Genomic DNA, 72,089 nt, shown 5'->3' on the forward strand with positions numbered 1-72,089 from the left:
AACGTTCTGGAAAGAGGACTCAAATGTCTCGGATCTTGAAGAAGGACCTGTAGACTGAATCGGTCTGGAATTGCATCGTCCTTCGCATTCTTTGGAGCTCGTCGGGTCGGTCCAAAACGGCAGCGAGACAGGGGTGTCTTCCGACAAGCTTAACTCTCTACTCACGGCTCCAAATCATATGATTCCACCTGCTCTGGAACCATGATCCAATCCTCTAAACTTTGATGAAGCACTCGACAACTGAATCGACCGGCAAGACCTTCGGGTAACGTGATTTCTGAGATGTGTCTTTATCCGGAAATTTTGGCCGAGAAACCTTAGCAGCGGTACACATTTTGGCCGAGAGGCTCATTCGCGGTATATGAAAATCGCCGATAAAAGTTGCCTGGGGTACGTGAAAATCGCCATTTTCACCATCTTTCAAGCCCTGATCGCCATTCCTTTTCCTGGATCCACCTTTTCAACTCCAAATAGCTCCAAATACACCTGATAAACACTCCAAACATGCAAAGACTCATTGGGACCTAATGCAACTCCTAAGTCCTAAAACAAACCCTAAAAACCTAAAATGCATGAAATAAGATATGATTTGAAATGAAATATACAACCTAAATGATGCAAATTATGAACATATCAACTCCCCCACACTTGTCCTTTGCTTGTCCTCAAGCAAAAAGAGCAAATGAGAGAAAGAGGTTGGATGCATTGGGAGTTCATATTCCTTAATGAGAGAGTGTATCACTAAAAGAATTCAAGGCTCACTGTCCTAGTTGCTAATTCTAAGATGCATTGCAAACAAGATTACTCACAAAACTTTAGCCATACTTATCAATAAATGAATCAAGCTCAAGCTTAAGTTTTCACAAACAGCCATAGTTCCAACCTTTTGACATTCATTAAAGCTCATGTGAATCATGTTTATGCAAATCATGTGAACTCACTTGTCTTGGGACAGGGTCATGAGACAAAGATGATCTCATTTAATGTTTATGGTTTCCATGCAGCTCAAGGGATCACTCAAGAAGGAATAAACTTTAACAGAATGCTAAGGGTAAAAGGCAACTGGTGCATACATATCAGAATCCCATCTACCCAATGCCCCAAATTGGTCTTTCACCTTAACTCTACTCCCATGAAGATTACATCCTAGCTACTCCTTTCTCAAGACATTCATTGCCTTATCAACCCTCTCCTCACTTCACTCTCCTTCTTTTTTTTTCTCACCAGGGGGTTCATCTTTTCAACTTTAAACTCAGGCTTTGGGGTCTGAATCTTCCACTTAGCTCTTTCTTATATAACACTTTCTAGCCTCTTTTCTTTTCTTTCCAAACACTTGAGCCCTCTTGGCTTCTTTTCTTTTCTTTTTACTTAGAGGCTAGACTTTTCTTTTCAACACACAAGAGCTTTTCTTTCTTTAAACAGCAGACCCCAAACCGCTTTCTTTTCTCTTTCAACCCCTGGTTTTCATCTCAAATTTCCTTTTTCCACTCACTGTTTCTCAAGAACTCTTCCTAGCCTACTCTAGACTCATGATGCTGAGCGAGATCTACATGAGACCCTACTCTTGTCGCCCTAAACCCAACACTTTCTGTCAAGTTTATTCAGAAAAAGGCCTCACATCTCTCACTATAGTGTTTCAGGCTTCAAGGAAGGTTTGGTTAAAGGGAGGGAACTGTCTCATGGTGAGAGAACAGCTATTTGAGCTAGCAAAGAGTGGTAAAAGGGATAAAAGAGCTCAAATATTTTAAGGGTACCCATGAGTTCACAATGACATGCACAAGCAATGATAATTAGATTGTCAAATTATGGTTCTCACTTAGATAAGGCTGGACTAATCAAAGCTTAATTCACTCAACAAGTTCAAAGCATGGATCAGTTTTGATTTCTTTCTTGTTTACATGCAGCAAAGAACTAGAAACTAGGGCAGTGAACTGAATTCTTAAAGTGATATTCTCTCAAGGAAAAACCTATCATCACTCCCTTGCATTGATGCAGCCTACATGAATATGCAACTAGACTCAATCCTAAAAATGAGAATGCAACTACATGAACATTTTTTTGTGAAATTTCTTTTGATTTTTCGATTTTTTTGGTTTTTTTATATGCACTTAGATGAAACTACATGGATGCATGCAAGAATGTGACTCAAAACTCAAAGTATAAAATAAGAACAGAGAAAACATGATTAGTAAAAGATGAAACTCCTCCCCCACACTTAAATAACACAGTCCCTTGTGTTATAAAAGCATGAAGGAGAAGTGCAAAGCAAAATCACAAAAATGCAAAGAGAAAACAAGCTAACTACATGCATATATTCAGAGATGGAGTGTTACCTAAGAGCTGTGGAAGTCTGACCCCAAAGAGTAAGAGGGGTTTGAAGTGTGACCGGATGGTGTCTCCCACGAGTGATCTCTTGCCTCATCAGAACCGTCTTCAAGATCCACCCATGCTGTGCCATATGGGACCAGGGCCGTGCAGTTGATGGAACTCTCTCCAATCTCTTCTCTGTTCCTTGGTGAAACCGGTGTTGGAGACCCACCTTTGCAAGGGTTTTCAAGCTTCTTGATCCTCTTCTTCATCTCTTTGATGCACTTTGCCATCTTGTGGATAGTTTTATCCTGGTACTTGCACCATTGTTGGAGAACACCGATCTTTTGTTGAGCTCTAAACCCTGAAGTGCCTGGCTCCTCCCAGTTGTAATCATCAAAGTGATATCTGTTTCCACCATAACGTTTTTGATGTGGAGGCAGACCATCATCTCCAGCACCAGCAGCACTTGTGGTAGCATCTTTAGCGGTTGCTTTCCTTTCCTTGGAGGCTTCTTCTCTGCAAGCTTTCTTGTACTTGAGGATTGGTGGATCAGTTTGGACATTGTACAGCTCTTCCTTCAGCAAGTAGAAGTGAATGTTCCTCTTTACTTGGACTGTGGTGATGGAGGGATTGAGCAGGAGAGTTTGGACTGGCTCATCAATGAAGGACTTTGATATGTTCATAATTTGCATCATTTAGGTTGCATAATTCATTCTAAATCATGTTTTATTCCATGCATTTTAGGTCCTTAGGGTTTGTTTTAGAACTTAGGAGATGCATTAGGTCCCAATGAGTCTTTGCATGTTTTGAGTGTTCATCAGGTGCATTTGGAGCTGAAAAGATGAATCCAGGAGGTGGAATGGTGATCAAAGCTTGAAAAGTGGCAAAAATTGGGTCTATGGAGGTTATCGGCCATTCTCGCTGGCCAGGAAGGTTTTGTCGACCATTTTCACGTACCGCGGGTGGACTTTGTCGACCAAAACACGTACCGCGAGTGAAGTGTATCGGCCAAAATCTCCGGGTGCAAACATGTCTCAGAAATCGCCTGTCCGGGGAACTTTCCGATCCGATTCAGATGGCGGGTGCTTCATAGAAGTTGGAGAGCATTGGATCACGGTCTCATAGCAAGTGAAATCGTGGAGTTCGGACGCGTGAGCAGAGAGTTAAGCTCGTCGGAAGGAACCCCTATCTCGCAGGTATTCCGGACCGAGCAGATCAGTTCTGAAGGATGCGAAGGACGGTGCACTTCCAGGCCGATTCAGTTTCCGGGTCCTTCATGAGAATCAGAGACATTTGAGTCGTCTTTCCAGAACGTCCAAGAGCATTCAATTCGGATCTATGAGCAGGAAGATACGGTCTCCGGAATGGACACATGTCTAGACGCCTCTCTCTGGTCGTCTACATGCACTGCAAAGATGTGCCCTCCAGGAAGCCTTACACTTCCCAAGAACCGAAGCTTCCTTCACCAAAGTTGGAGATAAATGAGTCCTCTGTCTTCTGCAACCGAAATCATTCAATTCGGACAAGTCTCCAAGACGTTACACTCTCCGGAATGCGAGATGGTCCGGACAGCCCAGAATGACTAAGTTAAACATGCCGTGATGGAATGCCACGGTCCACACTTGGCCGTGGCAACTTTTGTGCACCCTCGGAAAATGACACGATCTTCATGCCACGGTCTACACTTGACCGTGGCAAACATACACTTGGTTGAGAAGAACTTTGCAGCCATTCGGCGATTGACACGGCCTAAATGCCACGGTCTGAGGCTTGACCGTGGCAACTCCTGCAAACCTTCGGCGATTGGCACGAGCTGAATGCCACGGTCTGGGACTTGACCGTGGCAAATGAACAACTGGCTGGAGACAACTTCTACATAGCTTCGGGTTTTGACACGGTTTGAATGCCACGGTCTGGAGCTTGACCGTGGCAATCAAATACTTGGCTGGGAAGGATTTTTCATGCATGCGGTTTTTGACACGGTCTGAATGCCACGGTCTGGGGGCTTGACCGTGGCAAATTTTACACATCTTCAGCGTTTGACACGGTGACTTGCCACGGGTTTCAGACGAAGCTTGATCAGACCGTGGCATCAAAAGGAACCAAGAACACAAGAAAAGGCTTTGACACGGTCAGGATAGCCACGGTCACACCAAGAGCACACCAGACCGTGGCAAACCTATACTTACCCATCAAGGCTGGGTCAGTACCCGGTTTGTTCCGGGTTGACCCGGTTCGCCCAAGCATCCTTTATAAGGTTTTTAGACCTAATTTGTAGAAAACCTTGAATCTACTTTTAGTCTTCTTTCCCCTTTTGTGAAAACCTACTTAATACACTTTGTTTTAGAGAGCTTAATATCGATTTTGAAGTTTCTTTCCATCTTGTTCATCATTTCTTATCATCAAATCAAACTTCTAATCATGATTAACAACACATCTTGCAAAGGATCTAGTGTGTTGATCATGATTAGTGAGTAGTCACCTTAATGACGTTCTAGATATGTAGGTTAGGGTGCTAAAGTGTTAGATTAGGAATGCTTAGGGCTAGATTCATTGATTCATTTCTCTAAACAACTGTTCTCTATGCTAGATCCTTGATAATCACTTGAGATCTAGATTCTGGGAATTTCATGCACCAAAAGTGTTTGATGAAATTCCTGAAAGAGTTGTATTAGAGGTTTAAGCATATTTCTGCATGGTGATGTATTGTTATTTGCTTGAATGATCATTGAGAACTGTTTATTAATGCATATTGATTCATATTTCACAAATGGGAATTTGGTTTGAAAATGGATTAGTATAGGGGTTAATACCTTCATGAGAGGATTAACCTAGATTAGAGTTCTTAATCATTTGAATCATGTCTCAGCATTGTCATTAGCATTTCTAGTTTAGCACCAAAGCACCCTAATCAACTATCATGTCTAGAATCTCATGCCTCCATCATATCATATTCACATCATTTATCATTGTCATTTGTCTTTAAACCTGTTTAAGTTTGTTAGTTGTCATTAGTTAACAAAAATCACTCTTGTTTGCTTGAATTAAGAACTTGATCACATAGTTTAGTGTCTAACACCATATCTGGATTGATAAACCTCTTTGTGCTACATTGATAAGGGGATTGATAGCCCTGAGACCATAAAAAGTCTTGTCTATCAGACTTGAAGTTGTAAACCAGCTTGGCTCCAACTCTTCCTTGAAGGAAACCGATCTTACACAAATGGGCTTCATTAATCAGGTCAAACCTTGCCTTGTTCTCCTTGAACCTGTACCCTCTTGCCTTCCAGATCTTTGTTACAACCCATCCATGGGCCAGCTGTGCATCTTTCTTTGTTGAACCCCAAATGCACTTTTTGTAGAACATCAAAGACCTTGCTAATTGAGAGGCAAGGCAAGGTGTGTAAGCATATCCTTCATAGGGCTTCCCATCTTCATGAGTTGGCATCAACTGTTTCAGCCCCACACCAAGGAGATTCAGATCACCTTTATGAACTCTCCGAACATCAAGCTTGAAGAAGAAGCTGTGAGAGAGGATCTTGTGGACATATCTCAGCACTTGATTCCTTATCCAAGAGGACTTAGCTGCTCCAGCTGTGTACTTCCCAAAAGCTATTGATCTCCATAGAGCCTGAATATCTTCCTTTCTAAGATCAATCTGGTTGGAGAGAAGAACGTTTTTAGGCGCTGAAAACCCAAATATCTCATTCAATTCCCTGAATGTCACTCTGTAGTCCTTTCCTTTCACAGTAAACTCCATGTATCCAAGACCATCCCCTTGAAGAATCCTTGAATCCCTTGGGTAGTACATAAAAGCATCAAAAGAAGCCAATAACTCTTGAGACTCCTCTTCATATGCGGTCTCTCTCATCTCCAAGAGTGATTCAATGCCCATGTTCCCAAGTACAGTTTTGACATCTTCATAGATGCCAATCTTCTTCAGAAAGTCCACATCAGGGAACCTCCCTTGCTGGATCCCCATCTGTTGAAACTTGGCCAGATAATCAGGTGTTTCTGGTTCAGTTTTCTTGATCCTCTTTGATGCCTCTTCAATGGTGCCTTGGGAACCTCCAGCTGAGCTGCTTGAGCCACTCTCAGTCCGTTCGTCATCAGATACCACAGCCAATTGTTTCCCTTTCTTCTTGGAACCAGAAGCAATGTTCACCTTTCCCTTGTTTTGTGCTTTTCTTGGTGCCTTGGCCTTTTCTTTTTGGCTGTGAAGACCCTGAGACCAAACCCTTGTCCTTGGATGCAGTGCCCTTCTTCTTGGCTAGAGAGTTAGTTCTTTCAGTCATCTGCCAATAAATTGCTCAAAGACAAGATGAGCCCAAGATCAAGTTTCACAAAATTCTCCAAATAAGTTACAAAACATTTGTTGCAAAAATCGATTTCCAAAGCACATGAACAAGTTTCTCAAGCCAAGCATCAGTCCAATGAGTTCATAGCAATGCAAAAACAAGAGTGCAAAGCAAGGACTCAGCAGGAAACAAGTTCATTTCTTTTCCAAGAAAAATCAATTTTTCATGTATTAACTTGCAACAATTTTCAAAACTCAGGAACAATGAATCACCAAGAAAGTGCTCTGTTTTCCATGACTATCTAGCACCCTAGCATTTATAAAAATAATCCCAAGGTCTAAAACAACCTATCAAAATGGATTCCACACTTTGAAGTTCAAAAATCACCATTTAAGAACATGGAAAAAGATGAATTTTAACAGAGTGAATACCTTGGGATTATGATGAAAACGAGTTCGAAATGCTATCAGGATGATGTTAACAACTCAAAAACGAGCTCAGAGCACTTTGAAACAACGAATTTGGTGGAGAAATGAGAGAGTTATGATGAAAACAATGGAGAGAAATGAGGTAAGAGAGCAAACTCGTGGTTTTGGTGAGGAAGAGAGAGTGTTGGACTTGGCACAGCCTTTGGACTGGTGGTCAATAGATCCACTTTGACCAGTCAAGGCTTTGACCTGTCCTTTTCTCGTTGACCAGACTCCTTTCTCTCCTTGTGCGGGCTGGGACTCCCGTGACCGAGCCGCACGACCAATTTGGTGTAAAACGCAAACTTGTGTGCGACTTGGGAAATCCTCAGACCGTCCCGTATGACCAAGTCGCACACATATTCTTCTGCATGGTCTTGTCTCTCATCTCATGCTGCGACCCGGTGTTACTTCCTGATGACCCGCATGTCTAAGCCGGTGTGAATTGCGAGTTAACGTGCGGCCTGGGATCCTTCGTGTCCACCTCGCATGACCAGGTCGCACGTTCTCACACTTAGACAATATGCTCGTTCCTTCTCAATGTGCGGCCTGGTTCCTCCTAGTTGTTTAAGCCGCATTCCCAGGTCGGTGCAATTTGCGAACGTTCGTGCGACCAGGGATCTCATTCTCTCATCCCGCATGACCATCTCGCACCTTTGTACACTTAGACGCCAAAGGTTTCTCCTCTTGGTGTGCGGCCTGGGCTTTGCTCGGACTGTTCCGCATGACCATGTCGGTATAAAACGCGAGTGTTGCTGCGGCCTAGTCTCTTTGCTTCCGAGCCGCAGGACCATCTCGCAGCTCCAACACTTAGGCGTTTTTGTCCTTCTTCTTTGTTGTGCGGCCTGGCATCATTCGTAGCAACTCGCAGGCCTGTCTCAGTGTGATTTGCGAGTGTGTGTGCGGCTTGGTTCTTCTTGCGCCTAACCCGCACGCCTAAGCATCACGTTCTGACACTTAGACGCCGCAGCTTCTTCCTCCTGGTGTGCGGCCTGACTGCTATCGGACCTTCTCGCACTCCCAACGCGGTCTTAATTGCGAGTTCTGCTGCGGTCTGGCCTCCTCTTGTGCTAAGCCGCATGACCAACCCGCAGGTTTTGACACTTTGGTGTTTTTGGGTCCTTTTCTTCAGATGCGACCTGGGTCGGCCCTTGCACTGTCTCGCATCACCAAGCCGGTGTCTATTGCGAATGCCAGTGCGGCTTGGTCTCACGAGCTTCCAACTAGAAGACTCAACCCGCACGTTTTTACACTTAGCCTTTTCTTGCTCAAATCTCTTGGTGCCAAGTGAATAACCCGCAGACCCAAGCAGGACTGAATTGCGAGTTGGTCCATGGCCTGACTGAGCCGCACGCCCAAGTAGCACACAGGCGTCCATCAAGTTTTCATCCCTGAAACACTTCTCTCAGCCTTCTCACATGCTCCATTCCACTTTATCCCTGAGCCACAGCCTCCAAAACTCACCTAGAACTTGAGATCAACTCACAAAACCCATCAAAAAGTTCTAAAACATAAAAAGAAAGAAAAAAAAGAAATCAAAAGAACTATGTACAAGGATAAGCTTGGGGTGTCTCCCAAGGGCACTTTGTTTAAAGTCTCTAAGTTTGACTTTGGAAACCTGTTTAACAGGCTGGTGGTGGATCAAGAAGGGGAACTGATGTAGCTTCCTCCTTCTTTTGTGAAACTAGGTAGTGCTTGATCCTTTGGCCATTGACCACAAACTCTTGACCATCCTTGCCCTGTAACACAACAGCTCCATATGGCCTGACCTCAAGAATCTTAAAGGGACCAGACCATCTAGACTTATGTTTTCCAGGAAAAAAAACTTAAACCTATAGTTGAACAGCAACACCAAATCACCTTCCTTGAACTCCCTTTTCAGAATCTTTTGATCATGCAGAGCCTTGGTCTTTTCTTTATATATATCTTGGAGCTCTCAAAAGCCCCCAGCCTGATCTCTTCAAGTTCATGGAGTTGGATGATCCTTTTCTCTTGAGCTGTCTTGATATCAAAGTTCAGCAACTTCACAGCCCATAAAGCCTTGTACTCCAGCTCAACAGGAAGTTGGCAGCTCTTCCCATATAGCAGATTGAAAGGAGATGTCCCAATTGGAGTCTTAAAGGCTGTTTTATAAGCCCACAATGCATCATCCAGTCTTTTGCTCCAATCTTTTCTGCTTGAGCTAACAGTCCTCTCAAGAATGGCTTTAATCTGTCTATTTGATACTTCAACCTGGCCACTAGTTTGAGGATGATAAGGAGTAGCTACCTTGTGTTTCACTCCATGCTTCTTCAGCAAACCTTCCAAAGTTTTGTTCACAAAGTGAGATCCTCCATAAGAAATAACAACCCTGGGTACTCTAAATCTTGGGAAGATAATGTTCTGGAACAACCTCACTACTACCTTGGAATCATTGGTAGGGGAAGCAATGGCCTCAACCCACTTGGACACATAGTCCACAGCCACAAGTATGTACTGATTCCCATAAGATGAGATGAAAGGCCCCATAAATTCCACTCCCCAACAATCAAAGATTTCAACCTCTAGAATTGGATTTTGAGGCATCTCACTCCTGTTTGAAATGTTCCCATGCCTCTGCCAGGCATCACATGCTGAAACAACCATCTGAGCATCCTTGAACATTGTGGGCCACCAAAACCCACTCTGAAGAACCATGGTCACAGTCTTGAATGCTCCCATGTGACCCCTAAAAGCTGAACCATGGCACTCTTGCAACACAGGTTGCATCTCCTCTTCAGCAAGACACCTTCTATACAGCTGATCTTTGTTCAATACATACAGGTAGGGTTCATCCCAATGGTATCTTTGGACATCTCTGAAGAACTTCTTTCTGTGGTAAGCATCCAGTTCAGATGGTTCCACTCCACAAGCAAGAAAGTTCACAATATCAGCAAACCAGGGCATTCTCTTCTCTTGGATGCTATCCACTTCCTCAAACTCTAAATAAGAGTTGAGCACCATCAATGATTCCTCAGGAAGACTGTCATTAAGAGGGACTTCAGAGTCCACTCTTAACCTAGAGAGATGGTCTGCAGCTCCATTTTTTATACCCTTCTTGTCTTGTACTTCCATATCAAACTCCTGAAGTAAGAGGACCCATCTCAATAGTCTAGGCTTGGAATCTTTCTTGGTCATCAGGTACCTGAGGGCTGCATGATCAGTATATACAATGACTTTTGATCCCACCAGGTAGCTTCTGAATTTATGAAAAGCAAAGACTATTGCCAACATTTCCTTCTCAGTGGTAGCATACTTCTCTTGGGCAGAATCAAGGGTTCTACTGGCATAGTAGATGACATGAAGCTTCCTGTCCTTCCTCTGGCCAAGTACAGCTCCAACTGCATAATCTGATGCATCAGTCATAACCTCAAAAGGAAGGGACCAGTCTGGAGCCTCAATGGGTGCACTGACTAATGCCTCCTTGATCATCTTGAAGGCTTCTTCACACTCAACATCAAAGATAAAGTCAACCTCTTTACACAACAGCCTTGTCAAGGGTCTGGCTATTCTTGAGAAATCTTTGATGAATCTTCTGTAAAACCCTGCATGCCCAAGGAAGCTCCTTATCCCTTTGACTGAAGTGGGAACTTGCAGATTCACCATCACTTCCACTTTTGCTCTGTCAACCTCTATGCCTTTCTCAGAGATCTTATTCCCAAGTACAATCCCTTCCTGCACCATGAAGTGGTATTTCTCCCAATTCAACACCAGGTTATGCTGCTCACATCTCTCCAAGACCTGTGACAAATTAGAGAGACAATCGGAGAAGGAGGAGCCATAAACAGAAAAATCGTCCATGAACACCTCCTCATTCTCTTCAATGATGTCAGAGAATATATGCATCATGCAACGCTGGAATGTGGCAGGGGCGTTACAAAGACCAAAAGGCATGCGCCTGTATGCAAATGTGCCATAAGGGCAAGTAAATGTTGTCTTCTCTTGGTCTCTTGGATCTATGGGGATTTGAAAGAATCCAGAGTAGCCTTCCAGAAAAAAAAAGAAGGGATGGTTTGCAAGCCTCTCTAGCATCTGATCAATAAAAGGCAAAGGAAAATGATCCTTCCTAGAGGCTGCATTGAGCTTTCTATAGTCTATACACATTCTATGTCCAGTTATAGTCCTAGTAGCAATTAGCTTATCCTTCTCATTTCTTATTACTGTCATTCCCCCCTATTTGGGCACCACATGGACTGGTGAAACCCATCTAGAGTCTGAGATTGGGTAAATTATCCCAGCCTCTAGGAGTTTGAGAATCTCTTTCTTCACTACCTCTTTTAAGTTGGGATTAAGGCGCCTTTGGTGCTCTATGGATGACATTGAATCTTCTTCTAAGTGAATCCTATGAGTGCATAGGGAGGCTGAGATACCCTTAATGTCATCCAGAGAGTAGCCAATGGCTCCCCTATGTTTCCTCAACTCTCCTAACAACCTATGCTCTTGGTCCTCTAACAGCATATCATTGGTAATGACAGGATAAGACTCATTGAGACCTAAGAAAGCATACCTGAGCCCCTTGGGAAGAGGTTTGAGTTCCAGCTGAGGTGCCTTAGACTCATCCCAATCAGCACTGAAGCTGTCTTGCTCAAACAGCCTAGCATGCTCCTTCACCTTGGAACCCACGGCAATGACTGCTTGGACTGCTCCTTGGCTTGTGCCTGATCCTCTGTTATCAAAGACCTCAGGACCACTTTATTACAAATCCAAAAACCTTGTCTCAGGACCAAGTTCTCTAGCATTGTCCAAATATAGCTTGTACCCTTCACTTTCTTCTGCTAAGAGCCCATGGTGTCCTTGTTCTTGGGTTAAAGCAGCTTGAAGAGGGTCATCAGTGTTCAGTTCCTCAAGCAACTCATCAGCCAACTGATCCATTGTCTCCACATACAAGCATTGACCTTCTATGGTGGGCTTCTTCATCATCTCATTCACATCAAACTTGAGCTTCTCAGACCCAAGTTGAAGCTCTATGATGCCACCTCTCACATCAATAATAGCTCCTGCTGTGGCCAAGAATGGCCTGCCCAAGATAAGAGGATCTACTGGTTCCTCATCCATCTCTAGCACAACAAAATTAGTTGGAACCTCAAAACCACCTATCTTGACAGGCAGATCTTCCAACATCCCAACAGGTAACCTAACTGATCTGTCTGCAAGGACAAGAGAGATCCTTGCAGGTTTGAACACTCTAAAGCCAAGCTTCTTTGCTATGGAGAATGGCATCAAGCTGACAGATGCTCCCAGATCACAGAGGCATCCAGAGAATAGTAGAGGCCCAATGGCACAAGGGAGTGTGAAACTCCCTAGATCAGTCAGCTTTCTTGGAATGGACTTTCTTTGAATGATGGCACTGCATTCATGACTCAGTACCACCATACCTTGAAGCTCTTTAGTCTTGTTCAGAATGACATCTTTCAAAAACTTACCCATCTTTGGCATCATTAGACCTGGTGTTCATGCACCTGAAACTCACAAACAGAACTTGAAAGAAATTAGAAAACACTAAATAAAATGCTTGATCTCAAGAAATGACACAATCTTAATGCTATCACACTTTGGCAACGGCGCCAATTGATAACTTAGAGTTTTCAAGGCTCTAAATGAGGGGTTATCAATCCCTTTTGTCACTTTGCAGTACAAAGGGTATCAATCCATCATGTGTAGACACTAAGATGCAGTATCAGTTCTTAATTCAAGGCAAATGAGTGAAGTTTTGATGATTAATGACATCTAAGAATGGAAAAACAAGGATTAAAGCTAATGATAAACTTAAACAAGCAAGTAAATGAGCTAAATGAGATGAGAATGTATGTATGATGATGAGAAAGGTCTTAGAAATGATAGTGGGGTGCCTTTAGTGTTAAACTAGTGAGCTAATGAATCATGTGATCAAGCAAACCATTCAACTTAAACATCATTAATTAAGTTAATCCTCTCATGAAGGTATCAACTTCTATGCTAAAACAGTTTCTAACCTAATCATCATTAGTGAAATATGAATCAACAAGCATTTAGAACCAGTTTAATATGTCATTTAAGCATATAGACAATCATTCCCATGATGAATAACACTTAAACCTCTAACAACCTTGGTTCAGGCATTTCATCAAACACTTTTGGTGCATGAAATGCCCAGAATCTAGACCACATATGATGTGTATGGATCTAGCATTAAGAACAGGTTGTAGAGAATGGAATATGAATGATCTAACTCATAAGCTCACTAATCTACCACCTAAGCACCCTAATCTACATATCAAAGACCTTAATATGGGGATTACTCACTAATCATGATCAACACACTAGATCCTTTGCAAGATGTGTTGTTAATCATGATTAGAAGTGTGTAAATGAAGATGGAGATGATAGATTAAGAAGAAGACAGCTTTTAAACACAAGATCTCTCAAACTCTCTTGATTAAAACGCCCAAAATCAGATATTTCTCTTCAAAAGGAGTTTTCTTACACAAAAGAGGCAAAGAGATTATGGAATAAAGCTTAGGTCCTTGGGATAAAACCCTAAAAACTATATATAGGTCTTTAAAACGGACCGGGTCAGCCCGGAACAAACCGTGTCCTGACCCGGCTTTGATGGATAAAATGACGAGTGTGCGAGGTGGTCAGGAGCCTCCCAAGTCGCATGCCCAAGTCACACAGCCAAAAAAGCAGTCTTGTGAGCCTTAAGTCCCTTAGTTTCAGCCGCATGCCCATCTAGGTGTGTTTTGCGAGTCTTCATGCGGTTCAGTCTTCTTGCTCTTCAACTCGCATGACCAAGACGAAATCTGGGGAGAATATGTGTGCGACTTGGTCCTCCTTTAGTCCCAAGTCGCATGCCTAACTCACACAGCCAAAGAAATAAGCTTGAACGAGATAGAACCCATGTAAGCTCAGCCGCACTACTCTCTCGGTGTGATTTGCAAACCTTCATGCGGTTTAGTTCTCTTTGCTCCTTACCTCGCACGACCATGTAGCAGGGGCCTTCAGAGATGTGTGCGGAATGGTCTCCATCACTCTCAAGTCGCATGCTCAAGTCGGTGTAAATTGCGAGTCTTCATGCGGCTCAGTTCCAAGCTTGGCCAACTCGCATGCTCAAGTCGCACGGTTGTGGACTTAGTATTTTTCTTGCTCGGGAACCTTAGACCTTGATATGTCCATAATTTGCATCATTTAGGTTGCATAAATCATTCCAAATCATGTTTTATTTCATGCATTTTAGGTCCTTAGGGTTTGTTTTAGAACTTAGGAGATGCATTAGGTCCAAATGAGTCTTTGCATGTTTTGAGTGATTATCAGGTGAATTTGGAGCTGAAAAGATGAATCCAGGAGGTGGAATGGTGAGCAAAGCTTGAAAAGTGAAAAAATTGGGTCTTTGGAGGATATTGGCCATTCTCGCTGGTCAGGAAGGTTTTACCGACCATTTTCATGTACCGCGGGAAGCTTTACCGGCCATTTTCATGTACCGCGAGTGAAGTGTATCGGCCAAAATCTCCGGGTGCAAACATGTCTCAGAAATCACCTGTCCGGGGAACCTTCCGGTCCGATTCAGATGGCGGGTGCTTCATAGAAGTTGGAGAGCATTAGATCACGGTCTCATAGCAAGTAGAATCGTGTAATTCGGACGCGTGAGCAGAGAGTTAAGCTCGTCGGAAGGAACCACTATCTCGCAGGTATTCCGGACCGACCAGATCAGTTCGGAAGGATGCGAAGGACGGTGCACTTCCAGGCCGATTCAGTTTCCGGGTCCTTCATGAGAATCAGAGACATTTGAGTCGTCTTTCCAGAACGTCCAAGATCATTCAATTCGGATCTATGAGCAGGAAGATACGGTCTCCGGAATGGACACATGTCTAGACGCCTCTCTCTGGTCGTGTACATGCACTGCAAAGATGTGCCCTCCAGGAAGCCTTACACTTCCCAAGCACCGAAGCTGCCTTCACCAAAGTTGGAGATAAATGAGTCCTCTATCTTCTGCAACCGAAATAATTCAATTCGGACAAGTCTCCAGGAAGTTACACTCTCCGGAATGGGAGATGGTCCAGACAGCCCAGAATGACTAAGTTAAACATGCCGCGATGGAATGCCACGGTCCACACTTGTCCGTGGCAACTTTTGTGCACCCTCGGCAAATGACACGATCTTCATGCCACGGTCTACACTTGACCCTGGCAAACATACACTTGGCTGAGAAGAACTTTGCAACCATTCGGCGATTGACACGGCCTAAATGCCACGGTCTGAGGCTTGACCGTGGCAACTCCTGCAAAGCTTCGGCGATTGGCACGAGCTGAATGCCACGGTCTGGGACTTGACTGTGGAAAATGAACAATTGGCTGGAGACAACTTTTACACGGCTTCGGGTTTTGGCACGGTTTCAATGCCACGGTCTGAGACTTGACCGTGGCAAACAAATACTTGGCTGGGAAAGATTTCACATACATGCGGGTTTTGACACGATCTGAATGCCACGGTTTAGGAGCTTGACCGTGGCAACATTTACACATCTTCAGCGTTTGACATGGTGACTTGCCATGGGTTCCAGACGAAGCTTGATCAGACCGTGGCATCAAAAGGAACCAAGAACACAAGTGAAGACTTTGACACGGTCAGGATTGCCACGGTCACACCAAGAACACACCAGACCGTGGCAAACCCATCTTTGCCCACCAAGGCCGGGTCAGTACCCGGTTTGTTCTGGGTTGACCCGGTTCGCCCAAGGCTCCTTTATAAGGTTTTTAGACCTAATTTGTAGAGAAGGGGGAATCTACTTTTAGTCTTCTTTCCCCTTTGGTGAAAACCTACTGAATACACTTTGTTTTAGAGAGCTTAAGATCGATTTTGAAGTTTCTTTCCATCTTGTTCATCATTTCTTATCATCAAATCAAACTTCTAATCATGATTAACAACACATCTTGCAAAGGATCTAGTGTGTTGATTATGATTAGTGAGTAGTCACCTTAATGAGGTTCTAGATGTGTAGGTTATGGTGCTAAAGTGTTAGATTAGGAGTGCTTAAGGCTAGATTCATTGATTCATTTCTCTAAACAACTGTTCTCTATGCTAGATCCTTGATAATCACTTGAGATCTAGATTCTGGGAATTTCATGCACCAAAAGTGTTTGATGAAATTCCTGAAAGAGTTGTATTAGAGGTTTAAGCATTTTTCTGCATGATGATGTATTGTTATTTGCTTGAATGATCATTGAGAACTGTTTATTAATGCAGATTGATTCATATTTCACAAATGGGAATTTGGTTTGAAAATGGATTAGTATAGGGGTTAATACCTTCATGAGAGGATTAACCTAGATTAGAGTTTTTAATCATTTGAATCATGTCTCATCATTGTCATTAGCATTTCTAGTTTAGCACCAAAGCACCCTAACCAACTATCATGTCTAGAATCTCATGCCTCCATCATATCATATTCACATCATTTGTCATTGTCATTTGTCTTTAAACCTGTTAAAGTTTGTTAGTTGTCATTAGTTAACAAAAATCACTCTTGTTTGCTTGAATTAAGAACTTGGTCACATAGTTTAGTGTCTAACACCACATCTGGATTGATAAACCTCTTTGTGCTACATTGACAAGGGGATTGATAGCCCTGAGACCCTAAAAAGTCTTGTCTATCAATTGGCGCCGTTGCCAAATTGTGGGTTGTTTAGCATTAAGCTCTGATCTGTTCTTGAGATCAAGTGCTTACTTTCTTGTTTTTACTGATTCCTTTCAAGTTCTGTTTATGATTTCAGGTGTATGAACACCAGGTCTAGATCAAGAAGCTGTGGTCCTCCTTTCCCTCTCAACGACAACATCAACCTTTTGGTACCAAGGAGGAGAAGGGACAGACGTGGTAGGCAGATTGATCAGGCTGACATGGAAGAACAAAGAGATCACGTGGTAGATATAGAACAACCAGTTCATGAGCAACAGACTCAAGGAAATGGAGCTGGTAATGGAGTTGGTCAAGGGTTTCATCAGGGTAATGTTCATCAGGAACAGGTGCACCATCAACAAGCTTATGTCCACCAAGGACAAGCTCAAGCTCATCAACAGAGGCATCAGGCCAATGTTCAACAAAGACAACAAGTGCACCACCAACCCCACCCTTTCCAACCACAACAAAGAAGATATGAGCAACCCCAAGTCTATGTTGGAGAAAATGACAGGGCCAATGCTCATCAGTATGGAGCTGGTATTCAGGCACCACCTGTGCAAAACAACAACTTTGAAGTGAAAGCATCATTGCTGAATATGGTCCAGAACTCAAAGTTCCATGGGTTAGCAATGGAAGATCCCTTGGAACACTTGGACCAGTTTGATAAGGTGTGTGATCTGACCAAGATTAATGGAGTTTCAGAAGACAGCTTCAAGCTAAGACTATTCCCATTCAGTCTTGGTGACAAAGCTCATCAATGGGAGAAGAATCTTCCAAGAGGCTCCATTCAAACCTGGGAGCAATGCAAGCAAGCATTCTTATCTAAGTTCTTCTCCACCTCAAGAACTGCAAAACTGAGGAACCAAATCTCTAGCTTCACTCAGCACAGCAATGAGAGTTTTGGTGAAGCATATGAGAGATTCAGGAGCTACACAAACCAATGCCCACACCATGGGTTTAGTGAGGATTCTCTTCTCAGCACACTTTATAGAGGAGCTCTTCCCAAGATTAGAAACCAGCTGGATACTGCTTCCAATGGGAACTTTCTGGGTAAAGAGATACATGCTGCTTTAGAGCTAGTGGAGAACTTAGCATTGAGCAATGATACTTATGGTGAAGACTATGACAGATCAAATAGGACTGAAGGTTCAAGCTCAGAACAGAGGCTCACTAGGGAAGTTAAGGAGTTGAGAAGTGAATTAGACAAGTTGAAGTTGGTAACTCACAAGCCAATGCATTTTGTTGGAGAGTATGAGGAACCATCTCAAATCTTTGAGAACATCAGTGAAGAAGGTCTAACCCAAGAGGACCTAAACTACATTGGAAATCAGAGGTTCCAGAGGTATCAGTATGGTAATGCCAATCCAAACCTCTCTTACAGGAACACCAATGTAGCTAACCCACAAGACCAGGTGTATCCCAATCCTCAAGCTCCACAGAACTTTGTTCCCCAGAACAACTTTCAAGGATCTTTTCAACCAAAGAATCAGTTTGGTAAGAATCAAGGTTTTGGTCAGCAACAGCAACCATTTCAGGGTCCTAGTTTCAATACACAGCAGCAAAAGGCACCACCTGGGTTTGGTCCTCCACAGTTCCAACAGCAAGCACCGGTTCAACATCAGTTTCAGCCACCAACTGTTCAACAAAGTCCTGTTTTCAATGTTCTTCTCCAACAGCTGTTACTAGGACAACAAAAGATGGTATCTGACATGGAGACACTGGGCGCAGAACTAAAGTCTATTAAAAAGAACAAGGGCATCTGCACTTCTGAACCACAAGTCTCTCTTCCTGGTAAAGCTCTTCAAAACCCAAAGGATTATTGCAATGCCATCTACTCCAATGATGACCACTCAGCTGTTGTGCAAGAAATAGAAGACCTTCTCTATGGTCAAGTCTCTAGTGAACCTGCACAAACCCATGTGGATGAGAATGCCATTATAGAGGATTTCATGGGCTTCATACATGAACTCAATGAGGACATTGAGAATAAAAGTGTGGGGGCAGCCGGTTCAGTTCTTTCTGTTCAGCAAGGGAATGATTCCGTGTCTATTGAAACAAAGGAGCTGCCAACTGGTCAAGCAAAGCTAACAGATTGTGCCTCCACCTCTGAATCAACTCAGATGAGGCCCACCTCCCTCCCAAAGCTAGGCAACCCAGGGAAGTTCACCATCTCTTGCACTCTTGGAAACTTTAGAGTTGAGAATGCTTTGTGTGATTCAGGCTCCAGTGTGAGTATAATGTCTAAAGATATGATGGAGAAGCTAAAGGTCAAGTCTATAACGTCCTACCCCTCTTCTATCACCTTTGGTGATTCCTACTCCAAGAAACCATATGGATTTTTAGAAGACTATCCACTTCAAGTTGGTGAATGCATAATTCCCACTGATTTTGTGATCATGAAGATGAAGAAGACCAAAGAGCTCCCCCTATTGCTTGGAACTGCATTTCTCAACACCACTGGTGCAATGATTGACTTTGATACTCAAAGAGTGGTGCTTACAAAGGTGGATAAGGATGCCTTTTATCCTGTTCAACCACCTTTAGCTGAATTTTGTGGATCAGTTGTTCAAGAGATAGAACCCCCTAAGGTACTTGAGATGAAGTATGTAGGAAGTGCTGGAATTTTAGGTGGATCCCAATCTCTCTCAGCTGTGGAAATGGAAAAAGAACCTCACACCAACTCTGTTTACAAGGATGGGACTGAACAGCCATTGATCAGAGAAGAAGACATCTTGCTCTCATGGTCTCCTACACTTAGTGATCTAAGGATGATTAACACCAAAAGTGATGGCTCAGCATCAGAAGACAAGAGTATTAAACCTGATCTTTCTTCTCAGGACTTTGATCTCACTCCTTGGGTTGATGATGATGGTTCTCTGAAGTATAAGCTGGATTGCAATGGGAAGCCAGGTCTGTTTGCTGAAGTGAGGGCATGTCTCACAAGGGCCATCTTTGATAAAGACTCAGATGGTATTCAAGAGCTGGTGGACAGAGGTCTCAAGGTGGGATCTCAAGGACAAGGGTCTAATGGTTCCCAAAGGCAGCAAACCAACTCAGCTTCCTTGCTCAGGACCATTGAAGTGCTGAAGAGCATTAGTGCTCAACCTCACCCCAGCTAAAAACAGGTTTTCCAAAGTCAAACTTAGAGACTTTAAACAAAGTACTCTTGGGAGACACCCCAAACTTATCCTTTGTAAATATGGTTTTGATCTTTTGATTTCTTTCTTTTTATGTTTTAGGATGTTTTGATGGGTTTGTTTAGTGTCTACAGGTGTTAGGTGTGAGTCTGAACCCTTGGAAAGTGAATGCAAAATGAAAAGAGATGAAGGAATGGAGACAAGCTTGTGCTCTGCCTTTGACATGGGCACTGGCCACGGTCAAGAACAAGGCGTGGCAAGCCTCTTTGTGTTGCCACGGGGAGACAATCACGTCTCAAGGCCTGGCCGTGGCAAAAGAACAAGAAGAATGGACAAGGCTCGGGGTTTGACACTAGAGGTTGCCATGGGATAAAGACCTGGCCGTGGCAAAGCAAAGGTGAAGCGGCCAATGTTTGTGGGATGACACGGTCTACAAGACACGAGTTCAAAACCAGGCCGTGGCAACATGATGATGGTATGTCCAATGCTCGGGGTTTGACACGAGGACAATGCCACGGGAAGAAGCTAAGGCCGTGGCAAAATGAAAATGAAATGTGCAGCGATCGGTCTTTGACACGAGGAGATTGCCACGGTGAGAAACCAAGACCGTGGCAAGGAGAGACAAGATGGCCGTCGTTCGGTGTTTGCCACGGTCTACAAGACACGGGCCAAAGGTTTGACCGTGGCAAAGATTTGGAGGGTTTGACCGAGGAATGAGCACGGCCACGAGGAGTTTGCCACGGGGAAACAACCAGACCGTGGCAAGAGAAAGGAAAAGAGACGTAGTTCGGGGTTTGCCACGGTCTGAAGACACGGCCAAACCAAGACCGTGGCAAAGAGGAAGCATTCTCGAGTTGTAGACACGGGCACGTGACACGGTCAAAGAGGCGCGATCAAAAAAATTTGAATTCCAGTTGACCGTACGGACGTTGACCGGTCAACAGACGCGCCAAGCCAGCTGTTCCCCACCTCTCCTTCTTCTTCATCGAGAGTTTGCTCCCTTTCTCTCCATTCTTAAGCTTTAAACCTTCATATCTCTCTCGTTGCTGCATCAAATTGAGTGATTCCAACTGCATTGAACTCGTAATCCTGTCTAGTTTCTTGTTGCACATCCGTTTTACACTCGAAACTTGAAGGTTCCAAGGTATTTAATCTGTTAAAACTCACCTTTTCCATGCTTTAGAGTACTGTTCATGAACAGAGAAAAACAAATGGAATCGATTTTAATGGGCTTCTTGATACCTTGGAATCATTTTGTGAGTATTGTGCAAGTAGAATGGATAGGGATTTCATGAATCTTGCTTGAGAATGACCTGTTCTTGGAATTTTTGAGAAATTTTCTTGAAAATCATCATGTGAATCGATTTTTTTTTTAGAAATTGTGTTTCAAGCTGAACTCTTTGTGTGCATTGCTTCTTGCCATTGCTTTGAGTTTAATGAGTTTTTAATCAGCTTGAAATACCTTCTTTTAAAGAGAAATCGATTGGTGCTGCTCATGAACTTGGTGAATTTTTGAAAAACTTTTGTTGTTCTCTTGCTTTGGTGCTTACAATGGTTTGAGAAAATGCAGGATGGCAGGAACAAAAAGACAAGCAGCCGTGGACAAAGCCAGAAAAGAGAAAGCTGGAGCTTCAGAGGATAAGATTCTGCCTTTTGGGCACAAAGTTTTCAAGAAACAGAAAAGGCAGAGAAAGCCAAAGGATCCAGCTGAAAAGAAAACAAAGAAGGTTGCTGCGCCAAAGAAAACAAAGGCCTCCACTTAAAAAACTTCTGGTAACGAGTTGGCATTGCTTGAGGTCGTTCACAGGGCAGGAAAAGAGGTGGCTGTGGCTGAGGATGAAGAAGGAACAGAGAGTGACCCTGAAACAGCATTGAAGCGGGTTAAGAATGCAAAGACAAGTTCTGAGGACAGTGAACCAACCTTTGATGACTACTTTGCTATGTTCAGGGGTGTAAAAGTGCTGCAAACCAAGTTCCCTGATATGGAGTTGCTGATGAAGATGGGAATTCTTGAAGAAGTTCAGCTCATTTTCAGCAACATGGGCTTTGGTGGATTCTTTGAGATGAGAGATGTGGCTCATGATGGTGTTACACAAGAGTTTCTTGCATCCCTTCAAGTTTGTGGATATGGCCCAAGAGATGAAAGAATCAATGAGGGCAATGGTCTTGGGCACATAGAGTTCACAATAGATGATGCACAACACCATGTCAGCTTCAAAGAACTTGATGAGATCTTTGCTTTTCCAAGACCTGCACAAGAAGAGACAGTGAAGTTCACATACCCTGATCACATGATCACTGACTTGTGGGACACAATTGCTTTTGGAAGCTTCAGAGGAGGAAGATGCAAGAGCTCATGGATAAGAAACCCAGCAATCCGATATGCTCACAAGGTGCTTTGCCAAATGTTCTTTACCAAGCACAATGATGGAGTGGTGCATCTAGCTGACATGGAGCTATTGGGTATGGGTCTTCATCCTTATCAGTCACTTAAAGAGCAAGAGAGAATTTGCCCTCCCACATTACATCCCTTCTAGTGGTGCATTCTTAGCACGTCAAATGCTGATTTACAAGGACATTGCTTGGAGTGAGGGTAAAAGAAAGAAGCTCACTAAGTTGCACAATGGATGGCTAGTGACAAGGATTCTGAAAGCAAGAGGTTTTGTCTTTGATGATGTTGAGGCCAAGCCTGAGTTGATTGATGAAGCTACCCTCACCAAAGTTGGGTTTTTAAAAGCAAGCAATGGTGAAAACTTCTTGTACACCTTCAAGCTCTTACAAGATGAAAAGGTTCATGTTCTGTTGCCACACCCAGCCATCACCACTCTCACAGCAAGGCACAATGTCTCTTTTATTGTCCTAAAAGATCAGCTATACAACTCAGCCATTCACCCTCCAACCCATCCCACTACTTGGGATCAGACCTCAGCGATTGAGGTAAACACTCAAAACCTTGTAAATAGCATGTAGACTTTCTTTTTTTTCGCATTTTCCTTGTTTACTTTGTTTTAACTCCTTTCTCATGCTTTTATAACACAAGGGACTGTGTTATTTAAGTGTGGGGGAGGAGTTTCATCCTTTACTAATCATGTTTTCTCTTTTCTTATTTTACACTTTGAGTCTTGAGTCATATTCTAGTTGCATATTCATTTAGTCTCATCTAAGTGCATATAAAAACCAAAAAAATGGAAAAATCTGAAAATATTTACACAAAAAAAAAATGATCATGTAGTTGCATTCTCATTTTTAGGATTGAGTCTAGATTGCATATGCATGTAGGTTGCATCTTGCAGGGAGTAATGATAGGTTTTCTAGAGAGTACATCACTTTGAGAACTTGAATTGAATATGCTTGTGAATCTTTTTCTGTGCTTGCAAAGTCTAAAATGATCTGAATCTGAGAAACAAGTTTGAATTGAACTCAACTCTAATTAAGTGAAAACCCTGAACTTGACTTGAAATTATCATTTGGTGCATTGTTTGAACAAGCTTGTGGATACCAATATACATATTTGAGCTAGAATCCGTTTTTTTTTACCATCCTCTTCCTTAGCTCAAATAGCTGAATCTGCATAATAGATCAGTTTTCCTCACCCTGAACCCATCCTTCTTTCAAGCCAATTGTTTGTGTGTGATTGAGAGGCCACCTTGGACCAAAGTTAGCAGAAAGTGTTAGGTTTAGGGAGACAAGGGCAAGTCTCATTGAGTGCTAAGTTCCATCATCATGGAGCTGAGAGATTTGGCAAGAACTAAGTGTGGGGGAATACTTGTTGGTGAGTGGAAAAAGGAGAGATGAGTGGAAATGAAAGGAGAATGGTGAGAACTAGGGGAATGGAAAAGAAAAGAAATCAGTCTTGGAGTTTTGAGTCAAAGAAAGTGAGCTCTAGTGTTTTGAAAAGAAAGAGTCTAGCCTCTAAGTGAAAAGAAAAGAAGCCAAAGAGCTCAAATGTTTTAAAAAAAAGAAAGAAAAAAAGAAGAGGTTAGAGGTTACAAAAGAAAGTGAAAAAGAGCTATGTAAAGTTTGAACTCCAAGACTTGTGTATGAAAAAGAAAAGAGAGTCCCCTAGTGAGAGAAGAATGAGTGTGAAAAGTGAGCAAGTGAGGAAACTTTGAGTAGAGTGTGGGGTGGGATGAGTCTTTGCCCTTGTATGCATAGGTTGCCTTTTACCTTTAGCATTCTGCCAAAGTTTGGTCATTCATTGAGAGATCCTTTTGCTGCATTGAACCCACTCAAGCATTGATGAGATCATTTTAGTCTCATAACCTCACCCTAGCCAAACTATGTTTGTTTAAACAATGCACCATTTGATCCACTTGTTAAAAAAGCTTAATGAATGTTAAAGAGTTGAGAGAGAGAAGAACTTGTGGAGATTCCTTGTTGAGTTGATATATATCTGAGTATGGCTTTGCATTGCATAATTGAGCATGAACTTGAATTCTCAGTGTGATCAATTCTCTCAAAAAGGAAATGTGAACTCCCAATGCATACAACCTCTTTCTCTCATTTGCTCTTTTTGCTTGAGGACAAGCAAAGGACAAGTGTGGGGGAGTTGATATGTCCATAATTTGCATCATCTAGGTTGCATAAATCATTCCAAATCATGTTTTATTTCATGCATTTTAGGTCCTTAGGGTTTGTTTTAGAACTTAGGAGATGCATTAGGTCCAAATGAGTCTTTGCATGTTTTGAGTGTTTATCAGGTGAATTTGGAGCTGAAAAGATGAATCCAGGAGGTGGAATGGTGAACAAAGCTTGAAAAGTGGAAAAATTGGGTCTTTGGAGGATATTGGCCATTCTCGCTGGCCAGGAAGGTATTACCGACCATTTTCATGTACCGCGGGAAGCTTTACCGGCCATTTTCATGTACTGCGAGTGAAGTGTATCGGCCAAAATCTCCGGGTGCAAACATGTCTCAGAAATCACCTGTCCGGGGAACCTTCCGGTCCGATTCAGATGGCGGGTGCTTCATAGAAGTTGGACAGCATTGGATCACGGTCTCATAGCAAGTGGAATCGTGGAATTCGGACGCGTGAGCAGAGAGTTAAGCTCGTCGGAAGGAACCCCTATCTCGCAGGTATTCCGGACCGAGCAGATCAGTTCTGAAGGATGCGAAGGACGGTGCACATCCAGGCCGATTTGAGTCGTCTTTCCAGAACGTCCAAGAGCATTCAATTCGGATCTATGAGCAGGAAGATACGGTCTCCGGAATGGACACATGTCTAGACGCCTCTCTCTGGTCGTGTACATGCACTGCAAAGATGTGCCCTCCAGGAAGCCTTACACTTCCCAAGCACCGAAGCTTCCTTCACCAAAGTTGGAGATAAATGAGTCCTATGTCTTCTGCAACCGAAATCATTCAATTCGGACAAGTGTCCAGGAAGTTACACTCTCCGGAATGCGAGATGGTTCAGACAGCCCAGAATGACTAAGTTAAACATGCCGCGATGGAATGCCACGATCCAGACTTGGCCGTGGCAACTTTTGTGCACCCTCGGCAAATGACACGATCTTCATGCCACGGTCTACACTTGACCGTGGCAAACATACACTTGGCTGAGAAGAACTTTGCAACCATTCGGCGATTGACACGGCCTTAATGCCACGGTCTGAGGCTTGACCGTGGCAACTCCTGCAAAGCTTCGGCGATTGGCACGAGCTGAATGCCACAGTCTGGGACTTGACCGTGGCAAATGAACAATTGGCTGGAGACAACTTTTACACGGCTTCGGGTTTTGGCATGGTTTCAATGCCACGGTCTGAGACTTGACCGTGGCAAACAAATACTTGGCTGGGAAAGATTTCACATACATGCGGGTTTTGACACGATCTGAATGCCACGGTTTAGGAGCTTGACCGTGGCAACATTTACACATCTTCGGCGTTTGACATGGTGACTTGCCACGGGTTCCAGACGAAGCTTGATCAGACCGTGGCATCAAAAGGAACCAAGAACACAAGTGAAGACTTTGACACGGTCAGGATTGCCACGGTCACACCAAGAACACACCAGACCGTGGCAAACCCATCTTTGCCCACCAAGGCCGGGTCAGTACCCGGTTTGTTCCGGGTTGACCCGGTTCGCCCAAGCCTCCTTTATAAGGTTTTTAGACCTAATTTGTAGAGAAGGGGGAATCTACTTTTAGTCTTATTTCCCCTTTGGTGAAAACCTACTGAATACACTTTGTTTTAGAGAGCTTAAGATCGATTTTGAAGTTTCTTTCCATCTTGTTCATCATTTCTTATCATCAAATCAAACTTCTAATCATGATTAACAACACATCTTGCAAAGGATCTAGTGTGTTGATTATGATTAGTGAGTAGTCACCTTAATGAGGTTCTAGATGTGTAGGTTAGGGTGCTAAAGTGTTAGATTAGGAGTTCTTAAGGCTAGATTCATTGATTCATTTCTCTAAACAACTGTTCTCTATGCTAGATCCTTGATAATCACTTGAGATCTAGATTCTGGGAATTTCATGCACCAAAAGTGTTTGATGAAATTCCTGAAAGAGTTGTATTAGAGGTTTAAGCATTTTTCTGCATGATGATGTATTGTTATTTGCTTGAATGATCATTGAGAACTGTTTATTAATGCATATTGATTCATATTTCACAAATGGGAATTTGGTTTGAAAATGGATTAGTATAGGGGTTAATACCTTCATGAGAGGATTAACCTAGATTAGAGTTCTTAATCATTTGAATCATGTCTCATCATTGTCATTAGCATTTCTAGTTTAGCACCAAAGCACCCTAACCAACTATCATGTCTAGAATCTCATGCCTCCATCATATCATATTCACATCATTTGTCATTGTCATTTGTCTTTAAACCTGTTTAAGTTTGTTAGTTGTCATTAGTTAACAAAAATCACTCTTGTTTGCTTGAATTAAGAACTTGATCACATAGTTTAGTGTCTAACACCACATCTGGATTGATAAACCTCTTTGTGCTACATTGACAAGGGGATTGATAACCCTGAGACCCTAAAAAGTCTTGTCTATCGGACCTTACCCAGTGATACCTTACTCGCACATCTCAACACGCAGCTCAACCCCCAGGAATTAATCTCCAGGCATTACGAGTTAACCAAGTCGCAAGACCATCTCGCAGGCCTCAGGTCTCCTTGGACCACTTCACATTCGTGGGAGAGTAACTCCCAAGAGACTGGTCCAAATGGTGCGATTCCAACTTCAGTGGACCGAAACCTCAGACATCTTCAACTTTGGTAAAGGAACCTTCGGCGTTTGGGAAGTGGAAGGTTCCCTGGAGGGCTCATCTTCGCAGTGCATTGACACGGTCAGAGAGAAGCTTCTAGACATGCGTCCATTCCAGAAACGTTATCTTCTTACTCATAGCTCCGAATTGAATGATCTAAAACGTTATGGAAATAGGACTAAAATTTCTAGGATCTTGATGAAGGCCCTGTAGACTGAATCAGTCTGGAATTGCATCGTCCTTCGCATCTTCGGAGCTCGTTGGGTCGGTCCAAAACGGCAGCGAGACAGGGGTGCCTTACGACGAGCTTAACTCTCTGCTCACGGCTCCAAATGATATGATTACCCCTGCTCTGGAACCATGATCCAATCTTCTCCAACTTTGATGAAACACTCGACAACTGAATCGACTAGAAAGACCTTCGGGTAACGCGATTTCTGAGATGGGTCTTTACCCGGAAATTTTGGCCGAGAAACCTTAGCAGCGGTACGCGTTTTGGCCGAGGGGCTCACTCGCGGTACATGGAAATCGCCGATAAAAGTTGCCTGCGGTACATGAGAATCGCCGAGAACCTCCAAAAACCCATTTTCACCATCTTTCAAGTCCTGATCGCCATTCCTCTTCCTGGATCCACCTTTTCAACTCCAAATAGCTCCAAATACACCTGATAAACACTCCAAACATGCAAAGACTCATTGGGACCTAATGCAACTCCTAAGTCCTAAAACAAACCCTAAAAACCTAAAATGCATGAAATAAGATATGATTTGAAATAAAATATACAACCTAAATGATGCAAATTATGAACATATCAAGAGCATTATCGCGCCTCCATCTGTGATTGTTTACAATATGTTTGAGTAGTTTCCCAGTTGGGCTTAAAGGGATTTTTCAAAGAGAATTTCGTGTTTCTTATCTATGAATCGATAGATTTAACATTTATAATCTTCTAGATGTTCTTTGTTTGCCTTTAATCTTACTGCGTGATTCTCTGCTGGCACCTAAAAGCCGATCTGATATGATTTGTTGCGAAATCTTTCATTGATTATCTGACCTAGGGTGAAACAAGCAATGATTCTATAGGAATGGAAACCTACCTATAGATGAGTTATGAATGTTGATGAGTCTTGTTCAATTATTGCATCTACTCCCTTCGAGGATTAGAGTGGAAACTTACTGGTTGGGTTGCGAGAGATAGTTGTTTATTGCTGCGAAAGTAGGCTATTCATACATCTGTGCCTTGATTTCTAGAACATACGTAGTTCTTTAACTTTATCATTTACTTAATTTCAATATAGGTTTAGTCCATGAATCCCTGTGATACCCTTGAACCCAGCGTTTGTTTACCATTGTTTATAGTCTTCGATTTTACTCGCTTTTTCCCTGCTTTCATTCGACTTTGATTTTTACTTACTTGCTAGATTTAGTGACACCCAAAACCAAAAAACCCAAATTGTTTAGTTCTAGTCTGATTTAAGCATTAGTGTGAATTCGTACTGAAAGAACTAAGTCTCTGTGGATCGATACCCTAAGTACTACAGCGCATATCTGTGCACTTGCAGACATTTAGGGGTTATAAATTTAAAACCTGAAGCTTAATAAAAACAACCAACCCCGTTTAAAATCACATCAAGTTTTTGGCGCCGTTGCTGGGGACTTTGATTTGATTCGTTGCAAATCTCAGCTTAAATCCATTAGAACACTTGTTTACTTTTACTTTTTCTTTTGAACTTTTCAGGTTTCTTTGTATCGAGAGACTGGGAACGTGTTCCCGAGACTCTCGGTGATCCGCCATATCGTATGGATGGTGACCCGATTGAAGATGACCTGAGCGAAGAAGAGTTTGATGATCGGATTGTAATGATGATGAGCTAATTGGATCAGCAAGACGTGAAGATGATGATGAACTTATCAGAAGTTTTGATTCACTCGAAAAGTTTTTGGGATATCGAAGAGCTATTCAACCAGCCTTACCAGAGGATGGTAAAACCTAAATAAAGGTACCCTACATCCACCTAGTTTAACAAAATCAATTTTATGGTTATTCATCCGAACACCCGATGGACCATATCGAGACATTTGAAGAATTATGTGCAACCATTACAGCAAATGGGCATTACCACAAGTGTAGTCTTTTCTCATTCTCTTTGAGAGACAATGCCAACAAATGGCTAAAATCTTTAGAACCTGTTTCATTAAAAACGTGGAAAGAGTGTAGAGAGGCTTTCCTAAATTGTTTTTACACTAGAAATCGTTCCAATCTCTTAAGGAAAAGATAAGAACTTTTGAACAAAAAGAAGATGAAGATATTTTAGATGCTTAGGATAGATTTAGAGAATACTAAAGAGATTGTCCACACCACGGAAATTCCGACGAATACCTGATGGGTATCTTCTGTCGAGGTGTAACTCAAGAATTGCAACATTCTTTCGACACTGCAAGTAATGGAGATTTCTCTACTAGATCTGTAGAAGATGCTCGTGTTTTCATCAAGAACCTGGCAGGAAGTATTCGTAATCAAGCAATCTTTGGCAAGTCTGCACTTCCTGAGAAGAACTAAAAGATCTCAGAAGTTATGAAGTGTCTCCATCAAATAATGAGTCAACTTGGATTGCAACAACCAAACAAGGCACACAATACGTGCAACTTTGATGGTTGGAACAACCCAATGAAATCTTATAATCAAGAGATGGTGAACACTGCAGAAGTCTATAAAATTCAAGATTTCCCTTTCGTACCTGATCACCGTGGGTCCATTCTTTCGGACCACGGCCAAGACCCATTCCACCATGGTCACGAGTCATACAACCGCAGGAAATCTTCTTCCGAAAAAATCTTGGCTGTTCAATCTAATTACATTCCCTATCCTAGTTTCCCTCTTCTGAAGCTGAAAATCTAAACAAAAGGATTCTAGAGCTTGAAAAATCTAAGTCTAGGGAAATCAGAGATCTTAGCTCTGAAATAAAAAAGATGCAAGAAGATTTCAATGATAAATTTTCCACCCTCCTTAGTCTAATGATTAAAGATAAGTCTAAGAACACAGATAATTCTGAGTAGGAGTCAAGTGAAGGTTCTTTTGAAAGCTCAAGCGAAGCCGACCCCTTCGATCATGTGAAAGCTATCACACTTAGGAGTGATCTAGCTTACAAAGAGCCTGAATTTCCTAAAAATCCCGAAGATGAGGAAAAGGGTAAAGAAAAGGAAAAAGAAAGAGAAAGAGTCACGATTGAAGATGTTGAAAAAAAAGTGGTATGAGAGAAGATACATCCCGAGAAGTCCTCGGGTGAAGGCCCGATTCTCCCTCCACCAACACGTGTCTATAAACCTAAACCACCATATCCTAGAGCCTTAAGAGCCCCGTAGAAGGATAAAAAAAAAAGCTAAGCTGAAAGAGCTAATCGATCAATTAAATGTGAGATTACCTTTCGTAGAAGCTTGCGCTATGATTCCCGCTTTAAGAAAATACATGAAGGGTATTCTAACAAATTCTTTAACTCTTGAAGAAGGTGTTATGATGATAACCCATGGATGTAGTTCTATCCTGCAAAGCCGGATTCCTCAAAAGAAAGACGATCCTGAGAGCTTTGTACGTTCCTGCACCATCAATAATGTAGGTTTTGAGCGTACTCTCTGTGATTTAGGATCTAGCATAAACATGATGTCTCTTTCAGTTGCAAAACGTTTAGGACAACACACTTTCCAGCCCAATAAAATTGCTTTAGTATTAGCTGATGGTTCTGTTAAACAAACCGTAGGTATCTTAATAGTCGTTTCTGTCAAAATCGAAAAACGTTCTAGAACTAGAAAGAGAACCTAGGTATCCCCTTATTCTTTGACGACCATTCCTATCTACAGCCGGAGCCATAATCAATGTTCCTGAAGGAAAAATCGATCTTCATCTAGCCGGTGTAGTTATGCAATTTGACATGAGCAAAAGTTTCAATAAACCAAATTTTGGATGGCAAAATTTTTTGGATTAATGAGTTAGACAAATTATCGAGGAAGTCTATGAAGATTTTCTTCTCGACGACCCTTTAAGTGTCACGTTTTCACCCACAAAAGATGAACGCAATTTCCTTGAAGAAATTTCAAGTGAGTGAGCGCGTATGCTTGATAAGTCCGAAACTTATAGGAAACCTCTAAACTATCTAAATCTTGAGGACCAAACAAACATTCCTACACCTCCTAAAGACACTGCCACAGCAATAAATGATCCGTGGAGCGACCTTAAAGCCCCTAAAGTCAAGCTTAAACCTCTTCCCGTTGGACTTAAGTATGCTTTCCTTGGACCAAATTCTACTTATCCTGTCATTATAAACTCTGATTTAACGGAAGAAAAAACCACAATGCTGTTGTCTGAGCTGAGAAAGCATAGAAAAGCCTTAGGATATTCATTTGATGACATACCTGGAATCTCTCCAGATATTTGTATGCACAAGATCAATCTAGAGGATAATGTTAAGAACTCAATCGAAAGTTAAAGGAGACTAAACCTACACCTCATGAATGTTGTCAAGAAGGAGATTATGAAGCTTTTAAAAGCTGGAATAGTATTTCCTATTTCAGACAGCACTTGGGTTAGCCCAATTCATGTTGTCCTGACGAAAGGAGGAGTCACTGTCATTAAAAACGACAAAGACGAGATGATCTCTACAAGAACAGTCACTGGACATCGTATGTGTATCGATTATCGGAAACTGAATGCAGCATTTAGGAAAGATCATGCTCCACTTCCCTTCATAGATCAAATGCTAGAAAGGTTAGCTAATCACCCCTACTATTGCTTACGAAAACTCGAAGATCTACAAAGAGAAGAATAAAGCATATCACGAGAAGAAGATTATTCATCGAACTTTTGCTCCTAATGATAAAGTTCTTCTTTTCAATTCTCGCCTTAAGCTTTTCCCAGAAAAATTACATTTAAGATGGTCCGGACCCCTCACGATAAAGGAAGTCAAACCATACAGAGCCATTGTCTTATGGAATAAAGCTGGAAATTCAATTACAGTAAATGGACAGCGTGTAAAGCCATATCTCGCAGAAGAAGGAGAAGACGAGAGAGAAGTGATGGTTTTGACCGATGCACCTTCATCAAAGAAGAAAGAGATCAATGAGTGTCACTACCCTGAATTAGTCTAATTGATCAACAACGTCAAGCTAACGACTTAAAACAAGCGTTTACTGGGAGGCAACCCATTTGGTATTTTATTTATTTCCCTTTGACGTTTATTTTCTATTTCCTTTGCTTTGTTTTTGTTTCATTTAATTTCAGGTTTTTAATAAGGATGAACAAATACAAAAGACGAGCAGCATTCTCCAACACGATAAGTACACGTAAACAATTCAATTTTCTATTTTCTTTACCATTCTTTCCAAGATTTATCACACTGAGGACAGTGTGAAATAAGTCTGGGGGAGGACGTTCATCCGTTACTAACGAAATTTGATTTGTTTTTGTTTTGGACACATAAAATTTTTCATAAAAAATTTCAAAAATCTTTTTCAAAAAGTTTTTCAAAAAAAGTTTTCAAACCAGCAACATAAATAAAACAATACTATGATGATTTAGACCAGTGTGCTTCTACGCTATTTCCTCGTTTTTTGCTCTTTTGTGATTTAGGCTTTGACTAGGTGGTAGCTAGAATACTTGCATTACGAACTCCCACCTGAGGACTTCTATTCATGGAGATTCTTTATGATAGGATATACTATCTCATTTTATCTGGACTTATTTTGACTTAATTTTCTCATTGAAGCATAACATCAGGGAAATAAATCATACATTCAGGACTCCTTTACCTTTTTACCACTATTTATTGATCTTGAATGGCTAGTTCATCTTTACCAAGTTCTCTACCTTCACCCATCCTTTTTCAAACCATACGCACTCTGGTTTTTTATTGTCTTATATGCAGATATATGCAAAAACGTCGGAGAGAAAGAGGATCATCGCGGTTTTTGATAACACCTGATTTTGACCACTTTTCACCATTGATTTCAAATACTTTTTCAAAGTTTTTACTTTTTTTTAGGAACTTTTATTATGATTTCCATGTATTTGTAGCTTCAAGGCTCTTTTCAGGAAACTTAGAGAATATGATGGCAAAATGGAAGAAATCTACATTTTAAGCTCAGAGTCAGACTATCAGAAGTTCAGCCTCAAATGAGGACTTTCTCACCGTCCGATCCAGCTCAAATTTAGTGACAATCAAGAGGAGACAACCAGCTTTCCATAGCACTTTATATCACAAAGGTCCAACGGTGCAATCAAAAGATACATGGAGAACAAGTTGACCCAGTTCACCGGTCCTGGAAGACTCTCACCCGCGGGAAACACATGTTTTACCTGCCCTGGAAGACTCTCACCCCCGGTGGACCTTAGGACGAGCCACAAGGCCCAACATCAAAGCCCACTTCGCTATTCCTCTTCAGAGAATCCCTAAATGAGACCTGGAAGACCTTAGGACCTATAAATACATTGTTTAGCAGCCCTAAACGGGTGTGTGCTCATGTAATGAGATTTTGAGCCACCAAACTTTGTTTTTCTAGGGTTAGGCGATGGAGATGGGGATTCTTCCCCAAATCCATTGTTCTTCCTCCTTTTTATCTTATTAACTTTTCTGTTTCATTCTTTTGCATTCTTCTATGTCTTTTATCATTCATTGCATCATGTATATTAGTCCCAGAGAGTCAAGTTGTTCGAAGATATCGACAAGCATATATATCGATTAGGATTTCTATTGTTCTTAGCCATATTCTGGATTTCATCTCTTCTAAGTCATTCGTAAAGCATGAGAGTAGATTCATGACCTATTCTCTGAGCCTAGGATCGATCAGAGCCACGAGAGTGCTGTATCAGATCATCCATACCTAGCTTCAGAAGAACATAGTCGCTATAGGAGTCGAAAGCTACCTATAGAGAAGATGTGAGCAGACGAATTCAGTGTCCAATGCATAATCTTAAGTTTAGCATGAGAGCGAGAATTAATTGCTAGATCTAAGAGATTAGTTGATTAAGGTGACGACAGTTGGTTAATTATACATGTGTCTTTTCTAGTTCAATGCAGATTCTCAGAAACAGATGAAGATAAATCGCCCGGAAGCTAGTTGGAAATGCCACCATACATCAATTAGAGTAAACCGGAGAAGTCTAAATCGTCACCTATGAGTTTAAGAGTCTTTAGTTTGAGTCGATATGCTTTAGATGTTCTTTTAACAATTCATCCTACATTGCATCTCTTGTGAATATTAGATTAGGTTTAGTTTAGGATCTTAACCAAAAACCCCAAATCTTTTATTGGTTTATGAGTTTGCTTACTTCCCAGTTTGTTGTTTCTTGCAGATTAGACATCGTTCCTGTGGATCGACGCCCTAAGTCTTACAACGTACATCTGTGCACTTGGAGACACTAGGGTTTTATAAATTTAAAACTTTTGGAGGACCAACGGGCTTGTTAAAAAACAACCCTAGGCCTGCAAGCCCATCAAGTTTTTTGGCGCCGTTGCCGGGGAGGCATGAAGTCGCTGGAGGTCTTAACCTGAGAGGTTGAAGCCGCAGACGACTATATATGTCGAGTTTCTGCCAAAGCAACATAGGAAGTAACCCAAATTCATAAAAACCCTAACTTTTTCTTTTTCTGCTTATTCTTTCTTCTGTTTGCCATAGTTTCAGAAACCTTTGAAGTATGGATCATTCAAGGAGAGACCCTAACCCCGAGCAAAGGTCCTGCGACCTGTGTGAAGCTCGCTGCATATGTGAATCACCCTCTAGACGTGATTTTGATCATCATCTTTGAAACCCTAATCCGAACCACCACCATGGAGACTCGCAACCTCCACACCACCGAGATGAGCCCTATTCACCACACCTGGTGAACCGTCGATCATCTCACCCTCTTCCTCATCAGATTCTGCACCAAAACGCTTAAGCTGATCGATTTAGGCTCCAACTGAATCGATTAGGAGCTATGCTGAATCAATACCTTGATTTTCAAGTTGTTACGGAAGCCACCCTGTACAAGAGGATTGATGACCTCACTTACCATGTTAAATCGCTAGAAGATCTGCCTCTCAAGACATTGCTGCCCTAAGTATGATATCCTTCAAGGATCCATTGATGCCAAGGCTGCTAAGCTAGAGATCTAGGAGTCCAATGAAATCGCTTCATGGTACAGTCGAAAGACAGATGGTGAACTTCAAGACATTGAATTTCGCCTGAGCAAGCTTGAGCACAAGAGCATGGAAACTAGTTCTGACATCAAGCATCTCTCTAAGTGCCAAAAAGACACCAACCTTGTTGTGAGGAAGATCTTTGAGAATCATGAGAAGAATTCTATTGTTCATGGTCAGCAAAAAGAAGAAAGACCAACCGATTCTGATGCAGGAGATCCCACAATGGACACCCAGAATAATCCTGAAGACATCCTGGAAGATGAAGAAGGAGAAGCAGCTGAGCAGCCTTGAGAGTTCCTTACCGCGGCCGCAAGGACTTCAGACGCGGCTAAACCCATCCCCACCGCGGCCGCGATAGTTTCACCCGCGGCCGGACCCTTCTCAGCAGCGGATGCGACGTCTCCACCCGCGGGAAACCACCATCTCACTCCAAGTCTGCATCACCTAGACCCTGGGGAACCAGAGGAGCATGACTCTTACATCCCATGCATGAAGATCACAGAAGAAGAACCAGATGTCATAGATGTGGAGGATGAATCACCTAAGAGGATTGAAATGCCATACATAGATTCAATCATCGAGTTTGATGCTGCCAAGTTCTATTGTGATTCCTATTCTACATTTGAGGCACCAGATCACCCACAGGAAAGACCAGTTCGAACTCTGCACAAAGTTCAAGACAAAGGTCAATTTCTTATCTCTTGTGACATTAGAGGTGAAAGATTCCTCAATATTCTTTGTGATTATGGAGCTTGCATTAACATGATGTCCAAAGCAACTGCTTTGAGACTTGGCATTAAGCACGTCTCAAGTACCAGGACAAAGATTAGCTTAGCAGATGATTCAAGTGCAACACCAAGAGGGATAGCCCGAGACATTCCTCTAAGGATTGGAGATTGCATTGCACCTGTCGATTTATACATAGTAAAGACCAAAGATGACTCTTATCCAGTTATTCTTGGATGGCCTTTCCTAGCAACTGCTGGAGCTATCATGGATTGGCCCAACAGGCGAGTTTCCTTTGCCAATATCGACAAGGACATTTTCTATGAAGCTACACCACTTAAGAGCAAAAGAGGAGAGCAAATAGCCCAGACATTTGAACCAGAAGAACTCTGGAGTGATGAGGAAACTGCAAGACAGAACAAGAGGATTTCGAAAAGGACTTGTCTTCGGACAAGATCCTATTTGAACTAAGTCTTTTTCTTTGCAAAGTCTAGCTAAGGACTATAAACCAAAGCGCTTGATGGGAGGCAACCCATTTTAGGTACTTATTTGTTTTTGTTTAAGCTTTCTTTTTCTATTAAAAGTTTTGTTTTTCTTATTTTAGACAGGCTTTAGTATGCTATAAAAAAAAAAGAGAAGAAAAGGAGCTGACCGCGGCCAAAGGAGGTTCGGCCGCGACATCTTCAACCGCGGCCGGCGCATGTCCTTCTGTGGCCAGGATGTCTTCATCCGCGGCCAGCACAGCCGGCCACCTTGGCCACTTCAATCCACCCTTGGCCACCTCCATCCATCCTTGGCCACATCCATTCCACCTTTGGCCACCTCCACTTCATTCTTGGCCACTCTCACCACCACCACCTTGTTCAAACCAGTTTTGGGTCCCTAGCATCCAAGTTTGATCAAGCATCACCACCACCAGGTAAGTTTTCTTTTCCTTAAATTTTTTAAATCTTTCACATACTCTATTTCTAATCCTTGCCTAATTTATTTCACACTGGGGGCAATGTGATTTAAGTCTGGGGGAGGATTTCATCCCTTTCTAACCACCTTTTCTTGCATGGGCCATTGCATTCTGCATTTTCTTTAAAATTTTTCAAATTTTTCGATTTTCTTAAACCTTTTCAAAGTCTTTTGAGTTTCAAAAAGTGTTTTCAAAGGTCAAAACATTTTGAGAGAAAAATGACAAAATCAAATGATGATAACCAACCTGTTTGCTTCTACACCAATCACTCATTAAATACTCTTTCAAGGTTTAGTACTAGACGAGGCGGTAGCTAGAGTACTTGCACTACTAAATCCCACCGGAGGACTTCTATTCATGAAGATTTTTTCTGCCAGGATATACTAGCTCGTTTTACTTGGACTTAATCTTGACATTTAATTTTCTCATCAATGGTTTTAAAGAAGGCATAATGATATACATCTAGGACATCTTTTCCTTATTGATACTACTCTTTGTTGTCCTAGATGGCCAGTTCTTCTTAAGCTGGTACCACACCGTTAACCGAAACCTTCATGTTCAAACCTCATGCATTCTCTCTTAAGTTTATATCGACAGATATGTGCAAAAACGCCGGAGAGGGAGGAACAACATAGTTTTCAGTCACTCAAGAGAAAGACTGAAAGAGACCAGAAGGGAGTGTGCCAGAAATCTTTTGATGCCTCAGAAGAACTCATTTTTAAAGGTAATTTTAGTGCTCCCTAAGACTCCAAATCAAAAGGCAATTTCCCCTTTTATCAAAAAAAAAAAAAAAACGAAAAAAGAGAAAAAGAAAGAAAGGAAAGGAATCTAAAAGCCTAAAGAGTCTTAGAAGCCGAAATCACTTGAGCCAAGGCAATAGGTATTCACTTAAGGAGTTATGGTTTCACAGCCTGGACTAAAATCTAAGTTTGGGGGAAATATAAGGAGAACCTGAAGAAAGGAGATCAGAAATCTTGAAGCAAGAAGAGTGTGACTGAAACTGTCAGGGCATTTACCAGTTCCATCCTCTGTAGCTGTTTTGCATAATGTCCTATCTCTCCAGAAAAAGGTAACCTTAAACACATCAGCCTTACCATTAAAAAGCCTTTTTGATACTTAACCTTGAATGCCTTGTTTAATTTCCTTTTGATGAGAACCACTGAAACCTTTAATGAATGTTAAGAGCTAGTTGACTGGAAGTTAGTTCTAAGTGTGTGGATTTTCGCATGACGTACTAACGGACTAGTTATGTTTGTATTTTGGTGAGAATTTTTGCTAGACTTGATCTGATTGATGCATTGTCCATAATTAAGGTCTAGAAGCATGGTTGCTGATATTTTTGAGTTCCCTCTCATTTTTTTCGAATGACATTTTTCCAGATTATATCTTGTTTTGTTTGAGGGCAAACAAAGTCTTAAGTCTGGAGGAGTTGATAACACCTGATTTTGACCACTTTTCACCATTGATTTCAAATGCTTTTTCAAAGGTTTTACTTTGTTTTAAGAACTTTTATTACGATTTCCATGTATTTGTAGTTTCAAGGCTCTTTTAAGGAAACTTAAGGAATATGGTGGCAAATTGGAAGAAATCCACATTTTTAGCTCAGAGTCAGACTGTCAGAAGTTCAGCCTGAAATGAAGACTTTCTCACTGTCCGATCCATCTCAAATTTGGAGAAAATCAAGAGAAGACAACCAGCTTTCCATAGCACTTTAAATCACAAAGATCCAACGGTGCAATCAAAAGATACATGGAGAAAAAGTTGCCCCAGTTCACCAGTCCCGGAAGACTCTCACCCGCGGGAAACACATGTTTTACCTGCCCTGGAAGACTCTCACCCCCGGTGGACCCTAGGACGAGCCACAAAGCCCAACATCAAAGCCCATTTTGCCATTCCTCTTCAGAGAAACCCTAAATGAGACCTGGAAGACCTTAGGACCTATAAATACATTGTTCAGCAGCCCTAAACGGGTGTGTGCTCCTGTAATGAGATTTTGAGCCACCAAACTTTGTTTTTCTAGGGTTAGGGGATGGAGATGGGGGTTCTTCCCCAAATCCATTGTTCTTCCTCCTTTTTATCTTATTAACTTTTCTGTTTCATTCTTTTGCATTCTTCTATGTCTTTTATCATTCATTGCATCATGTAGATTAGTCCCAGAGAGTCAAGTTGTTCGAAGATATCGACAAGCATATATATCGATTAGGATTTCTATTGTTCTTAGCCATATTCTGGATCTCATCTCTTCTAAGTCATTCGTAAAGCATGAGAGTAGATTCATGACCTATTCTCTGAGCCTAGGATCGATCAGAGCCACGAGAGTGTTGTATCAGATCATCCATACCTAGCTTCAAAAGAACATAGTCTCTTTAGGAGTCGAAAGCTACCTATAGAGAAGATGTGAGCAGGCGAATTCAGTGTCCAATGCATGATCTTAAGTTTAGCATGAGAGGGAGAGTTAATTGCTAGATTTAAGAGATTAGTTGATTAAGGTGACGACAGTTGGTTAATCATACATGTGTCTTTTGTAGTTCAATGCAGATTCTCAGAAACAGATGAAGATAAATCGCCCGGAAGCTAGTTGGAAATGCCACCATATATCAATTAAAGTAAACCGGAGAAGTCTAAATCGTCACCTATGAGTTTAAGAGTCTTTAGTTTGAGTCGATATGCTTTAGATTAACATTTCATCCTGCATTGCATCTCTTGTGAATATTAGATTAGGTTTAGTTTAGGATCTTAACCAAAAACCCCAAATCTTTTATTGGTTTATGAGTTTGCTTACTTCCCAGTTTGTTGTTTCTTGCAGATTAGACATCGTTCCTGTGGATCGACACCCTAAGTCTTACAACGTACATCTGTGCACTTGCAGACACTAGGGTTTTATAAATTTAAAAATTTTGGAGGACCAACGGGCTTGTTAAAAAACAACACTAGGCCCGCAAGCCCATCAGTTTTCAGCCACTGAAGAAGGAGACTTGCGGTTTTACCGGAATAATTCAACAAAAGGAGAAAACTCTGTTTGCCTTGGAAAAAATTTAAAATTTTGGTACAATTTCGTCCCTTAGACGTTCTCTCTACAATTTCGTCCCTTAGATCAAAGACAGCAAGTGGTTGACATTGAGCCTCAGGTTCAAGAGGAGCAACAGGCTCAGGTGCAACAGGGTAGGAGTTGGTAATGCCGCTGGTAATGGAGCTGGAAATGCAGCTAGTAATGGAGTTGGTAATGGAGCTGGTCATGGGTTCCATCAGGGTAATGTTCAGCAGGAACAGGTGCAACACCAGCAAGCCTATGTCCACTAGGGACAAGCTCCAGCTCATCAGGAAAGGAACCAAGCCAATGTGCAGCAAAGACAACAAGTTCACCACTAACAGCCTTCCAAAATCAACCAAGGAGATATGAGCCGCCACAGGTCTATGTTGGAGAGAATGACAAGGCCAATGCTCATCAGTATGGAGCAGGGATTCAAGCACCACCGGTGCAGAACAACAATTTTGAAGTCAAGGCATCTTTGCTGAATATGGTCCAAAACTCCAAGTTCCATGGATTGCCAATGGAAGATCCTTTGGAACACTTGGACCAGTTTGATAAAGTTTGTGACTTGACAAAGATAAATGGAGTATTTGAGGACAGCTTCAAACACAGATTATTCCCCTTCAGTCTTGGTGACAAAGCACACCATTGGGAGAAGAATCTTCCAAGAGGCTCTATTCAAACTTGGGAGCAATGCAAGCAAGCATTTCTGTCTAAGTTCTTCTCAACTTCCAGAACAGCAAAGCTGAGAAACCAAATCTCCAGCTTTACTCAACATAGCAATGAGAGTTTTGGTGAAGCATGGGAGAGATTCAGGAGGTACAGTAACCAGTGCCCACACCATGAGTTTAGTGAAGCTTCTCTTCTCAGCACACTTTATAGAGGGGCTCTTCCCAAGATTAGGAACCAGCTGGATACTGCATCAAATGGAAACTTTCTGGGAAGGAGATTCATGCTGCTTTAGAGCTGGTAGAGAACTTAGCAATGATCAATGACACATATGAAGAAGACTTTGATAGAGCAAATAGGAGTGAGAGTTCAAGCAGGGATCAGAGGTATGAGAAGGACCTTAAAACACTTGAAAGCAAGCTGGAAAAGGTGTTATTGGCTACTCAAAAGCCAATGCACTTTGTAGGAGAGTTTGAGGAACCTTCTCAATGCTTTGAGAACATCAGTGAAGAGGGTCGTGGAGGTTGTTCCCGGTCCCAGACTCTAAGCCCGTGGAGGTTGTTCCCGGTCGGACCGCTATACGGATCCGACCCCATCAGTCCAATTTTAGGGTCAAGTCCTTTGTTTAAGTCATATTCGATATGTGTATTCTGAGATTCACAAAGTTTAGAGTCAATATGTAATGAACAAGTAAGAGAACAGATATTTTATTGATATAATAAAGGATTCAATACAACTTAAGAGTTTGCTTATAAGCTATTATAAGTTTGTATGATCCTAACTATCTGTTCTATCACACCACCCATCATCCTTGGCTAAACGGTCTGCGCGCCTATCCTCTTTCCTTCCCGCGTTCATCGTTTCCTGTAAACCAACATCATAAGTACTCGCTATTTTGGCTAAGTATTATTTATGCACATGTATGCATTTCATGCCTATGATTCCCGACCCCGACTTTAACCCACGGTAAACTATTCTAATCCGGATCATGGATCAGCCTTAGACAGGCCGAGTCTTGGCGAGATCCGTTCTGTCTCCCAAGCCGCTCAACCGTCGCACCAACCGGATCCGGCCTACATCCATACGACCCATCGCACGTCATCGCCGGCCCAATCTCAATTCCATGGCCGGAGACTTTTATTATAAATCCAATCGAGGCTTGCGATCGGACCGGCCTAGCCCATACTTTGGCCGATCATCAGGCTCGTTCAGTGGATCCTTATCGCCTCGGCCGCAACTTCCCGTCTGATCGACCTAGCCCATACTTGGGTCGATCGTTCGGTTCGTCCGGCGGAGCGATAGTTTAAACATATGCATCTACTAATAGAACACACCTTAGTAATCCCGCGGTCGATTGCTCTTGCCGCGTTTCCTTTCCTTCTTCTTCTTCCGCGACCCGCACCAGCCGCTCCGGTCGGTTTCCTCACCGCCAGTCAAGTTATTTCCCTCTCTGGAATTGCCTTAGTCTCACGATTTGGTAGAAGTTTGGGCAGATTTTTTCTCCCTATCTGTGCGTACCCGAAAATGTGGCCCAAGGGGTCTATATATAGACTTTCCCTTGCGGTAACTACTTTAGGCGAACAGGTGCGAGTTTTTGGCCGAACAGGTGCATTGATTGGGCGCATAGACTTTGCAACCCTTCGGCCATAACCACCCATAACCACCCCAGTCCAGCTAGTTCACTGGCCACTCAGCTAGACCAACTGTCTTACTCTTAATCCAGCTGAGCTGAGCTTCCCGGCAGCTGGTCCAACTGGCTTAGCTCACCTTTCCAACTCTTTTTAGCTCGGCCCTCGTTACTGAGCTATCTTTCTCTTCTTTTTCCTGGCTAAGTCCCACATTAACTAGACTTAACCCTCATTCCGGACCATGGCTCGTATTTTCCTTAGACTCTTGGTCACTATTCCCCTCTTCACGGCCATGGTCTGTCCCGGCGATCCTATTGCGGATCGGGGACGTTACAAGTCTTCCCCCCTTGAAAGGGATTCGTCCTCGAATCCGGGCTAAGGGGTAGAACCTTGTTCCATTCCTCGAACCACTCGGGATAATCAGCCATCATCCGATACTCTATTTCCCAAGTTTCTTCTTCCACTCCGTTACTTTCCCAAACGACTTTGACCATCGGAATCATCTTTTTCCTTGTTGCTTTTTCCATCTTGTCAATGATTCGGACTGGTCTTGTTTCCACGGTCAGATTCCCTTTAAGGTCCAAAGGGATGTCGGTCAGGACTTTATCTTGATCCGTCAAGCACTTCCTTAGTTGGGATACATGGAAAACATTGTGAAATGCTTCCATCGCCGGTGGTAAATCCAACTTGTATGCGACTGCCCCAACCCTTTCCACAATTCGGAATGGTCCTATGTACCTTGGATCAAGCTTCCCCCTCTTGGAAGTCCGAGCCCTTCCTTTGAACGTGATCATTTTAAGATATACTAGATCGCCCACCGTGAACTCAAGGTCTTTCCGACGCTTGTCCGCATAGCTTTTCTGTCTGTCTTGGGCTTCCTTTATTTTTATCTTTAGGAACTTGATTCTTTCCGTGGTTTCCTCCACAATAGCCGGTCCGACTGTACTCCGTTCTCCCACTTGGGTCAAACAAAGTGGTGTTCGGCACGGCCGTCCATATAAGGCTTCATATGGCGACATCCCAATGCTGGCTTGGAAGCTGTTGTTGTAGGCAAATTCAGCTAAGGGTAAATACTTCTCCCATGACCCGCCCCAATCCAGAACACAAGCCCGTAACATGTCTTCAAGGATTTGTATGGTACGTTCTGACTGACCGTCTGTCTGCGGATGGTAAGCTGTGCTCATGTTCACTCTTGTTTCTAAGGCCTTTTGAAAAGCCCTCCAGAAGAAAGATGTGAACCGCGAATCCCGGTCTGAGACTATGCTTGCCGGAACACCATGCAACCGCACTATCTCATCCAGATACCTGACCACAATCTGCTCAACACCATCCGTCTTTTTGATTGCGATGAAGTGAGCAGACTTAGTTAATCGATCCACCACAACCCAGACCGCATCACGTCCGGTCCTTGTCCGGGGAAAACCAGTCACGAAATCCATCGTTACATGGTCCCATTTCCACTCTGGAATGGGTAAACTCTGTAGCAACCCACTCGGGACTTGATGTTCCGCCTTTACCAGTTGACAAGTAGGACATCTTGCCACCCACTCAGCCACGTCCCTTTTCATCCCAACCCAATGATAATACTGTTTCAGATCCTGGTACATCTTATTAAGTCCAGGATAAATCGAGAACTTAGACTGATGTGCCTCCCTAAGGATTTCTTCCTTTAACTCCTTCACCTCTGGAACACATACCCGACCATTAACCACAATCGTACCATTGTTTGAGGTTTGGTACTCCGTCTTCCTGTTCTGCACAGCCTTACACAAGACCTCATCTTTTCCTTGTGCAATCTGAATCCGGGTAAGTAGGTCAGCTTGATCTGCCACCCCTAAGCCCAACGGTTCTGGTTCGGTGGACAAAGCATTAAGTCGCAATGTCCCAATCATGTTTACTAGCATCTCCGCTTCTTTCCCTGCAGCCACTTCGGACCGTCTTCTGCTCAGAGCATCCGCGACCAAGTTAGCTTTACCAGGATGGTAAGCTATATCCAAGTCGTAATCCGCCACAAGTTCCATCCACCGTCTTAGCCTTAGGTTTAATTCAGGCTGCGTGAAGATGTACTTCAGACTCTTATGGTCGGTGTAGATTTGCACTTTGTCTCCATAGAGGTAAGATCCCCATATCTTAAGTGCAAAGACTATTGCCGCCATTTCCAAGTCATGGGTTGGATAATTCCCTTCATGTTTCCGTAACTGCCTTGATGCATAAGCGATCACCTTGCCTTTTTGCATCAGGACACATCCCAGCCCGTTTATAGATGCATCCGTGTACACCACATACGACTCGTCTGTTTCCGGTAAGGCTAGAACCGGTGCGCTTGTCAATTTCTCCTTCAGCCCGGCGAAACTCTTTTCACACTCCTCCGTCCACGTGAATTCACATCCTTTCCGGTCAACCGCGTCAATGACTTGGCTAAACTCGAGAATCCATTCACAAACTTCCGGTAATATCCTGCCAAGCCAAGAAAACTCCTTATTTCTGAGGCGTTCTTGGGTCTTGGCCATTCTTCAATGGCTTTGATCTTCTCCGGATCCACCGATACACCTTGGTCCGAGACAATATGGCCTAGGAACCCAATACTCCTTTGCCAAAAGCTACATTTGCTCAATTTTGCATATAGCTTTTGGTCCCTTAATCATTGTAACACAGCCCTCAAATGACCTTGATGCGTTTCCCGGTCCTTTGAATACACAAGAATGTCATCGATGAAAATGATAACAAACTCGTCCAGACAATCACGGAAAATCCCATTCATCATCTTCATGAAGGCTGCTGGTGCGTTGGTCAATCCGAATGGCATAACCACAAATTCAAAGTGGCCATACCTAGTCCGGAAAGCCGTCTTGCGCACATCCGTAGGCTCTATGGGAATCTGATGATAACCCGAAGCCAAATCCACCTTTGAGAACACCGTCGCTCCTTTCAACTGATCCAGCAACTCGTCTATCCGAGGCAATGGATACTTGTTCTTAACAGTTACTCGGTTAAGCCCTCGGTAGTCGATGCACAGCCTAAAGCTTCTGTCTTTCTTCTTAACAAATAGAGCCGGCGCTCCCCATGGTGAACTACTTGGCCTGATAAATCCCTTTTCCAATAGCTCTTCCAACTGTTTCTTAAGCTCGGCCATTTCTGCCGGAGCCATCCGGTAAGGCGCCTTCGAGAATGGGGTCGTTCCCGGTTCGAGTTCTATCGTAAATGGATCCGACCAGTCAGGTGGTAAACCTGTTAAGGCCTGGAGCACATCTGCGAACTCATTGACTACCGGAATTTCCGTGATCTCGGCATCCTTGCCCACTTAGGCCGACGTGATTGTGGCCAAGTAAGCCTCACAACCCTTCTCTAGCATCCTTTCCGCTTGGATTGCTGAGACAATCAAACTCCCTGAAGTTGGTCGAATTCCTTGAAACTCCAGCTTTCCAGCATCCCGCTCGAACCGCACCCGTCCCTGGTAACAGTCTAGCGTTGCTTTATGTTTTCCCAGCCAGTCCATTCCCAATATCACTTCGTGATACTTGAGTCGGACTATGACTAGGTCCGCTGGTAGGTTCACACCCCCGATCATTACCGAGATGTCATGGACTGTTCCCTGCGAGAACATGACCTGACCACCTGCAGCATTGACTATCCCATAGTCTTTCCCAGGTTCTTTACAGAACCTGCCTTTTCCTATCATTTCCGGGCTCACAAAACTATGTGTAGCTCCGGTATCAAATAAGACGTGTGTTGACACACCGCCTATCTCTAGGGTCCCTACACATTTTTCCTAAATGCTAAGTTTCCTATCCTTTCTACCCCGATGCAATGCCATGCTCGAAATTTAAATTATTGAATAGGCTAGGAAACTTACCAGTGATCTCACTGTAACTTCCGGCCTCATCAATTTCCTTGGACAACTCGTACACCCGGGGTGCCACAGCCTGTCTCTTGGCTTGCTGTGTGTCCCCGCTACGGTTTCCTCTTTGTTCCATCCGTATTTCAGCTTGCAGCTTAGGACATTCCTTCTTGAAATGTCCGGCCTTTCCGCAATAGAAACAGGAGCTTTCCTCATTTTTAACCTTGAGCTGCCCTTGCTCAATCCGCAGACAGCTTTGAACCGTGTGGTCCTTGCTTCCGCACTTGGCACATGCTCCAACCGTTTTCCAGCATATACCCCCGTGCTTCTTTCCGCAAGTCGCACATTCCCTTTGTTTAGCCGAGGCTTGACCGCCTTCACCGACCTGATCCCATTTCCGTTTCCTGTTATCCACGATCTTACTCGCCAGGTTGGGACGTGTCGAAGCTCTTTCCTTATTTTCCTCTTCAATGCTAGACTCAACAGCCGCAGCCCGTTCCACTAATTCCGCAACCGATCTGAAGGTGCGTGAGGAGCAATGGGTTCGGAGTTCTCCTCTTAAGCCGCGGAGGAAACGCCGGATCTGTGTATCCTCCTTCACCAATTCCCCTCCAACACACCGTCGCAGACGGTTGAATTCCACCTCGTACTCCCGGACAGTCCGGTTTCCTTGTGTTAATTCCAGGAATTGCTGTTCGAGTATATCCCAAGCTTCCGAAGGAAAGTACTTTTGGTTGAACTCCTCCTCGAACTCGGCAAAAGTATCAGTTCCTCCCGAGCGTTTTTCCCCTGATACCCACCAATTGTGTGCATCTCCTTCAAGAAAATGGACCGCAATGTCCTTCTTGTAATCTTCCAGGCATCTGGTGGATCGAAAATTTTGGACTAAGCGGTTTTTCCACTCATCCGCCTCAATCGGGTCAGAACTATCTTGGAATTGCCTAGTTCCAAGCCTGGCCACGTGATCCAACACGACCAAATAGTCCACCTTCTTTGTCAGCTTAGTCGGTGATGAGTCGAGTTCCACCACCTCCGCAGCCCTGCCTTCCTTTTCTGCTACGATCGGAATGGCCGTACGGATCCTTGTGGATTGCCCATCGGACAGGTTTCCTGCTGGTGCTGCAGCCTGACTCAGGACCGTCAGTTGCGTCATTATAGCCTGGAGAGTTTGCCACATCTCCGCAGGTGTTGGTACTGCGGTCTGGTTTCCCGTGCCAGCCGCCGCACCTTCCTTATTCTCAGCACCTTTATCCGATATCTCGGCAAATTCCTCACGATCCATCGCCTCCTGACCATCCTGGTCAACCATTGGTCTTTTCCCGTTGCTCTTCTCTCTTTCCCCAGCCTCAGGTCCGGTGGGGTTGAGAGCAGGCTGATCCTCCACATTGGCCTGACTTGGTTCGGCCGTCTCCTTATTCTTTTTACTTTTTCCCGTCTTGTTGCTTTTACCCATCTGCAGAAATCGTTTAGTTAGTGCATCCTAACTATTACCAAGATTCCTAGACAAGCCTAAGCAACAACCTAGCGCGAGACCCTTTAGCCGATGAGTGGTGTACCCAAAACCCAACAAAAACGTCCTAGGAGTAAGCATGCTCTGATACCAACTTAAAACACCCCATCCCGGACTCTAAGCCCGTGGAGGTTGTTCCCGGTCGGACCGCTATATGGCTCCGACCCCATCAGTCCAATTTTAGGGTCAAGTCCTTTGTTTAAGTCATATTCGATATGTGTATTCTGAGATTCACTAAGTTTAGAGTTAATATGTAATGAACAAGTAAGAGAACATATATTTTATTGATATAATAAAGGATTCAATACAACTTAAGAGTTTGCATATAAGATATTATAAGTTCGTATGATCCTAAATATCTGTTCTATCACACCACCCATCATCCTTGGCTAAACGGTCTGCGCGCCTATCCTCTTTCCTTCCCGCGTTCATCGTTTCCTGTAAACAAACATCATAAGTACTCGCTATTTTGGCTAAGTATTATTTATGCACATGTATGCATTTCATGCCTATGATTCCCGACCCCGACTTTAACCCACGGTAAACTATTATAATCCGGATCATGGATCAGCCTTAGACAGGCCGAGTCTTGGCGAGATCCGTTCTGTCTCCCAAGCTGCTCAACCGTCGCACCAACCGGATCTGGCCTACATTCATACGACCCATCGCGCATCATCGCCGGCCCAATCTCAATTCCATGGCCGGCGACTTTTATTATAAATCCAACCGAGGCTTGCGATCGGACCGGCCTAGCCCATACTTTGGCTGATCGTCAGGCTCGTTCAGTGGATCCTTATCGCCTCGGCCGCGACTTCCCGTCTGATCGGCCTAGCCCATACTTGGGTCGATCGTTCGGTTCGTCCGGCGGAGCGATAGTTTAACCATACGCATCTACTAATAGAACACACCTTAGTAATCCCGCGGTCGATTGCTCTTGCCGCGTTTCCTTTCCTTCTTCTTTTTCCGCGACCCGCACCAGCCGCTCCGGTCGGTTTCCTCACCGCCGTTCAAGTTATTTCCCTCTCTCGGATTGCCTTAGTCTCACGATTTGGTAGAAGTTTGGGTAGATTTTCTCTCCCTATCTGTGCGTACCCGAAAATGTGGCCCAAGGGATCTATATATAGACTTTCTCTTGCGGTAACTACTTTGGGCGAACAGGTGCGAGTTTTTGGCCGAACAGGTGCATTGATTGGGCACATAGACTTTGCAACCCTTCGGCCATAACCGCCCATAACCACCCCAGTCCAGCTAGTTCACTGGCCACTCAGCTAGACCAACTGTCTTACTCTTAATCCAGCTGAACTGAGCTTCCCGGCAGCTGGTCCAACTAGCTTAGCTCACCTTTCCAACTCTTTTTAGCTCGGCCCTCCTTACTGAGCTATCTTTCTCTTCTTTTTCCTGGCTAAGTCCCACATTAACTAGAGTTAACCCTTATTCCGGACCATGGCTCGTATTTTCCTTAGACTCTCGGTCACTATTCCCCTCTTCACGGCCATGGTCTGTCCCGGCGACCCTATTGCAGATCGGGGAAGTTACAGTCTTACTCAGGAAGAGCTAAACTATATTGGGAATCAGAGGTTCCAAAGATATCAATATGGTAATGCCAATCAGAACCTCTCTTACAGGAATCCCAATGTAGCCAACCCACAAGACCAAGTCTACCCTACCTCTCAAGCTCCACAGAATTTTGTTCCCAAGAACAACTTTCAAGGGTCCTTTCAACCTAATAATCAGTTTGTTCAGAATCAGGGCTACAGTCAGCATCAGCAGCAACCACTTCAGGGTTCTAGTTTCAGTTCACAGCAGCAGCAGCCAAAAGCACCACCAGGTTTCAGTCCACCACAGTTTCAGCAGCAGGCGCCGGTTCAGCATCAGTTTCAGTCTGCACCGGTTCACCAGCAGCAGCAGATGGGGCCAGATATGGTCGGGATTCTACAATAGCTGCTTCAGGGTCAACAAATGTATGCAAGTCAGTATGCATCTATTCAGCAAGACATCAAGGAGCTGAAACAGAAATCAGGCATCCACTTCCAGAGGCCTAGGTGGCTTACCTGGTAAGCATGAACCAAATCCAAAGGAGTATGCTAAAGCCATTACATTGAGAAGTGGCAAAGAGCTACCAGGTATAGAGCACAACAATGTGATCATTGGGGACAATGATCAAATTGGTGGAGAGGCAGCCCCAAGGGATGATCAAGAAGCTGAAAGATCAAAGAAAGGGAAGGACAAAGAGGTGGAAAAGCCATCAGAACCAGAAAAGTCTTATGTTCCACCACCTCCCTATCAACCTAAGCTCCCATATCCAGGAAGGTTCAAGAAGCAGATTGTATATAAAGCAAGGGCACTCTTTGAGAAGACTCTTAATGAGACACCACTTACAATGCCTCTCATTGAAGCATTTCTGATGATGCCTAAACTTGGAAAGTTTCTAAAAAATGATATCTTGAACAAAACCAAAGAGCTACAGGGTATGGTGGTGCTAAGCCATGAGTGTAGTGCCATAATTCAGAGAATCCCAAGAGAGCTTCACTCTCCCTTGTGCTATAGGACCATTGATGTTTGCAGGCTGTCTTTGTGACTTGGGAGCATCTGTCAGCTTAATGCCATTTTCTATAGCAAGAAAGCTTGGATATAGAGTGTTCAAACCTGCTAGAATCTCTCTTGTCCTAGCTGATAGATCAATAAGGCTACATGTTGGGATGTTAGAGGACTTACCAGTCAAGATAGGTGGTTTTGAAGTGCCTATAGATTTTGTTGTTCTAGAGATGGATGAAGAACCTGTTGATCCACTGATTTTGGGCAGGCCATTCTTAGCCACAGCAGGAGCAATTATTGATGTAAGAGGTGGCATCATTGGGCTACAACTTGGTAAAGAAAAGCTGAAGTTTGATATCAAGGACATGATGAAAAAGCCTACCATAGAAGGACAATGCTTCTACATAGAGACCATGGATGAGCTAGCTGATGAGCTCTTGGAGGAGTTAAATCTTGAGGACCCTCTTCAAATAGCTCTAACAAAGGAACATGGTGAGTATGGCTATCTAGAAGATGAGACTTTGGGGTTTATGCAGCTTCTTGATGCACACAAACCAGATGGAGGCAGAGCATCTTTCATGGAATTGGACTACAGAGTTCAATAAGAAGGTTTTGGAGGCTTAAAAACGCCTAAGTGTCAAGAGATCATTAACACCAGGGTGCATCATCTCGATGTGGAACCCGGTGTGAATGATTACAAAAGGACGGAAGAACCAGCAACGAGCAGGACACCGGCTATTTCATGCCCGGTGTGGAATGTCCCGAGCTCAACAAGTTCGAATGGGGTCTACACCGAGCTAAGCACCAGCATTATAGACCTCGGTGTTGGAGATTTTCACAAGAACGAGTCTATACCGGGATCAAAATCGGACAAGCCTTACCCGGTGTATATGCTTGAGGAACAAAGGAGTTTTGAGAGTTTTAACACTGCGATGCATCTTCCAGGTGCGGTAATCGGTGTAAAACGAGTCGAAAATGCGCAGAGATTTGCACCGGGCAAGACAAAAGTTGTATCAGGCCTGGTGTTGAAATTTTTTGACGAGACCATGGGAGCTAGAACCAACACTGGGGTGCATCATCTCGTTGTGGTACCCGGTGTAGGTTCAAAAGACAAAGAGAAAGTGGGTTTGCAAGGAGAAATGTTGTCTGAACAAGGGCAGTTAAACAACAGCAATGGGTAAAGACCAGACCAAACCAGCTGGGAAGAGGATTAGAATGAGTCTAAAGCACCACAATTGGAACTCAAACCCCTTCCCAAGGGGCTCAGGTATGCTTTCTTAGGTCTCAGTGAGTCTTATCCAGTCATTATCAATGATAAGCTGTTAAAGGACCAAGAGCATAAGTTGTTAGAAGAGTTTAGGAAACATAGGAGAGCCATTGGCTACTCTTTGGATGACATAAAGGGTATCTCACCCTCCCTATGCGCTCATAGGATTCAACTAGAAGAGGAATCTATGTCATCCATTGAGCACCAAAGGCGTCTCAATCCCAACTTAAAAGAGGTAGTGAAGAAAGAGATTCTCAAACTCCTAGAGGCTGGGATAATTTATCTAATCTCAGACTCTAGATGGGTTTCACCAGTACATGTGGTGCCCAAGAAGGGGGGAATGACAGTGATAAAGAATGAAAGGGATGAGCTGATTGCAACTAGAACCATCACAAGTCATAGGATGTGTATAGACTACAGAAAGTTGAATGCAGCCTCTAGGAAAGACCATTTTCCTTTGCCTTTTATTGATCAAATGCTAGAGAGGCTTGCAAACCATCCTTTCTTTTGTTTTCTAGATTTGTTACTCTGGATTATTTCAAATCCCCATAGATCCAAGAGACCAAGAGAAGACCACATTCACCTGTCCCTATGGGACATTTGCTTATAGGCGCATGCCATTTGGGCTGTGCAATGCTCCTTCTACTTTCCAGCTTTGTATGATGTCTATTTTTTCAGATCTGATTGAGGAGAAAGTAGAAGTCTTCATGGATGAATTCTCAGTCTATGGACACTCTTTCTCCTCTTGTTTGTCTAACCTGTCTCAGGTCCTGGAGAGGTGTGAGGAGCACAGCTTGGTGTTAAATTGGAAAAAATGTCACTTCATGCTTCAAGAGGGAATAGTGTTGGGGCACAAGGTCTCAGAAGCTGGAATAGAAGTGGACAGAGAAAAAGTGGAAGTGATGTTGAATCTGCAAGCTCCAAATTCAGTCAATGGGATAAGAAGCTTTCTTGGGCATGCAGGGTTTTACAGGAGATTCATCAAAGACTTCTCAAGAATAGCTAGGCCTTTGACAAGGCTGTTGTGCAAAGAGATTGAATTTGTCTTTGATGCTGAGTGTGAGGAAGCTTTCAAGAAGATCAGGGAGGCATTGATCAGTGCACCAATTGTCCAGGATCCTGATTGGAAATTACCCTTTGAAGTGATGATAGATGCTTCAAACTATGCAGTTGGAGCTGTGCTTGGCCAGAGGAAGGACATAAAACTTCATGTGATTTACTATGCCAGTAGGACCCTTGATTCTGCTCAGGGAAAGTATGCAACCACAGAAAAGGAGATGCTGGCCATAGTTTTTGCATTTGATAAATTCAGAAGCTCCTTGTGAGTTCAAAAATCATTGTGTACACTGATCATGCAGCCCTCAGATATCTCATGACTAAGAAGGACGCCAAGCCTAGACTCTTGAGGTGGGTTCTTCTCCTGCAAGAATTTGATATGGAAGTGCAGGACAAGAAGGGCATTGAAAATGGAGCTGCTGACCATCTTTCTAGGCTGAGAGTGGAATCAGATGTCCCTCTAGATGACTCACTTCCTGAAGAGCATCTAAATGGTTGTGAAGTCTTACTTAAAGGTGGAACAGGCTGATGCTATAAGAGAGAGGAGTTTACCTTGGTTTGCAGACATTGTTAACTATCTCTCTTGTGGTGTAGAGCCACCTGAACTAGATGCCTAGAAGAGAAAGAGATTCTTCAAAGAGGTGCAAAGGTATCATTGGGATGAACCTTCTTTGTATGTGCTTAACAAAGACCACCTATATAGGAGATGCTTAGCTGAGGAAGAGATGCAACCAGTGCTACAGGAATATCATGGCTCAGCTTATGGAGGTCACTTAGGATCTTTCAAGACAGTGGCCAAGGTGTTAAAATCAGGGTTCTGGTGGCCTACAATGTTCAGAGATGCTCAGGTGGTTGTATCAAGCTGTGATCAGTGCCAAAGACAAGGCAACATTCCAAGAGAAGTGAGATGCCCCAAAATCCCATCTTAGAGGTGGAACTTTTTGACTGCTGGGGTATTGACTTCATGGGTCCTTTTGTGAGCTCATATGGGAATCAGTACATACTTGTTGCTATGGATTATGTTTCCAAATGGGTTGAGGCTGTTGCTTCCTCAACCAATGACACTAAGGTGGTGGTCAAGCTCTTTAAAAGCACCATCTTCCCAAGGTTTGGGGTTCCTAGAGTGGTGATAAGTGATGGAGGTTCTCATTTTGTGAACAAGACTCTAGAGGGACTGCTAAGGAAGCATGGTGTCAAGCACAAGATAGCTAGTCCATATCACCCTCAGACCAGTGGCCAAGTAGAGGTTTCAAACAGACAGATCAAGGCCATCTTGGAAAGGACAGTGAACAATTCAAAGAAGGATTGGAGCAAGAAGTTAGATGATGCTCTTTGGGCCTATAGGACTGCTTTCAAGACACCTATTGGCACATCTCCCTTCACACTTCTCTATGGAAAAAGCTGCCACTTAACAGTAGAGCTTGAGTACAAGGCTCTTTGGGCTGTTAAAATATTGAACTTTGACATTAAGACAGCACAAGAGAAGAAGTTACTCCAGTTGCATGAACTTGAAGAGATCAGACTCAATGCCTTTGAGAGTGCAATGATATACAAGGAGAAGACCAAGATCTTGCATGATCAGAAAATTCTCAAGAGGGAGTTTAAGGTGGGAAATCTGGTTCTTTTATTTAACTCAAGGCTCAAGCTCTTTCCTGGTAAGTTAAGTTCAAGATGGTCAGGACCATTCAGGGTTTTAGAGTTTAGAAGCTATGGAGCATTGGTTGTTGGGATCGGTTTTCACCCCCACGAACCTAACTGCCTAAAAAAGACTAAGTGTCGAAATTAGGTTTCAGAAAGCTCAATTTACGATTTACCAAAGGAAGAAGCGAACCAAAACGCAACCGACACAATTAAACCGAGCAGAACCGGATACCATCTCAAACCAAGCCAAACCAGGCATGGTCACGAACCGAGCCGAGCCAAGTGCTGGTTCGGCCGAATCGAAGGCTCGATTTAACCGAGCCAAACCAAGGAAGGCGAAGAACCAAACCGAGCCGGTCTTGGTCCGGAAGGTCTCCCACGTACCAGAGCCAAGAAATCACCCGGAAACGAGGAGTGGATTTGGCCGAAAGAGAAGGAGAATGGGCCGAGCCGAAGGGTCGAAAGCATTAATAGGTCGAGCCGGTAACCGCGAAGATCCAGTAAATGAGCCCAAGAGGAGTTTACCCTAAAAAGGATCGAAGTCGCCAGCCGCACAAGAGAAAAGGAAAAGTTCCGAGAATCTCGGGAGAGAATCTTGGCTAGGCAGTTTGTAGATTTAGTATAAATAGTCGATGTAATTCTCTCATTATGTAACTTTTACGCAATCACAGCAACCCTAAGCAATAAAACTACTTTTCGATCTTTGTCCTTGAGAATTTCACTTAGAAGCTTTAGATCCCTCTTTTTCCTTAACAAATTTTGATTGTGCGAGTTTCGACCAACACAATTTGGCGCCGTATGTGGGGAAACTAAGCTTTCTTACACCGAAAACTTTCTTGAACATGATCCGAAAAGATGTTCGGAGATAAACGGAGAGATGACCAAAACAACGGCGGAGATCCTTCCGGAAGTGATATGTCTATTTTACATCATTTAGGTTGCATTATAGAGTCCTCATCATGTGTTTTCTCATGTAAATTGAGTCTTTACGCGTCAAAATAGGACTTAGGGCTTGCATTAGGTCCCAAAGAGTTTTGCATGTTTTGAAGTCTTTATCAGGAGCTTTGGAGACCAATTGGAGCCTAAGAAGAGGAACAGAAAAGAAAACGGTGAAGAAAAGGGTCAAAAATGGTGAAAACCGCTTGGAGGAATTTCTCGGCCAAATCTCGTACCAGCTGGTCGTAAACCTCGGCCAAAATGTTTACCGGATGCTCATTACCGGCCAAAAACCTTACCGATCGGCCAGAATCGAGTATCGAGTGCAAAAATACCACGGGACAAGTTTTTGACCGAGGCAAGGATTTTTACGACCAAAAAGCTTACCGCGGTACACAGCCCTCAGCCATTTTTCTTACCGCGGGAAGGTTTTTACGACCAAAAGTTGTCCTTGCCCGCGCAATTCAGAGATCAACAATCCGGGGAACCTTCCGGTCCGAATCAGTTGGCGGGGTCTTCACCAAAGTTGTAGATAACCAAGCAAAGATTCCAGAACAGTTGGAATCATCCAATTCGGACCAGTGGAGAGAAAGATATGGCTTCCGGAGCATACACCAGCATTGCGCGTACCCGAGAGCTGAACGGCGAACTTCAAAGATCATGGCGGACGGAGCCCCTCCTGTCCGAACCAGCTTACCCGATCTTCATCAAAGTTCGAGATCCATGGAAGATATTCTCAGAGCCTTTGGAATCGCTCAATTCGGAGCAAAGGTTTGGAAGATAGGATCTCCGGAGTTCACATCAGTCTAAAAGTCTATTTTCCGGTGATTTCAATGCGGCGCAAAGATGTGAAATCCGGGAAGCCTTCCACTCCCCAAGCTCCGATGGTTTCTTCACCAAAGTTCGAGCTTATTGAGTCATCTTGACTGTGGAACTGGTCCCAGAGCAATTTGAGTCGTGTGCTGAAAGTTACTGCTTCCGGAAGATGACATGGTCGATACAAGCCTAAATGAGTTGCGATACGCGCTAAGTGTTTTCACAAGCCTCGGTATCTTTACCTTGGCATCACTCAAGTCGAGGCTCATATCTTGGAAGTATTCTGGACTAGACCTCGTGCCAAAGCCTTGGCATGATTAGATCGAGGCTTGCATACGTAAGAACTGAAGCTGGAAACGACTAAGTGTTGAAAGTACACCTCGGTGTAATGACCTCGGCGTGCATGCCGGACTGTGTTCTCCCAAGCACCTCGACATCTTGACCCCTCGACATTTTATCCCGAGGTCCCTTGTCACGAACCCAGAATCAAGAACAGAATGGCTCAAGAACACACACGTGAGGATGGATCAAAGACTAGGGTTCATGCATGTTCTTGACGTGTTTTTCACGAGATCTTCATCTGGATCCTGACTCACGTGCACACCCCGGCATAAAGACCTCGGCTTCACTTTCCGACACACCGTGGCACTCACCCATCAACCCAAGGAAGCGGTTCAGTACCCGGTTTGTTCCGGGCTGACCCGCGACACTTTCCCTTTGCTATAAATACATTTTGAGACTAAAAACCTAGTTATCTTATCTCTTATCTGTTTTTAGCTTTAAGAACTTGCCTCTTTTGTGAAACTTGATTAATCTAATCCGATATCTCGTTTTTGCATCAGAATCTTGTTCTCTCTTTATTTCTTTTATCATCCAGCATCAAAACTCCTTATCATGACTAGCTACACGTCTTGCAAAAGACTTAGTGAGCTCGTTATGATCAGTGAGTAGTCGTTTAAGCGGCTTTAGATAAGTAGATTAGGGTGCTTTCAAGATAGATTAGTGGGTTTAGGTGTCTAGTCTTGCATGTTTCATTCTTTAACCGACGAGATCTCTAGGCTGGATCCAAGCATATCACTTGAGGTTCAGATCTGAGGCATATCTCGCATCAAAAGTGTTTGTAGAAATGTCTGAACCACTCGGTTGAAGGTTTAAGAGTCTTTCATCGCGAGAGTGATAGTTTGTTCTCTTAAATGACATATTTGAACTGAATCTTATTGCTGATTGATTCGTGCTTCTCAAAAGACATTTTGGTATGAAGGAGGATCAGTTTAGATGTTTAATACTTTCATGAAAAGATTAACATGCCTTGAGTTCAAAGTTAAATGAAATCGCTTGATAAAATGATTCATTAACCCATTAGTTTAACTTGGAAGCACCCGAGTCAAATATCCTGTCTAAAGCTTCTGCCTTTATCATTCATTATCATCTGAATCACCTGTTTGTTGTTTGCATCTTGATTAGTTTAAATCTCTGTTTTTATTTAATTTTATTGCTTATTTGCTTGTTAATCATCGTCACCAAACTTTTACCTTCTTCTCTTGACTTAAGAGAACAAATGACATAGGCTAGTGTCTCGTTTACAAGCTTGGTTTGACACCCCTTATACTACTTTGACAAGGGGATTGATAACCCTTCTAAGAGCCTGAAAACTCTTAGTTATCAATTGGCGCCGTTGCCAACTTGTAGGAGCATTAGTCTCTTGTTTGTTCTTAAGTTCAAGCTTTTCTTTCTTTTGTTTTACTAACTCCTTTCCAAGTTCTTGTTTTGTTTTCAGGTGCATGAATTCCAGGTCTCGGAGCACAGGGTCGCTTTTCCCATACGACGATAACATCGACAGATTAGAAGGGCGAAATCGCGAGAGAGAACGTCACTTTGACAGACTTGGAATGGCAGAACAACAGCGAATGGAGCAACAAGCTCAGGCAGCCGAGCACCAGGCTCAGGCTAATCAGGCGCAGGCAGGAAGAAATGAACAACAAGCCTATGTTAATCAGCAACAGGCTCAAAGAAACGAACGGCTTGCTCAGCAAAACCAACACCAAGCGAATAGAAATGAGCAACAAGCCCATCATGTTCATCCGCCACCGCCACAAGTTCAGAGACAACATCCTCCAATCTGTGTTGGAGAGAATGACCGAGCTAATGCACACCAATACCGAGCTGGGATTCAAGCTCCACCAGTTCAAAACAACAACTTTGAAATTAAAGCCTCCCTGCTCAATATGGTGCTAAACTCAAAGTTCCACGGTCTGGCTGGAGAAGACCCTCTCGAGCATCTAGATCAATTTGATCGGGTTTGCGACTTAACCAAGATAAATGGCGTCTCCGAAGATAGCTTCAAGCTACGCTTGTTCCCTTTCAGCCTCGGTGATAAAGCACACCAGTGGGAAAAGAATATACCGAGGGGTTCTATACAAACCTGGGAGCAGTGTAAACTGGCGTTCTTATCAAAGTTCTTTTCCACATCACGCACGGCTAAGCTCAGGAAGTGAGGCCTGGGAACGGTTCTTATCAAAGTTCTTATCAAAGTTCTCAAGTTTCACGCAGCACAACAACGAGAGCTTTAGTGAGGCCTGGGAACGGTTTAGGAGCTATACTAACCAATGCCACACCACGGCTTCTCAGAGGCATCCCTCTTGAGTACTCTATACCGAGGTGCACTCCCCAAGATCAGAAACCAACTCGATACAGCTTCAAATGGGAATTTTCTTGGGAAAGAGATCAATGCGGCAATGGAACTAGTCGAGAACCTAGCTATGTCCAATGATACATATGGAGAGGACTTTGACAGAGCAAACCGTACAGAGGGATCTAGTGATGAACAGCGTATGAAAAAGGATATAAGAGAGCTTCAGAGCAAGCTTGACAAGTTTTGATGGCGACTCAAAAGCCAATAAACTTTGTAGGCGAGTTTGATGAGCAAGGGCCAAGTTTTGACAATGTTAATGAAGATGGTCTAACACAAGAGGAGCTGAATTACATAGGGAATCAGCAGAGGTATCAGCGGTTTAACAACTACAACAGTAACCCAAACCTCTCATACAGAAACCCGAATGTTGCTAATCCCCAAGACCAAGTGTACCCTGCTCAACAACAACAACAAAGCTATGCTCAAAAGGCTCCTTTTCAGAATACCTTCCAGCCCAAGCAACAGTTCAGTGGGAAACAGCACGGCACTCAGCAGAATCAAGCGGCTCAGGGTAACAACTTCAACAACCAACCACAGCAACACAAGTTTCCACCAGGGTTCAATCCGCAGCCGATGGGTAATCAACAACAGATTCAGGGAACGGGTCAGAATCAGATGGGGAACGACGTCTGTGGGATATTACAGCAACTGTTACAGGGCCAGCAAAGGGTTGAGAGCCAGCACGCGACAATGCAGCAAGATATCAGAGAGCTTAAGCAGAATCAAGCTTCTACATCATCAAGAGGCCCGACTTTACCGGGTAAACCGGAGCCGAACCCTAAAGAGTATGTGAACGCCATCACATTGAGGAGTGGTAAGGAATTACAAACTCCAACGCCTAAGACAAAGCTCATTGAGGCCAATGAGCAATTAGAGGGGGAGGCAGCCTCAGATGATGCGTGTAAAGAAGCGGTTTTTGAGAAGGAACCGATCAAGGAGAAAGGAAAAGAGGTGGAAAAGACAACCGAGCTTGAAAAGCCCTATGTTCCACCACCACCTTATCAACCCAAGATACCGTTCCCAGGGCGTTTCAAAAAGAAAATCTTAGACAAAGCCAAGGCGGTCTTTGAGAAACACTTGGAGAACACGCAACTCACCTTACCCATTATAGATGCTTTCTTAGCCATACCCCAGCTTGGGAAGTTTCTAAAGGACGCGATCCTCAACAAGACAAAGGAGCTCCAAGGTATGGTGATACTGAGTCATGAGTGCAGCACAATAATACAAAGGAGATCTATACCAAGGAAGCTATCCGATCCGGGCAGCTTTACTTTGCCGTGTGCTTTAGGTCACCTGAAGTTCTCAAACTGTTTATGTGACCTTGGAGCTTCTGTGAGCTTAATGCCTTACACGGTGGCCAAGAGATTGGGATACAAAAGCTACAAGCCGGCCAAGATCTCTCTTGTATTAGCTGATAGATCGGTTAGATTACCGGTGGGGTTGCTTGAGGATCTACCTTTGAGGATCGGTGAGATAGAAATCCCCACGGACTTCATAGTTCTTGAGATGGACGAGGAACCATTAGACCCTATCATCTTGGGCCGACCATTCTTAGCAACCGCAGGAGCCATAATAGATGTGAGAGGAGGAATGATTGAACTACACATCGGTTCCGAGACTATGAAGTTCAATGTGAAGGAGATGATGAAGAAACCGACCATTGGAGGTCAGGTTTTCTATGTGGAGGTAATGGAGGAGCTGGCTGATGAGCTCCTTGAAGAGTTAAACGCAGAAGACCCATTACAAGTGGTCTTGACACGTGAACAAAGCGAGCACGGGTACTTGAACAAGGAAAGCGAGGTGTACAAGCGTCTTTTGGACCAACCAAGGGAACTTGGAGCTGAAGCAAGGTTTTTGGAGCTCCACACGAGCAGCCTCGACATTCTAAACAGCGAGGAGTCCAAGGGAAAAGAAGAGACACCTCGGGATATCATGGCCGTGACAACTCATACCGAGGCCGATGGTAAACCGCGCGAGAATGAAGCAAAGGCCGAGGAAGCTGTTCCAAGCCAATGCAGCTTTGATGCCGATTGGAATGAGGCAGACGCACCCCCTGTTGAGCTCAAGCCTCTACCAACAGGGCTCAGGTATGCGTTCTTAGGTCTGAACTCTACTTTTCCTGTGATCATAAACGATAGCTTGCTTGAACATGAAGAACGTGCATTGCTTAATGAAATAAGGAAATTCAGGAGAGCCATAGGGTATTCCTTGGCTGACATTAGAGGGATCTCTCCGGATATATGCACCCACAGGATCCACCTAGAGGACCAAGCCATGTCCTCTATTGAGCACCAACGTCGACTTAACCCGAACCTCAAAGAGGTGGTTAAGAAAGAGATACTAAAGCTCCTTGAGGCAGGGATAATATATCCAATCTCTGACTCTCGGTGGGTATCTCCTGTACACGTTGTGCCCAAGAAAGGTGGGATCACGGTGGTGAAAAACTATAAGGATGAACTCATAGCCTAAAGAACTATAACCGGCCATCGCATGTGCATTGACTATAGGAAATTGAATTCTGCATCAAGAAAAGATCATTTCCCTTTACCATTCATTGATCAAATGCTTGAACGGTTAGCTAATCATCCTTATTTCTGTTTTCTCGATGGATACTCTGGATTCTTCCAAATACCAATAGATCCAAGAGACCAAGAGAAAACCACATTCACCTGCCCTTATGGCACTTATGCTTATAGAAGAATGCCATTCGGTTTGTGTAATGCACCGGCCACTTTTCAAAGATGTATGATGCACATTTTCTCTGATCTAATTGAAGAGAAAGTTGAGGTGTTTATGGATGACTTCTCCGTATACGGCTCCTCTTTCTCCGAATGTCTTGCTAATCTTTCTCAGGTTCTCAAGCGATGTGAGGAGCATAGGCTTGTCTTGAACTGGGAGAAGTGTCATTTCATGGTCCAAGAAGGCATTGTCTTAGGACACAAGGTATCAGAGAAAGGCATCGAGGTGGATAAGGCCAAGATCGAGGTGATGGTGAACCTACAAGCCCCGAATTCTGTGAAAGGAATAAGAAGCTTCCTTGGCCACGCTGGGTTCTATAGACAGTTCATCAAGGATTTCTCCAAGATAGCCAGGCCCTTGACCAGGTTATTGTGCAAAGAAGTGGATTTCAACTTTGATGAAGAATGTGAGGAAGCGTTCAAGAGAATCAAGGAGGCTTTGATCAGTGCACCGATTGTACAAGCCCCTGATTGGTCTTTACCAATCGAAGTGATGACTGATGCATCTGACTATACCGTGGGAGCTGTCTTGGGGCAGAAGAAAGATAAGAAGCTCCATGTGATCTACTATGCAAGCCGCACCTTAGACTCGGCTCAAGAAAAGTATGCCACCACCGAGAAGGAAATGCTTGCCATTGTGTTTGCATTTGATAAATTCAGGAGTTATCTTGTGGGATCAAAGGTTACAGTTTACACAGATCATGCAGCCTTGAGATATCTGATGGCTAAGAAGGACGCTAAGCCGAGGTTGTTGAGGTGGATCCTATTACTCCAAGAGTTTGATATGGAGATACTTGACAAGAAAGCCATTGAAAACGGAGCCGCAGATCACCTCTCCAGGTTGAGGATTGAAGAACAGGTCCCAATTGATGATGCATTACCAGAGGAGACCCTTATGCTAGTCAGGTCTTACCTAGAAGTGGAGGAAGCCAACACGATCAAAGAAAGAAGCCTACCATGGTTCGCAGATCTAGTGAACTACTTGTCTTGCGGTTTAGAGCCACCGGATCTTGATACCTATCAGAAGAAGAAGTTCTTTAGAGATGTGATGAGGTATTATTGGGATGAGCCGTACCTTTACGTGCTTAACAAGGACCATCTCTATAGGCGATGCTTGGCCGAAGAAGAAATTCATCTGGTGCTACAAGAATGCCATGGCTCATCGTATGGTGGTCATTTAGGTGTGTTCAAGACAGTTGCCAAGTACTACAGAGCGGTTTCTGGTGGCCGACCATGTTCAAAGACGCCCAAGAAGTAGTCTCGAGGTGTGAAGCTTGTCAAAGGCACGGAAACATATCCAAAAGGAATGAAATGCCCCAAAACCCAATCTTTGAGGTAGAAGTCTTCGACTGTTGGGGCATTGACTTCATGGGTCCCTTTGTAAGCTCATATGGGAATCAATATATCCTTGTAGCAGTGGATTATGTGAGTAAATGGGTTGAAGCGGTTGCACCTCCGACCAACGATTCAAAAGTGGTGGTAAAACTCTTCAAGAGTATCATTTTCCCACGGTTTGGAGTACCAAGAGTAGTCATCAGTGATGGGGGAAGCCATTTCATCAACAAGACTCTTGAGAGTCTTTTGAAGAAGCACGGAGTAAAGCACAAGGTGGCCACCCCTTAGCATCCGCAAACCAGCGGCCAAGTGGAGGTTTCCAACCGTCAGATAAAGGCCATTTTGGAAAGGACCGTGAACTCATCTAGGAATGATTGGAGCAAGAAACTTGACGATGCTCTGTCGGCTTACAGAACCGCCTACAAAACCCCCATTGGCACCTCACCGTTTAACTTGCTCTATGGGAAAAGTTGTCATCTACCGGTTGAGTTGGAATACAAAGCCTTGTGGGCAGTGAAACTTTTGAACTTTGACATCAAGACCGCACAAGAGAAAAGAGTTCTACAGCTTCATGAGCTTGAGGAGATCCGGTTAGATGCTTTTGAGAGCTCTAAGATCTACAAAGAAAGAACCAAGGCGCTCCATGACAAGAAGATACACAAGAGAGAGTTCAAAGAAGGGGACCAAGTTCTGTTATTTAACTCAAGACTGAAGCTGTTCCTGGGAAGCTGAGGTCTAGGTGGTCTGGTCCGTTCACGATTGTTGAAGTAAGACCCTATGGAGCCGTGGTTTTAAAAGGAAAAGATGGACAAGGTTTTGTGGTAAACGGCCAGAGGGTAAAGCATTACTTGGCATCAGAAACAAAGGAGGGAGCTACCTCAGTTCCTCTACTTGAACCGGAATCAGCCTGAAAAGGTATGAAAAGTCAAACTTAGCGACGTTAAACAAAGTGCTCTTGGGAGACACCCCAAGCTTATCCATGTACATATTTCGTTTTTCATTTTCTTTTTTGTTTTTATTTGAAGCTTTTTGAAGGGTTTGTTAAGTGTTTAAGGAGTTAGACAGTGAACCTTGAGGGTGAAAGTGAGAGAAAGCTTGAAAAAGACACGGCCTGATGAATTCAGTCAAAGAGCATACATAGCCTTGGTATCGACCCTCGGTATATTCATACCATGGTCATCTTTTACCGAGTGAAAGCTTGAGAACCTCAGCTAGATTCCTCGACTTAATTTCATCATGGTCGTGTCTGAGAAGAGCTATGGTAAAATAACTAAGTGTGGGAGAGGCTCACGGTGTAAACACCTCGGTATAAGTATACCGAGGGGCGATGTTCACTTAAAACAGTCAAAAACCTTGATCCAAGGCCGCGACCAGTTTACACCAAGGCCAGCCTGGCTAAACCCCCAAGCTTCACGTGTTCTTTGCTAAAAACAAGTGACCTCGGCATGATGCCCTCGTGGTGGAGCGTGCCGAGGTACTCGGTTTCAAGAAATGATCAAAAGCAAGAACACATGAAACACTTAGAACGAAGAAGAGGCTTTGCGAGGTCCAAAGAAGAGACGTGGAAGCTATGGGGATTTACTCGTTGGCACGGGCTCAGCCAACTCGGCTTGGTACCCTCGGGGTGGAACAAGTCGAGGCAGCTCAGAGTAACACGAGAAAATTTGGCTTGGTCCGTACAGCCAACGTCATCCCCATACCGCGTCCATTTGAAGGGTTGCGCGGCATTTTGAATTTGAACACCCGGTCAAAGTAGTTTTTGGCGCGGTCAACGGCTGGAGCTGGAGCAGAAGGGGGGACCAGTCCCACAACAGTCCAAATGCCAGCTGGAAAGCGCGCTCCAGCCCATACCAACCTCCATACTTAGCCAAAACGCAGAGTTTGCCCTCTTGACTCTTTTCTCTGCATTTCACGAAAACAACTCACTCATTTGTCGTTCATTTTGAGTGATTCCAAGCATTCTAGACTCGTTAGGGTGTTGTCTACTCTGCATAAGCATCTCATTCAGCTTAAATCTTGCATTCCCAAAGGTATTTGCATCTTAAAGAACTCATCTTTTTCCTTCATTCTTTGCGAGCTTAAATGTTTGTAAAATGTGGAATCGATTCTTTTAGAGTATATCGGCCTTTGGGAACAATTTTGTAAATTCCACCAGGGTAGACAACACACGAAAATCCGGTCTTTGCATTTAATATCACTTGCTCTTGAGTTTTTAAAATTCTTGAGGAAATGCGCTTGGAATCGGTCTTAATGATGATTTGTGTGTTTGAGCTGAAATGTCTAGATAACTTGTCTCTAATCGGTTGTTCTGGCTTGTTATTACTTTCCTTGATGTTTGAAAAAGCTATGAATACCAGTTCTGTTAGAGAAAAAGTTTTGTACTTGCCAATCTTGAGATACATGTGCTTAACGATATACTTGGTTCTGACAGTTTCTTTGAGAATCTCCCTTGCAGATGGCCGGAGACCAAACCGTTCCTACCCACGAGACAAACAAAAGTGCGGGCAAGAAGAGAGTCTTGAAGGGAAAATCCGTTGCCGTGCCACATAGTGGAGGGACCAGTAAGAAACCCTCGATGCGACCCGATGACGAGCCAACCCCCAAACGAGCAAGAAATACTGAGCTCACTCTGGCACCAGCTCTCGAATCAAAGAGGAACGAGAAGAAGGCAGCTGTGGGATCGGATGACGATGAGCCCGGAGCCTTAGTCCCTTATGTAGACAACGGTGACAAAAAGTCCAAGAAAGAACCAAAGGCCGAGCCCGAGGAAGAACACTTCCCAACTACTGAGGAATATTTGGACCACTTTAACTCAATAAGAGTGGCTCAAGGTCGCTTCCCTGACTTGGAGTTGCTGAGGAAACTCGAGATACTTGATGACGTGACCCTCATTTTTGAGAATATGGGCTTGGCAAAGTTCTTTGAGATGAGCGATGTTGCCTATGAAGGGATTACACAGCAGTTTCTTGCAACCTTGGAGGTCATCATCTACCCCAAGAGAGATCCAAAGCGTTTACATGGCAAAGGATTCGGCCACATTGAGTTTGAAATGGATAGCGTGCACTACAAGGCCAGTTTCAAGGAGCTTGATGAAATCTTTGGGTTTGAAAGGAATGGAAGCTCGCTTCACAAGTTTGTGTACCCTCGTGATGAGTTGGCCGCCTTGTGGGAAACGATATCTTTTGGACCTTACCTCGGAGGCAAGAGCAAGACAAGCTGCATAAGGAACCCTGCGATCAGATACACAAACCGCGTCCTAGCATCAACATTCTTCTCGACCTTTAACCCTGGTGTTATTCACACGGCCGAGCTTGAACTGTTCGGACTCGGACTGAAGCCGTTCATCACTCAAATGAAGAACAAGAAAGAGTTCCAAGGGCCGCTGCATGTACCATCATTGGGTGCATTCTTTGCCATTCAAATGCTCACTTATCGGCACAATGTATGGTGCGACCGCAAGAAGCGAGGAGCAAGAAGACTTCAGAACGGTTGGATAGTCACCAAGATCCTGAGGGCTCAAGGGTTTATATTCCCTGATTCACCAAAGAAGCCGAATCTCATTGATGAGTTATACCTAAGTAAAAGTGGTTTCTTCGGAGGCAAGTCAGGGGACAAATGGGTTTACAACTTCACCCTACTGCATAGAGACGGCACGCAGGTTCTACTGCCTAACCGAAGCCTCACCATGCTCGACAAGCAGTGTAACGTCTCATTCTATGTCCTCAAAGATCAGTTGTATAACCCAGCTCTCGACCCACCAACACGCAAATGCCCCAAGGCAGCACCTAGCAAACCCGAGAACACTAATGGCCCGGAAGATTGTGATAACGAGGAGCAGAGACACTATGAGAGAAGGATCGGAGCAGGCCGCTATCACTTTGATCCGCAAGTGTGGGGTGAGCCTGAATACCACACCAAGAAGCTGTATTCACGAGTGAACACCCTCCAAAAGTGGTGTAAGTGGCAAGACAAAACCATCCACGCGTTGGTGGATTGTGTAAGGCATTTGAAGAAGAAAGTAAAGCAGCTCACGAGGCCATCCTCACCGGATAAGAACTCAGCGACCTCAACCGCACCGATTACAGAAGAAGGAGTTGGAGAAAGCTCAAACGTGAGGAACCCGGAGTTTCCACCAGGCAAAGAAGACTGGATCGATCCAGCCACAGCTTTCCTGCCTGAACCCTTAGAAAGCAGCCCACCACGTCAGCCCACTCCCTCCTGCTCAACATCGAATCCCTCGCACTACTTGGGATCCGACCTCTCCGACTAAGGTATCGACTTCAAACCTTGTACATATGCATCTTGTATATATCATCTTGCATTCGTTCAGTTTGTCTTTCCACTTCTCTCACGCGCTTCTATAACACAAGGGACTGTGTTATCTAAGTGTGGGGGAGGAGCTTTGTGTTTGCTAATCTTGTTTTCTTTGTTCTTATTTGACTTTTGCACTCTTAAGTCTCATTTAGCTTAGCACATATGATAAAACCGAAAAACACAAAAAAATACATCATTCTAGTTGCATCTCGCATTTTAAGATCGAGTCTAGTTGCATCATGTAGGATTGCATCAGTGCAAGGAGCAATGATAGATTTTTTCCTAGAGAGTAAATCAATTGAGATCTTGAACTAAATATGCTTGTGAAACTCATTCTGTGCTTGTAAAGCTTGAAACGATTTGAATCTGAGAAGCAAGTTTGAATTACACTCAACTCTAGCTAAGTGATAACCCTGAACTTGAATTGTAAATATCTTTTGATGCATTGCTTGAGTAGGCTTGTGGATACCGATATACATACTTGAGCTAGAATCATTGTTTTTACCACCCTCCTTCCTTAGCTCAAGTAGCTGAATCCGCATCATGGATCAGTTCCCTCACCTTGAACCCATCTTTCTTTAGAGCCAATGTTTGTGTGTAAATTGTAAGGCCACCTTGGGCTGAACTTGGCAGAAAGTGTTAGGTTTAGAGCGACAAGGGCTTGGCTCATTGAGTGATATGTTCCAACATCAAGGAACTAAGAGTATTGGCGAGAAATAAGTGTGGGGGAAAAGACTTGTTGGTGAGTGGAAAAAGGTGAGCTGAGTGGAAAAGTGAGAGTGGAAATAGCTAGGAGAATGAATGAAAATGAATTAAGTCCTGGATGTGAAAAGATAAGCTCTGAAATGAAAAGAAGCCAAAGGCTCAAGTGTTCTGAAATGAAAATGAAAAGAGGCTATACGCAATGAAAGAAAAGAGCTGTGTGAATAAGTGAAAACCAAGGCTTGAAAATAAAAGAAAAAGGCGAGTCCCCTAGTGAAAAGAAAACGATTTTCAAGAGTGAGGATTCTGAGAGGGTGAGCAAGTAAGAAACGCTTTGAGTGGAGTGTGGGGTGTGATGAGTCTTGCCCTTGTATGTATCAGTTGCTTTTTACCTTTAGCATTCTGCCGAAGTTTGGTCGTTCATAGAGAGATCCTTGTTGCATTGCACCCGCTTGAATATCGATGAGATCATTTTTTATCTCATGACCTTACCCTAGCCAAGCCAGCCTATTTGAACATTGCATCATTTGATTCACCGGTTACAAACTTAATGAATGTGAAAGAGTTGAATGTGATAATGACTTGTGGAGATTCCGTGCTTTAGTTGGAAAATATCTGAGTATAGCTTTGCATTGCATATTTGAGCATGAATCCGAGTTCTCTTTGTGGTCACTTCTTTCTAAAAAGGAAATATGAGCTCCAGCTGCATTACAACCTCTCTCTCTCTCATTTGTTCTTTTTGCTTGAGGACAAGCAAAGGACAAGTGTGGGGGAGTTGATATGTCTATATTTTACATCATTTAGGTTGCATTATAGAGTCTTCATCATGTGTTTTCTCATGTAAATTGAGTCTTTAGGCGTCAAAATAGGACTTAGGGCTTGCATTAGGTCCCAAAGAGTTTTGCATGTTTTGAAGTCTTTATCAGGAGCTTTGGAGACCAATTGGAGCCTAAGAAGAGGAACAGAAAAGAAAACGGTGAAGAAAAGGGTCAAAAATGGTGAAAACCGCTTGGAGGAATTTCTCGGCCAAATCTCGTACCAGCTGGTCGTAAACCTCGGCCAAAATGTTTACCGGATGCTCATTACCGGCCAAAAACCTTACCGATCGGCCAGAATCGAGTATCGAGTGCAAAAATACCACGGGACAAGTTTTTGACCGAGGCAAGGATTTTTACGACCAAAAAGCTTACCGCGGTACACAGCCCTCGGCCATTTTTCTTACCGCGGGAAGGTTTTTACGACCAAAAGTTGTCCTTGCCCGCGCAATTCAGAGATCAACAATCCGGGGAACCTTCCGGTCCGAATCAGTTGGCGGGGTCTTCACCAAAGTTGGAGATAACCAAGCAAAGATTCCAGAACAGTTGGAATCATCCAATTCGGACCAGTGGAGCGAAAGATATGGCTTCCGGAGCATACACCAGCATTGCGCGTACCCGAGAGCTGAACGGCGAACTTCAAAGATCATGGCGGACGGAGCCCCTCCCCTCCGAACCAGCTTACCCGATCTTCATCAAAGTTCGAGATCCATGGAAGATCTTCTCAGAGCCTTTGGAATCGCTCAATTCGGAGCAAAGGTTTGGAAGATAGGGTCTCCGGAGTTCACATCAGTCTAAAAGTCTATTTTCCGGTGATTTCAATGCGGCGCAAAGATGTGAAATCCAGGAAGCCTTCCACTCCCCAAGCTCCGATGGTTTCTTCACCAAAGTTCGAGCTTATTGAGTCATCTTGACTGTGGAACTGGTCCCAGAGCAATTTGAGTCGTGTGCTGAAAGTTACTGCTTCCGGAAGATGACATGGTCGATACAAGCCTAAATGAGTTGCGATACGCGCTAAGTGTTTTCACAAGCATCGGTATCTTTACCTTGGCATCACTCAAGTCGAGGCTCATATCTTGGAAGTATTCTGGACTAGACCTCGTGCCAAAGCCTTGGCATGATTAGATCGAGGCATGCATACGTAAGAACTGAAGCTGGAAACGACTAAGTGTTGAAAGTACACCTCGGTGTAATGACCTCGGCGTGCATGCCGGACTGTGTTCTCCCAAGCACCTCGACATCTTGACCCCTCGACATTTTATCCCGAGGTCCCTTGTCACGAACCCAGAATCAAGAACAGAATGGCTCAAGAACACACACGTGAGGATGGATCAAAGACTAGGGTTCATGCATGTTCTTGACGTGTTTTTCACGAGATCTTCATCTGGATCCTGACTCACGTGCACACCCCGGCATAAAGACCTCGGCTTCACTTTCCGACACACCGTGGCACTCACCCATCAACCCAAGGAAGCGGTTCAGTACCCGGTTTGTTCCGGGCTGACCCGCGACACTTTCCCTTTGCTATAAATACATTTTGAGACTAAAAACCTAGTCATCTTATCTCTTATCTGTTTTTAGCTTTAAGAACTTGCCTCTTTTGTGAAACTTGATTAATCTAATCCGATATCTCGTTTTTGCATCAGAATCTTGTTCTCTCTTTATTTCTTTTATCATCCAGCATCAAAACTCCTTATCATGACTAGCTACATGTCTTGCAAAAGACTTAGTGAGCTCGTTATGATCAGTGAGTAGTCGTTTAAGCGGATTTAGATAAGTAGATTAGGGTGCTTTCAAGATAGATTAGTGGGTTTAGGTGTCTAGTCTTGCATGTTTCATTCTTTAACCGACGAGATCTCTAGGCTGGATCCAAGCATATCACTTGAGGTTCAGATCTGAGGCATATCTCACATCAAAAGTGTTTGTAGAAATGTCTGAACCACTCGGTTAAAGGTTTAAGAGTCTTTCATCGCGAGAGTGATAGTTTGTTCTCTTAAATGACATATTTGAACTGAATCTTATTGCTGATTGATTCGTGCTTCTCAAAAGACATTTTGGTATGAAGAAGGATCAGTTTAGATGTTTAATACTTTCATGAAAAGATTAACATGCCTTGAGTTCAAAGTTAAATGAAATCGCTTGATAAAATGATTCATTAACCCATTAGTTTAACTTGGAAGCACCCGAGTCAAATATCCTGTCTAAAGCTTCTCCCTTTATCATTCATTATCATCATCTGAATCACCTGTTTGTTGTTTGCATCTTGATTAGTTTAAATCTCTGTTTTTATTTTATTTTATTGCTTATTTGCTTGTTAATCATCGTCACCAAACTTTTACCTTCTTGTCTTGACTTAAGAGAACAAATGACATAGGCTAGTGTCTCGTTTACAAGCTTGGTTTGACACCCCTTATACTACTTTGACAAGGGGATTGATAACCCTTTTAAGAGCCTGAAAACTCTTAGTTATCAGGAAGCAAGGAGAATCCTCCTGTAACAGATGCGAGCGTGACAGCCGAACCCTTGGACGAGGTGAAGAAGATACTCAAAGCAATGATGGAAAAGTTTAACATGCAGGAAAAGCAGAACAGCTCTTTCGCGGAGAGACTCGAAGCGTTGACAACGGAGAACCGAATCAGGAATCGACGCCTCGGAGTAACGGGAACTACCAGAGATGTCCTGCGAAGGTTCGGCCTGCGACCAACCGCCCTCGAGTTCGCGACACCCTGATGCGGTTTGTAAACGGGGTTTGTTGTTTTCGTTTTTACTAAGCTTCAGGTTTTAAATATATAACCCCTAAATGTCTGCAAGTGCACAGATGTGCGCTGTAGTACTTAAGGTATCGATCCACAGAGACTTAGTTGTTTCAGTATGAATTCACTGCAACGCTTAAATCAGACTAGAACTAAACAATTTGGGTTTTGGTTGTCACTTAATCTAAACTAGAAAGCAAAGCAAACAAAAGCAATTGAAAACAAGAGCAAAAAAAAGCAGGTAAAAAGCGATTAAATCAAAGGCGAATGGAAGCAAGTAAATAGCGAATGAAAAGCAAATTAAATCGAAGGTTGTAAACAATTAAAGACAAACGTTGGGGTTCAAGGGGTTTTGCAGGGATTCATGGACTAAGCTATGTCGATTTTAAACAAGTGATAAAGGTAAATCAACTACGTATGTTCTAGAACTCGAGGCACAGAAGTATGAATAGCCTACTTTCGCAGCACTATACAACTATCTCTCGCAACCCTGATCAGTAGGTTTCCACTCTGATCCTGGAAGGGAAAAGATGCAATAGCAGAACAAGACTCATCAACATTCACAACACAACTACAGGTAGGTTTCCACTCCTATAGAATTATTGCTCGTTTCACCTTAGTTCAGACAATCAATGAAAACTTTCGCAACATATCATATCAGATCGGCTTCTAAGTGGCCAACAAAGAATCACGCAGTAAGATTAAAGGCAAACGAAGAACATCTAGAAGATTAATAATCCTAAATCTATCGATTCATAAGCAAAGAAACATGAAATTCCCTTTGAAAAATCCCTTTAAACCCAACTGGGTAACTACTCAAACATATTGTAAACAATCATCACAGAGTATTGAAAGTT

The 72,089-nt window shown here is 43.5% G+C and overlaps 4 non-coding genes across 4 annotated transcripts; all 4 read right to left on the reverse strand.

Moving 5' to 3' along the window:
• Positions 1-17,596: 17,596 nt before the first annotated feature.
• Positions 17,597-17,703, reverse strand: LOC112089981. The gene has a single exon (XR_002901341.1). It is a non-coding gene; the product is annotated as a small nucleolar RNA R71 (small nucleolar RNA).
• An 11,655-nt stretch (positions 17,704-29,358) lies between these two features.
• Positions 29,359-29,465, reverse strand: LOC112090143. The gene has a single exon (XR_002901493.1). It is a non-coding gene; the product is annotated as a small nucleolar RNA R71 (small nucleolar RNA).
• An 11,264-nt stretch (positions 29,466-40,729) lies between these two features.
• Positions 40,730-40,836, reverse strand: LOC112089987. Its single transcript, XR_002901347.1, has one exon. It is a non-coding gene; the product is annotated as a small nucleolar RNA R71 (small nucleolar RNA).
• A 17,564-nt stretch (positions 40,837-58,400) lies between these two features.
• On the reverse strand, positions 58,401-58,506 carry LOC112090113. The gene has a single exon (XR_002901468.1). It is a non-coding gene; the product is annotated as a small nucleolar RNA R71 (small nucleolar RNA).
• Positions 58,507-72,089: the final 13,583 nt, after the last annotated feature.

Source organism: Eutrema salsugineum, unplaced genomic scaffold (assembly GCF_000478725.1).
Source record: "Eutrema salsugineum unplaced genomic scaffold, Eutsalg1_0 scaffold_11, whole genome shotgun sequence".
NCBI lineage: Eukaryota > Viridiplantae > Streptophyta > Magnoliopsida > Brassicales > Brassicaceae > Eutrema > Eutrema salsugineum.